This window comes from Capricornis sumatraensis, chromosome 19 (genome assembly GCF_032405125.1).
Source record: "Capricornis sumatraensis isolate serow.1 chromosome 19, serow.2, whole genome shotgun sequence".
In the NCBI taxonomy this organism is placed as follows: domain Eukaryota; kingdom Metazoa; phylum Chordata; class Mammalia; order Artiodactyla; family Bovidae; genus Capricornis; species Capricornis sumatraensis.
In genome coordinates, this window is record NC_091087.1 from 30,176,938 (window position 1) to 30,248,760 (window position 71,823).

The 71,823-nt window shown below is 49.8% G+C and overlaps 1 protein-coding gene across 1 annotated transcript; it reads right to left on the reverse strand.

Moving 5' to 3' along the window:
* Positions 1 to 12,419: 12,419 nt before the first annotated feature.
* Positions 12,420 to 36,995, reverse strand: LOC138094945 (liprin-alpha-1-like). The gene is made up of 17 exons (XM_068990954.1): positions 36,879 to 36,995; positions 35,697 to 35,798; positions 35,062 to 35,226; positions 34,482 to 34,497; positions 34,105 to 34,159; positions 33,296 to 33,398; positions 32,871 to 33,074; positions 30,820 to 30,966; positions 29,307 to 29,423; positions 27,991 to 28,098; positions 24,979 to 25,110; positions 21,631 to 21,854; positions 19,603 to 19,834; positions 17,535 to 17,564; positions 14,761 to 14,903; positions 13,736 to 13,908; positions 12,420 to 12,481 (listed from the first exon to the last, which is right to left on the reverse strand). Exons 1-17 carry the CDS (start codon positions 36,993 to 36,995, stop codon positions 12,420 to 12,422), a joined length of 2,130 nt encoding a protein of 709 aa, XP_068847055.1.
* Positions 36,996 to 71,823: the final 34,828 nt, after the last annotated feature.

Consider the following 71,823-nt stretch of genomic DNA (forward strand, 5'->3'; position numbering starts at 1 on the left):
GTTCTGGTTGGGGGCTGGCCTCCTGTTTCTTCAAGCCCAGGCACCTCAGAAGGCCCCCTATGGCTGGGGTTCTTGGGAGACTTCCGGGGAGCCTGGTGTGGAAAGGGTTCAGGAACACCTGACTGGGGGGCCCTGGAGTTGCGATGCCCCCTGGAGATACCTCCCTCTGGGCTGGCTTCCACGTTGAGTGACTTTGTTTGCAACACCCACACTGAGCAGAAGTGCAGGCTGCCTCAGGGTCGGGCGGGGTCGTGGGGGCGCGTCCAGTGTGGCAATGCTGGTGGGTGTCTGATGTTTCACTTTTGCCCCTGTTCCAGTCAGCTGTCGGCCACGAGTATCAGTCAAAGCTCTCCAAGCACCGCTTGCAGGTTGATTCTGTCTGGGGGTTTGGAGGCAAGTTTGGTGTCCAGCGGGACAGAGTGGACCAGGTGAGTGAAGCGTTGCGAGCAGACAAGAATTGGGCTAGTGGTTTCCCCCTGGGGGTCAGGAAAGGGGCTACCTGGGTGCTGGCCACGTGCAAGTGAAGCTCCCACAAGATGGTTTTAAGACCTCAGGAGAGGGCAGTACTGGAACCCACCCCTGCTTCAAGCTACCTCGGCATTCTCGCCAACCACATAATCCCACCATGGAATTATCTGTGACATGGCTTCTGTCTACACGGGGTATCCTGTGTTGAGCTTGCCACCAAATCCTATAGGATAGATGTCAGGCAGCTTCTGGGGTCTTCTCCTGCAGAGGTCCGTAGAAAAGCCTTGGTCAGAGACCTGCTTCTCAGGAACAATACCAGTCTCAGAAACCCAAACTCACTCTTGATCAAGCAGAGAGTTGGCATACATTTTAAGGAGGGTATCCAGTAAACTAAGAGGTCTATGCTAGTGGGATCTTAGAGCGGAGACAACTGTGCCAGAACCTTAAGTCCATGAAAGAGAACAAGTTGACATGGATGAACTCACCACCCAGAGCCACCACAAGAAGTATATTAGTTAGCTTGCACTGTGTAACAAACAACCTCAGAACCTAGTGGCTTAAAATACTGTGTATTTATTATTTCAGGTTCTTTCGATGGGGTCAGAAATTCAGAAATGGCTTAGCTGTGCGATTCTGGCTTGGGAGTCCCTCATGAGGTTATCGTCAAGATGTCATGTAGGGCTGCAGGTATCTGAAGGTGGTTCTGGGGCTGGAAGGTCAGCCTGCAAGATGGCACACTCACAGGGCTGTTGGTGGAGCCTCAGCTCCTCACCACATGGACCTCTCCTCAGGCTGCTTGAGCGTCCTCACAACATGGAGGCTGGCTTCACCCAGGGCAGGAAGTCCAAGAGAGAGTGAGGAAGAGTCTGAAATGCCTCTGACGGCCCTCTTTTCAGTAGTTCCATGCTGTCATTTCTACCTTATGCTATTCATTAGAAGTGAGTCACTAGGCTCGGTCCATACTTAAGGGGAGGGAGATTGGGTTCCTTTCTGAGCAGAGGAATACCCCCAAACTTGAGGACACCATTTAAAACCACCACAGCAAAACCCCAGGGACAGCAGTATTCTGGGAGCTTCTTTCAGCTTAGACTTTGTGACCAACTACGGGATGGTATCAACTGTCGCTAGCCCCCCTCCCACCCCCCCAGTCAGAAAGTGGCCTCAGCTGGCTGTGTCTACGGGGCCTAAGACCTCTGGGTGTCGGCCACCGTATCCTCACTCTGGAGATCACACTCATTCTCCTCTAAGCATCGCACACCCGGAACCCAGCATCCTGGGCAACCCAGGGACCACACCCCATCCTCTCCCACGAGTTGACTCCAGCACCAGTGTTTAAACACTTGTTTACTGGGCCCTGCTGGGTCTTAGCTGCATCGTGCTGGATCTTTCAGTCACAGCACATGGGATCTTTAGTCGTGGCCCGTGGGATCTAATTCCCTGAGCAGGGGTCAAACCCAGGCCCTCTGCATTGGGCGCATGGGGTCTTAGCCACCAGAGCATCAGGGAAATCCCAGTAGCAGCATTTTTTGAAGCAATAAGACAAAATGAGCCTTCGATTTTATAAAGTCTCAGCCAATTCTGATAAAGAGTGCCTGGTCACATTTGCTGAGTTTTTGGCAACTCGGCAGCATGTCAAAAAATTGGGCCCAATCGCACATACAGGCTCATTCTATGATTTCCAGGACACAACAGTAAACATCAGTTCATGTTCAGCAGGCCAGAAGAGAACAGCCATTGTATGATTATCTACTGTTGCACAGTGAACCACCCAGAACTTAGTGGCTGCAAACAGCCACCCATTATCTCTCATCAGGCTGTGGGTCGGGGAACTGACTGGGGCCAGATGTGTGGTCGATCTCCAGTGGGGACAGTCCTGCATCTACAGTCAGCTGGTGGGTCAGCTGAGCTTGGCCGCTCAAGGGTAGCCATGGTTCACGATGGACAAGCTGGCTGTTGGCAGGGGTGATGATGGGAGTCTTGTCCTCCAGCAGGCTGGCCTGGGCTTGTTCACAGGGGAGTGGCCAGAGAGTAAAGCTCTCAAGGCCCTGTGAAGCTTGTCACTTTGCCTCTTTCTGTCGGCCAAGCCAAGTCACAAGGCCAGCCCAGAAGCTGCAGAAATACGCTGTGCCTCTTAACGGGAAATGTCGCAATGTAGTGTGGCAAACGGGGCAGTTACAGGCCAGGGCAGGAGAATCATGGCCTCCTACAATCTACTCCACCATGAACTACAGCACCCCAGGCCTCCCTGTCCTCCACTGTCTCCTGGAGTTTGCTCAAACTCACGTCCATTGAGTCTGTGATGCCACCTGACCATCTCATCCTCTGTCGCCCACTTCATTGGATAGAACTGAACATCTTCCTGCTAAAAACTCTTTAAAAACATCTATTTCAAGCCAAGGGCCAAAGTCACACTGAATAGTGATGTGTCACAAGTGGTCTCATCAAAGTCAGGGACAAGTCAAGGATGCTGTGATCACCTCTGTGAATTATCAATGCTCTGCAAGTTCTAGAATGTGCTATCAGGCAAGAAAAGTCAATAATAATTGTGGTTACTGAAAGAGGGAAATAAAATAGCCACTGATTAAAGATGATATGATGGCCTACCTGGAAAACCAAAAAGTATCAGCTGAAACCTGGTGATAATAGAAGAGCTCTGTCAGGGAGTCAGATGCTAACAACTCTCCAGAGTTACTGTTGGCAAAAGAATCATGTAACTGCTGGAAATTGCAGTGGAGAAAGGATGCAATCCAAAAGAGCAAGGTGGTGGGGGAATAGAAATACCCTGTGATTAAACTTAAGAGGAATAAAATACCAATCTGCACAAAAATGTAAAGATCTACTGAGGAGCCAAGGATGGAAGGAAGGGGTTGGGGGAGGGAGGAAGGAAGTTTGTATAGATGGGTGGGTGGATGGATGGATTAATGAGTGGATGGGTGGATGGGTGGATGGGTGGATGGATGGATGGGTGCTTGGATAGATGCGTGGACAGATGGGCGGTTGGATAGATGGATGGATTGATAGATGGAGGATGGATGGATGGGTGGATAAATGGATTAGTGAGTAGATAGATGGATGGACAGATGACTGGCTGACTGGGTGGACAGGTGGATGGATGGATGGGTGGATGGATGGATGGATGGATTTATTAGTGAGTGGACGGATGGATGAACAGATGGCTGGCTGGCTGGATGGGTGGGTGGATGAAGAGAGGATGGAATGAATAAAGCAGATGTTTACACTCCAATCCTAGAAACATATTCTACGAAACTGAGTAGGAGCTGGGCAATGATTGTTTTCTCCAGAACAGTGGCAAGTGTTTGGAAACAGCCTAAGTGCTCATCAGTGAGGGGTGAGGTACAATCTGTGGACACCCCACAAGGAAGAGACCTCCCCTCCTTCCTGCCACCTTCCCCATCCCCAGGAGTTCATCAGGGGTTCTGCCGATGTCCCGCCCCCAAGCCCATCCTCATGGTCGGAGGGGGGATGCTGCTTGAGTTCACCACCCGTTAAACTCAATTCATAAGACGCTCCCTTTACTGAGATACTTTAATAAAACCTCCGGGGAACCCTCAGCACCTTCATTTCTAAAAAGTTGGCTCTAGTGAACCCTCTGGGGCACAGAGAGCAGAGCAGATACGCTGAGAACAAGTGCATCAGTGCGGGGTGAGTTATCCACCCTCACGCTCACCCTTAGAAACAAGGAAGACAAACGGACGAGAAAGCCTTCACGCTTTTTGTGTAAAATAACCATGAGCCTGAGTCAGGCTCCACCTGCTCCTCAGGGCAGGTACATCTGGGAGGTCACGTCTCCTCACCAGGGTTCCTCTCCAGAGTGGACACACCGAGTGTGGGGACTGAGCTGTGTCCTGAGTCTGCACTCGAGAAATGAGGAGCTGGCCGGCCCTGATCTCCTGGCAAAAACCACATTTCCACCAGATTCGTTTTAATTTTTCCAACTTGGAGGACCCTCTTACAGGACTTTCAAGGCCTTCCCACGTGGAGGAAACTTGGATGAGCACTATACGACTTGGTGGGACCTGGCGGATGTTCGGACTCTTAAAACCCTGAGAGCTCAGGGTCTACAGCTCCCGAAAAGGGAACTGCCCAAGAGGACAGGCCGGACAAGGCAAATGAGGGAAAAACAATGCAGCCTGGGGGCTAAGCCTTTTCTCTTTCACTTTCTTGACGTTTATATTTACATTTCTTTTAATACATTTTCAAAAACTTCCTTTTTTTTTTTTTTTACAATTTTCACATTTTCAAAAGTCCCTTTTTTATGTTTTCAAAAACTCCCATTTCTCTATTCACAATGCCACTGCAGCCCTTCTGTTACAAAAATAATCAGTCTGAAGTATTCAATCATCTATCTTTTAACAACACTACTGCTGCAAATGAAAAGCTGTCATGGTTTTGAATGCTAGAACTTTAAGCTGGAACAGTGGCTGTGTGTATAGAGATCCCTGGAAGCGACACAAACCGGGCGCGAACTCTCCCTAGGGAAGGAGGGAGGCATACCGTTCTGGACGGGGCGGAGCGGCCGGTCAGGGACATGCTCTCCTGGATCGCCAGCCGCAGCTTCAGCTGGTGCAGCGGGTTGCTGATGCCGATCTCACCCTGGATCTCTGTGTCCAACAGGGCGACAGGGTGGACATGATGGCACCGCTCCTCACGTTGGCTGGCAAGCAGCCACCTACCAGGCCGGGATCCCGACCCAGCGCTGGGGACAGGAGACAGGAGGCAGGAGGCAGGAGGTTATGCGTGGCTGTGGAGGGACTGACACACCCAGGCCAGGACGGGGGTGCGGGTGCGGGTGGGGGTGGGGCGCCTACACACCTCCAGCCAGACCACAACAGTTGGCCCGTCCCACTGTGCCAAGGCACGCCTTGTCTCCCGGGTTCCTCCAGCAACTCATGCCTGCAAGTAACGAAACATTCAAAATTCAAGAATCACTACTACACACGGGTATAAAACAAGTTAACCTAAGTATTTATTTTCTTTATAAATTTGAAAAGTGAAAGAGTATGTATCTCACCATTTTCCTTTAATCTTCTAAACCATCTACTTAATGAGAGTTCAGACATATGACAAAGAACCCCTGAGTCATGAAATGCTGACTGAGTCCCCGCAATTCCTTACAGAATCACCTCCTTCCCGATGAAAGAATTATTGCCAGCCTTAAAGGATTCAGAAGTCTGCACATCCAAGGGAGGAGGGTAGTCAAGGAAAAACATCCACTCTTCCCTTTCTAAACAGTGAGGACAGATACGTAGAAGAGGAAACCACACCGAGATCTGAGCAGAGGCATCTGTCCCTGAGAGAGCTTCAGGAATGCACACCATTTCACCACAGACGCACAAAGAGCAACACAGACTTTCAACACAGAACGCTATAACACAGCAAGCAAGGAGAGGGCTGGATGGGGGCTGTTTTTCTCCTGCACTGCTGTTCAGCTAACTAGCTCTGTGCTAAATTAAGATACTGGTTATTCTTTTTTGACTAGGCCACTGTGTGGCTTGCAGGACCCTAGTTCTCCAACCAGGAATCAAACCCCAGGCCTCCTGCAGTGGAAGTGCAGAGTTCTAGCTACTCGACTGCTAGGGAATTCCCTGAAGATACACAGTGGCTTTTCAATACACTCAAATAGCATCAGACTTTACTTCAGACTGTGAAGTCTATGTATGGTTAAAGCTCGAAATGCTTCACATCAAATGTCAAGTAACTGTTCCTTTACTTCAACCTTAGGTTTCCTAGAAAAGTAAATACTCTATTTTCTGGGAATAATTATACCAGAAAACACAACATGTATCTTAATAGCTCAAAAAGTGAAAGTGGAAGTGTTTTCGCTCAGTCGTGTCCAACTTTTGGCGACCCCATGGACTGTAGCCTAGCAGGCTCCTCCCTCCGTGGAATTTTCCAGGCAAGAGTACTAGAGTGGGTTACCATTTCCTTCTCCAGGGGATCTTGGATCTCCCAGGGATCAAACCCAGATTTCCCACATTGCAGGCATATGCTTTACCATCTGAGCTACCAGGGAAGCCCCTTAATAGCTCAAAGAGAGTTTTGAAAAAAGGCAAACTTTTAAAATTCCCGTATCCCAGGGGAACGAGCATGTACCACATGCCTGGAGTTTGCGTCCCAACCACAACCACCATCCAGAAGCAAATGGAAGACTCGCCTGGCTTCTGCTGGGGTTTATTTCCTTCCTCGGCTACAAGATATCGCATCACTCTGCTGTCAACGGCTCACTCTCAGCTGAAACCTCTCTTTACAGAGACAGCTTCAGAGACGAGCCTGGGGGGCTGCCTGTTCTGCTGCAATGACCCTGCTCAGCCCGCCCTGCGGGGCTGCTTAGCTAGGACCGCCTCTGCCCCCTCGAGGATGAAATTGGAGTCCCCAAGTGCAATTCATTGAAACACTTGCTTAGCAGTAAACTGACGTGGCATGCTTCCTCGCCTTAAAATTAGAGTCACAGGAGAAAGACATTCGGAAATACAGTGAACTCTATGGGGAACAGATATGCCCAAGAGAAAGCCACACCATCTGTGGCTGACAACGGGCACTTTAAAGCAGGATATGAGCACCACGGTCAAGCTGTCTTTCCTAACAAGATGGCTGTGTGAGTTTCTTCCCATCAAATGCTACACACGTGGCACCACCCAGACAACAGGTGTGGCCTTGTTTTCTGAGACTGACCGTCCGCACCGCCCAGCACCTCCTACGAGGGGTCGCTGGGCTTCCCTTCACCAACACCGTGCCCTACTCCTGCAGTGCTGCTCAGCTCAGAGCCTGGAGCTGGGGACGAGCCCCACGGGGAGGCTTCAGGATGCACACAGCTCAGCAGACCTGCTGACTCGGCTTCCCCTGCGAGCTGGTGCATGACAGTGTCCACCAAGGGGAAGAGGAAAGACAGCATTTAGAGCAGGAGGTACACGATGCCCGAGGGTAGTCCCCGCACGCCCAGGACACTGCGGTGACCAACAGGGACACGGCGGCCTTGGCCTCCACTCCTCATGGAGCACGTCCAGCACCTGGTGAGCCCGCACTGCTCTCCCTGGGAGTTTCCACAGAACGTGAAAATCTGAGATTCACCAACCCTCAAAAATTCTCTGAAAGTGGATGCATTGGCTGCGTGAATTTAGCAATTAAAAGAATACCTTTGAGACAAATTGGGGCTTAATAGAAAGAAAATAGTTTTGAGAAACAAACTGATTCTCACATCTATAATGCCATAAATGTTAAACTATATTCAAGTGATATTTTTTCTGGAATACTAAAATATTTTTTCACGTTTTATAGATAAGGCATTTTCCCTGTAGTCAATGTTGTCTCTGGTTGACTGACAGAGCTGAGATTACCCACTGTGGTCAGAAAATCCTTGTACTTTGAATTGTTCTCTGGGAAGCCACCAGAGCATCCTAGAATTTGCCATGGTGTAGCAACAGAGCAAAGAAAAACCCACTTGTGCACGCCCACACACGAACACACACACACAGAGTAAGACGTCTACCTTAACGCCAGATCTAGAGAAACCTGCCTACCAGAAAACACACACGCACACACACACACATCCCTAAACACAGGCACTGAATCCACTGGGATTCCTTTAAAATTATCCTTCCATCACTTTCAAGACAAGAGGCACAGGGCTCCTGAAACTGGTGACAAGGCGCGCAGGCTCCTCACTTGTGGGTGTCCCTCATGTCCTCGTGGCTGGCCGTGCGCAGCGCCCCATCTGCAGCCGGTCCAGCCGAAGGGACCGCAGAGAGGTGGGGCTCGAGGTTTCACTTTTGATGGTGGTCTTGTCATCTCGTACCTCTTCCCGTAAAGCTGGCAGCTGAGGGAATGAGGTAAGTGTAAAACTGGGTGACAATAGACTGTGTTGAATATGTGATCTGGAGCTCTGTGAATAGCTGAGTAGCTGTGGAGTAGCTGTCCCCATGTCGGCGTTTCTGTCATTGAATGTGCCGTTGATGCTCCAGTGTGACCGTCCCGCACCCGCTCCGGGTGGCAGGGACCCCCACGTGGGAGCCCCCAGGCTTGCTCTCTCCAGCTCATCCACCCTCTAGAAGTTTCCCCACCCTCAGTAGGCGTGGGCGCTGCAGGTGTGTGTGTGTCCTCGTGCCCCGTGTGATATTGCATGACTAACCAGTTTGTGTTTGCACGCTTCCTCCTGTGCTCTTGGGACCAAGCAGCGTGGAGGGAACACAGAGGCTGAGCTTACTCCTGACTTACTCCTGCTGAGCTTTGCGGTGAGTACACGCCGGCCTGGTCCCGCGGGGGCACAGAGGCCACTCCCTAGGAGTGGAGGGTCAGCAGGTCTCCAGAGGTCGCGCCGGGAGAGGAGCCCTCAGCAGCAGAGAACGTGACCTTGGCGCTCGCCGGCCACCTGAGTGGTCAGAACATGGCCTGAGTCTCCCTGGCGTCCGTGCACACGGGTGTCCCTCCCACAGCAGCAGTGCTGCTGGCCATGCCCTGCGTGCACGTTCTCGGAGGGAACAGGGCCCAGAGCATCAGGGTTCACAGGGCTGCCCTGCCCTGGGCCTCTTCATCCAGAGGCCAGTGTTTAACACAGAAGCGCCCTGGCATCTGGGGGTCAGCCACCGCTGAGGAGCCACCCTTCCTTGCAGGTGCTGCTCTGGGCGGTCCTCTGGTGGGTCCAGCCCGGGAGCCCAGCCCTGCTCGAGCCACTCTGAGAGCAGGAGGCTGTCTGCTCTGTCCTGTTCACGTCTCAGCTAGAAAGCTGGATTGGGTTTTAAGTTTTTTACCAGCAGCTTTTAGCTATATGTCAGAATAAAGTCAGCCACAGAGTTCTCTCCTTGATCTGCTTGGTCCTTCACATTTCTCTGAATTCTCAAAGCAGCTGAAGCCCAGAATGGGGTGGGGCGGGGTGTCTGGAGAGGAGGGGCTCGGGCACCAGCTGCCGTCCCAGGACTGACTCGTCTATGTGTTTGTTTCCAGTTTACCCGCACTACTTCTGTAGCTGATTATACAGCGTCCAGAATACGACAAAGGCTACATTTTGAACTTGATGCAATCTTTAATCTGTCAATACTTGTTATATGGACCAGAAGTTATTTTATTACAGAGTTTTTAATTAGTGAAAAATTCATGAATACCATAGAGAAAATATTTTAAAATTTAATGTTTCTTATATTTGTGTAAACTTATGACTTCATTGATATACTTCCTTTTTCTTGTCTATCCAGGCTATGAATATCCTTTCAGATCAGTTCATGTTCTGATACCTGATTTTAGTCTTTCAAATGATTATACCCTAATACTTGTCTGTATAAATCCTATGAACAAATATAGGGCTTTTGCAAATGATGCATTTATTGTCATCATTCTTGTTTAATTTTTAAATGTTAAGCCATGAGAGAAGGGGTTTTACTGCGATTGTAAAATCATCATGACACAGTGTGCATTATCCTTCCAGAATATAACCAAGCTCTCCAACAATCACTCTGAAATGAGCGAACTTAATTTCAACCAATTGTTGTATTTTAACGACTGACCTAAACTGTACTTTGTTTCTGGGAAGAAATGCTTTTTGTCTGCAGCGTGAAGCCATTTAAAAGTACTGGGTGTTAAATGTGAGCTTCTAATGGAATTTGGGCTGAAAGGATAACTAGAAGACGACTATGAAAATCTCTCCTGTAACCCAGTCTCTGTGGACCCAGATCCCTCCTCTCCGGTGAGACTCTTCGAGGACCAGTCGCGATGCCCTGCACCCGCTGCGGAGCCATCGAGCTGGACAGTGAGGGCACCACATCCCCGACAGACAGACAGCATAGTGCAGCTCTGACAAAGGCCTTATTTTTCTGATGTAAATCATCTTTTTACATCTGTTTGTAAACATGGTTAAAGAATGGACCTAGGCATACATTCTTAGATTTTGATGACATAGCCATTTTGGATAGTGTAAGTAGCAAATGTAACTTTTACTTTTTCAGCAGCACATTAAAGCAGCCAGCAAGAGATGCATTCAGTTCATGGTGCCTTTATGCAGCTGATATCTCAGCAGACACAGACGGCATGTCTCTTTACATGTGTGTTCTGCCTTTCCTTGTACAATTCATTGTTAACATTCTAATTTTCTATCTTTTGTGAACTTCCTGAATATGTGACAAAGTATGTACAGTCTACTTTTGAACTATTTGTTATCACAGTATTATTTATTGCTTTCTTTCAATAAAGTACTGAAGCAAAATTTCCCACTGCCAATAAAGAGTGCCGAGGGTAAGCTGTATTCTCAATGAGAACAGACCAGAGCTGGTAATGGGAGCCCGTGTCATCACACAGACATTCTGTGAAGAGAAACAGGTGGATACAATGGAAAGGCTAGAAGGCGGAAGTATAGGTGTCCCCAGAGGACAACCAACCTGGTATTCATGTCCTTGGATCCGGAGACAAGGGACTCCATCACTTCAGCACCTGCGGGGACAGGGCCCCTCTGCTGCTGAGGTGTGGGCAGCGGGCCGAGGGTGGGAACAAAGTGCAGGTGTCGAGGCTCACCGTGGATCCCAGGGTGGGGTGGCCGAGGGCAACCCTGACGTGGACCCGAATGATGCACTAGGGAGTGTACGTGTGCACACTTGTGTGTGGGAGCTTTTCATGTTATTTTGGTCACCAGTCTTTGTTATTCATATATCCATAGAAACAAGAATGTAGCAGGGGGAGGTGCGAGGGAGATTCAAGAGGGAGGGGACACACGTACACCTATGGCCAATTCATGTTGCTGTACGGCAGAAATCAAACCGATATTGCACAGCAATTATGCTTCAGAAAAAAAGAACATAGCAAGGTGGTCAGGAAAGTATGAAAAAAGATTTCTCATAGAGATTTATAATCACAACTCTGTGTACATCTGGGAGGAGGCTGCCCACCACCATCAGACCTTCCCACCAGCATCAGACGTTTAACCCCCAGCATCAGGCCTTAGTCCAGCATCAGGCCCTCCCCCAGCAACAGGCCCTCCCCCAGCAACAGGCCCTCCCCCAGCAACAGGCCCTCCCCCAGCATCAGGCCCTCCCCCAGCATCAGGCCCTCCCCCAGCATCAGACCCTGGTCCAGCATCAGATGTTCCTGCCCCAGCATCAGGCCCTCCCCCAGCATCAGGCCCTCCCCCAGCATCAGGCGTGGCAGCCCCACTTGTCTGACGCTCCTGAGCACACTTAGGCAGCCCCAGAGCAGCAGGACAATAGCTCTTGCAGGATGTGCATCTTTAGGAATCACCTGCGGAGCAGCAGCAGCTGGGGTCTGTTTCAGGCCAAGGAGAGGCAAAGAAGAGGCACTTGTGCCAGAGGCAGCGGTGGGTGTGGGCACGTTCCCCAGCTCTGCTTCCTCCCTGAGGGGGCTTTGCTCTCCTGCTCTTCTCACATGCTCACTCCAGGGCCCCAGGGCTGTGTCCTTCCAGATTCACGGTCTCCTTGATATCTCAAGCCCAAGTCCTGAGTTGCGTCCCAGTCCGGCGTGGCAGAGGGCTGGGAACATCCAAGCTCAAGAGCTGAAAGGATCCCAGGGGGACAGCCGGGCCCCAGCAGGTGGCAGAGCAGGCGATGAGTGTGGCCGCCAACAGAGAGCCCCACAGCAGCACTGGAAGGAGAGCAGGGATGCCTTAGCTCACTGGGGACATTGCCTGGCCTCAGAACTCAGATGTCACCCCAGCAGCTCTGGGGACACAGGAAGCCGGTGAGTGACACCACGCCACTCGGGCCGTGTGGGTGGGCACTGTTGACCATGGCCTCGGTTTTCATTCCCGTTCCGACTGTCCCTCCAAGGGCTGGCGGGCTCCTCCTCCGAATGGCACAGATATTTTCTTTGTGGGTGAACACATCCCGGCTTGTTTCTATCGGCACTGTTGCTGCTCTTCGTGTGTTTTCCTCTTCTCATCCTGTGCTTGCTGCTCTTCCAGTTTAACTTAGGAGCAGCCCCCTGATTTTCTGCATTTCCTAGTTGTCAGCGTTCCCTGGGGCTTTCCAGGTGCCGCTAGCGGTAAACATCCTGCCTTCCACTGCAAGAGATAACGAGAGATGTGGGGTCGATCCCTGGGTTGAGAAGATGCCCTGGAGAAGGGCATGGCAACCCACTCCAGTATTCTTGCCTGGAGAATCCCACGGACAGAGGAGCTACTGGGCTACAGTCCCTGGGGTCACAAAGAGTCAGACATGACTGAAGCAGTTTAGCACAAACTCAGGTTTTAGTTCAGTCACTCAGTTGTGTCCAACTCTTTGCCACTCCGTGGACTGCAGCACTCCAGGCTTTGCTGTAATTCACTCTCCTGGAGTTTGCTCAAACTCATGTCCATCGAATCAGTGATGCCATAGAACCATCTCATTCCTGCTGCATCCACCAGAGAGGTGGCTGGGGCTCGGCAAAGTGCATGGTCCCACTGCGTGGATGTGAACCTGCCCTCACCACTGCCTCACCGCGTGACCATCACTGTCTCCTCCCCTGTAAATCGGGAGGTGGCAGCACCTGCTTGGTAAGGGGCACACACAGCGTCTGGTATACAATCAATGCACCATCCAGCTCAGTGTTGTATTCACTAACAAGAGGGATAGCACTGAACAATCTGCTCCTTTTTCTCTCTTCTCCCTTCACTGTGCTCCAGACCACATCTGTTTTACTCACCCTGTAAATCCCACACCCAGCAAAAGGAAGACACTCAACAAATATCTGGCTGAAGAGGCAGGAACATACCCTGTCCTTAAGGAGATGAAGCCGAGCGAGACGGGGGCCTGATGATAACACTGTGTGATGAGGAGACCCCAGGAGGACCTGCGTGGCTGTGGGCTGGGCGGGGGGCATGGGCAGAACCCCTCATGAGCTCCTGGGGATGGGGAAAGTGGCAGGAAGGAGGGGATGCTGTTCCTTGTGGGGTGCCCACAGATTGTACCTCACTCCTCTCTGATGAGCACTTAGGCCATTTCCAAACACTTGTCACTGTTCTGGAGGAAACAGTCATCGCCCGGCTCCTACTCAACCCGTTTTGTAGAATACGTTTCTCATCGGAGTAAGCATCTGCTTTACTCATTCCATGCTCCGTTCACCCACCCATCCAGCCAACCATCTGTTCATCCACCCATCCACCCATCCACTCATCAACTGATCTGATCATCTCGGACCCTAGAGAAGACAGACGCCTCCTCCGCTCCTCCCAGGAGGACACCCAGCGTGAGTGACAGGAGCCTCGTGGGGACAGTGGGGGAGACACAGAAGGGACATACATGCAGACCCTCCTCCCTCTGAACGGTGAAGCACCCACCTGGTCCTAACGCCTCCTTGCTGGTGTGTCCAGGCCGGCCCTTTTCCTTCTTGCCAAACCAATGACCGATGGAAGACTTGATGCCCTTCTTCTTTGGGGCTTTCTGCAGCGAGTCCTGGCTGCTGTTGCTGTTGCTGGGGTTGCCCCCGAGACCGTCCTGAGAGCCTGTCGTGCTTCGGGGAGAGAAAATGACCTTTAACTGGCACCCTTGTGCAAACACACACCCCTCCATAAGACCTACTGATAGAACCGGACACCTAGCAACACCCACGCCTCAACCTCGCAGCAGATAGTGGAGTCTCCTTCACCAACCACACTCCACACGAGCGATGCAGGCTTCCGGCCACAACCAATGGCCCCAGGAAGCTGAGATTCTCTGACTGGAGCCCTCCCCCAAGGAGGGAGGTCTTCACTCCAGACGAGCTGGTGCAGAGGGCGCCCCGACCCTCCCTCAGGGTCGCTGCTCGGCAGGTGACAACGCTCCCAGAGAAGGCGAGCTCCCCAGTTCTGGGCAGTTCCCCCCGCCTCCTGCAGGGTGACCGTCCTCGGCCGTGGCAGGAGAGCGACGGTCACTGTGCAGGGCTGCTGGGCAGGTGACCACATGTGCCCTCCATCAAGTGCTGCCTGGCTCACGACGGGAGCTCAGCAGGTTGGGCTCTGAATGAGGACAGTGTCAGTCACAGGAGGGGACAGACAGTCTCCTGAGAGGAGACCCCTGAGGAAAAGGGAGGGACCCTCAAGAGCAAAGCCGAGAGGCATGGAGCCGTAACCATCAGGAACGCGCCCCAGGCCTGGCAGACCTCTAGCTAGAGCAGGAAGAGACCTCCCACAGGAGTCAACACGTAGAGACAGATGTTTTCTAAAATCACTGAGGTCACTGAGCTCTTCTACCCCGGCACCTGAAGTTCACCACTAAACACAGGCACCGAATCCAGTGGGATTCCTTTACAACCATCCTTGCAACTCTTTCAAGACAAGAGCCACAGGGCTCCTGAAACTGACGACGAGGCGAGCAGGCCCCTTACTTGCGGGCGTCCCTGATGTCCTCATCGCTGGCTGTGCGCAGTGAGCCCGTGAGCCGGTCCAGCCGAAAGGACCGCAGCGAGGCGGAGGTCGAGGTTTCACATTTGATGGTGTCATCTTCTACCTCTTCCTGTATGGCTGGCAGCTGAGGGAGTGAGGTAAGTGTAAAATTGGCTAACAATAGACTGTGTCGAAAAAGGCAATCACACAGGCTTTACATTATAACCAGAAACTTACTTGAAAATATATCAGCTATGCTATCCGCCAAGTACAAAAAATGCCTTGTTCTAGCTTAATGCCATCTTAAAGGACTGTTTGTTCAAGAGAAGCGGGGCCGTGGAGCAGCGAGAGCACCCCACTGACTGCAGAGACCCCGGACGGGAGCCTCCCTGCAGCCGGGCTCTGCACTCCCTGAAATCCAGCGAACAGATGGCCCTGCCAGGCAGGACAGCAGAGCCACGCCAGCACCGAGAACCCTGCATGGCATGAACTGCCCTGATGAAAGGACTGTGCTCATCGCCAGATGCTGCTCAGAAGCACCACTAGCAAGAGTAAGAAACCTCTCAGCAAAGCCGTCCAGACCTTTCGATTTGAAGGAGGAAAGGAAACAGCTTGTACCACCACCCGAGATCATCTGTAGTGATGATGCAGGTTACTGAGCCCAGGACAACAAGTGAAACACAGAAAAGGTACCTAAGCCCTCCATGCGAACACCATGTGTCTGGCTTGTATTTCTCAGTAACATACAGACCGGGGGCTACACACTGAAGTGCTTACACCCAGTTTGAGTGTCATTTGCTCCCTGGGGTTTACATAAAGCTCTCCTAGGTCTTCACTAAGAAATAATCTTGTATCAACCTAGAGGGGTGGGATAGGGAGGGAGATGGGAGGGAGGTTCGAAAGGGAAGGGATGTATGTGTACCTATGGATGGTTCATGTTGAGGTTTGACAGAAAAGAACAAAATTCTGTAAAGCAATTATCCTTCCATTAAAAAGTAAACTAATTAAAAAAAAGAAAAAGATGATCTCGCCTGGACTCCCAGCTCTTCCGCTAGTCCTGGGTCTGAAGCTAGGAAAGACACTGGTGGCAACAGCGTGGGGAACAGATGAACCCCTCGGGGTCCAGACAGGTCTCACGTATACATTTGGGTGTGTGGTTAAGCAGGGGAGGTTTGAGGAAACATGCATGGCAAGTATTTTTATAAACAATGAGTGCGTTGTTTTAACCAACTAACCAGTCCTTTTTTAATGGGATTCTGTAAAGAATACTGGTCCCGTGCAGCCCCACAGGAGCTTGGTGACAACAAAGTGACTTAGTGCAAAATACAGCTGGACTCATTTAACAGCAGCTGGATAAACTGGGCACCCTCCCCTGACCTCTACCAAGAAACCTCAGACAACAGAAGGCTACAAAGGCTAGAAATTATCCACATGGAACTGAACAGGGATCAATCTCAAATTCAAGTTAAAATAAGCACTTCTAAAAATCAGAAAACAACAAAGAACAGAGCAGGGAAGTGACACACCTGGGTTGACTATGGACTCAGTGGAGACAAACACCTGCCTTAGAGTCAGGGACCACGGCCAGCCCCTTCCCCCGGGCCTCCTCCTAAGGAAGGCTCTGGGTCCGCAGCCTGGCCGCCCTCCCCCAGGGTGGGAGCCGCCCCACTGCTGCCCACGTGACTAGGATGGGCAGTGCCGTGTCCTCACTTACCAGGAGGGCAAAGCAGGCCACAGAGCGGGCGAGCGGCACACCCAGGGCACCAACCCCAGGGTGATGACGCTGCTCTGCTGTGCCCAGCAGAAGGGCTCCCGGGCACTGAGCTGCCTGAACTGGAGCACGGCTGCCCGAGTCCTGCAGGAAGGCCCCAGGAGTGCTCCATCAGCGGGCTGGGAGTGGGAGAGGGACAAGGAAGGCCAGCCCTCGGGGCACTGGACTCCAACAACAGGGGCTCAACCAAGTGACCAAACGGGAGAGGCAGCGAGCTCCCTCCTGATGCTCCCTCCATCAGGGATGCCGTGATGGACACGAGAGCCTCTGGAGCAAAGCGGGCTGGACGGCACCACAGGAAGTGTCCAGGCTCTGATCAGACCAGTCCGAACCACACTGCTGGGTGTGGGAGCCTGGGCACGGTGCTCGGCCTCTCTAAGCCTCAGTGTCCCTGTCTGCTGAATGGGGATAACAGCAGCCTGGACCTCACCTGGCGTCTGCGGGATTAGATGACAGACTCGGAAAGCACTCGACAAGGTGCCTGGCGCACAGAGTCTCCTGCACACTGCTACCCACCGTCATTAAATCGCCTTCCCCCAAATCTAACTTCTATGGCTCTGATTCAGTCATTTGTTTAAAAAAATACTCTAAGCGGAAATTCCACGGTGGTCCAGATGTTAGGACTTGCCACTTTCACTGCCAGGACACTGGTATGATCCCTGGTTGCGGAACTAAGATCCTATAAGCTGTGCAGCATGGCCAAAAATATAAGTAAAGACAAATTTTAAAATAATAAATACTACTATGTCTATTATAAATAAGCATGAGATGATTAGAAGGCAAACACGTGGGAGATGGGCAAACTGTTACAATTGTCCCATCAAATGACCTATTTCCAACAGAACCATCAGCATACTTTAAGTGGTGGGTGAGTTTCATTACTTCCATTAAAATGTCAATTATTCACCAGTACACAACCACACAGGGTTCATTCGTGTAAAATGATAAGGACTCTCTAATACTGCACAGAGAAACAGAGGCATGCTAAATTACTAAATAGTTTACCTTTTGACAATGCTTCCTTAAATCACTAGGCTGATAGATGCATGCAAAGAAATGAAGAGAAACCAGATTTCTTGCGACTTTGAAGCTAAAAATTCAAGAATCAGTACAGACAAACACAGTATAGCAAAAATGATGGCAAACTTACAAGTGAGATGAAGACTTAGAGAACATGTAACTGGAAACAGAACATTTCTTTTGACCACAGAAATTAAATAAGCTATTCAAGTTTTACTAGAGAAACACTATAAATTATTACTCAGGAAGATACAATTCTATTACAACATCATGATTTATTAAAGCACAGCATTCTGTACAATAAAGGCCCTTAACAGTTGTCTATTCTCAGCCAAACTTCTCTATAAGTTAGTTTCTCTTCATAAAAAACATGTTATACTTTAAAATAGTAATTTAACTGATGAGGAAGTTACCATTAATACCTATTTGAACACTGAACAAATCGAACCACCTATTGGACATTAACATAAAATGCTTACCTAGAATTTGATTTAAAAGTTCTCAAAATAAATGTATTAAAGCACGTTCCCTGTGAAAATATGTAAGAAAGCAAGCTAGCATAATAGCAGGTGCAGTCTTTCCATTTTATTAACCATAGAAGATGCTTTTTAAAGAGTCTAGTAGAGACATTCACTGTGCAAAAGCTGATGAGATTTATAGTCTTAAAAACAAGCACCGACACAGAAAGGATATTGTGTCAAAAGTCCATTAATTCTACACTTAAGATCATTTCTTTAGGTAAGGATAATCTCATTTATGAATGACACATGATATGCGGTTTAGGATCCATCTACATTATGCTTGTAACTGCATAGTGACATGCTAATTCAAACTTACTGCTATGGGGAAAAACACCATTTGATGAGACATGAAGACAAAGCACAAACCCGACTAAGGGGACGCCTGCTGTGGACCACAGCACTGCTATGACCAGAGCAGGTGGGAGGACGGGGAAGGGGAGATGGATGGGTCAACTGCAGCCTCGGGGGCGAGGCGGGGCAGTGGTGGGAAGCTGGGGTCTGGACTGACAACCACTGAGCAGACAACAGGATGAGCCAGGAAATCACAACCAATGATGAAAGCAGACACACCATCAGAGAACTCCAACAGCAGGACAGAATATACAGAACTGTTCTTTTACAAACACTCGGAAAGAAATCAATCGTGAAACTACAGAGAAATCGTCAAAGAATTTTAAATATCAACTAATTAGCCAACGATGCAAATTATAAAAACAGTGTCTCCAAAGACCACAAAATGGACTAGTTACCACTTCACATGCCGCTAAATGATTCACAGTTAATTTAATGATATGCCGACTAACAATGCAGCTAACATGAAACGGGTGGTAACCAAAAAAAAAGTGAAAATACAAGTGCAGTTGTAAACACGAGTTCATGGGGTAAACAGCAATGCACTCGCAAAACCTAAGCTAAACATGGAAGAAAGCTGGAACATGTGCTTTAGAGCCGCACACTCTGTCACCAAAAGCCCTAGGTCGTCATCCCATTTTCAGACTCGGAAGAGTGAGGAAGCCAGACTTCTTCACTAGGGCCCTGGGGCACCGGGCTTTGAACCTGGTTTCACACGCAGAGCTGGCCTGAGGGCACGGCCAGGCGCATCAGTGAGCAGACCAGTTGAGATTCCTAAGCCAGGGGTCCAAATATCAAGACTAATTTGTCGCTGTGTGATTGTGGAATGATTTCGCTCAGTCGCGTCCGACTCTTTGTGGCCCCATGGACAGTGGCCTACCAGGCTTCGCGGTCCATGGGATTTTCCAGGCAAGAATACTGGAGTGGGCTGCCATTTCTTTCTCCAGAGGATCTTCCCAACCCAGGGATCGAACCCGGGTCTCCTGCATTGCACACAGACGCTTTACCGTCTGAGGCACCAGGGAAGCCCGATTCAAGACTAGGCAGTTTTAAAAATCTTAGACCTCTGAGCGTAGCAAACGTACCTGATTTTCTTCTGGGTAAAAAGAGAAAAAACAAACAAACAAAAGAAAACCAGTGTGCTCGGGGAGGGACGCGGCAGGGAGGAGGCAGACACATACCAGCGTCGTGAAGCCCAGCTTGTCTTCTTCTGGCTCAGGGCTGGGCTGCCTCCTTTTGGGCATGGAGCGCCCTCCGCTGGGCGGGAAGGAGTTGGCATACCAGGAGGCGAGATCCAGGTTGAGGGAGTTGGAGCATTTAAAGCGCCGAAGGTTGCTGAAGCTCCCACTGCCCACCCTGCTCTCAATCCCCTCCGCCCGCTGATTCGTGTTCTCTTTGTCTTTTGGGATGAACCTAAAACAGAATAAAATCATCACCTGCCTTTGTCAGCAGAGGAACATGTCTGGACAGCAAATTTGGGCTTGCATTCTGTGTCACCATTAGCAAATTCCAGGAAGAGGTGCTCAATTAACATCTCAGCAAAAAGGTTCAGCTTTCCCTCTTTGGAATATTCTCAAACTTACAATAACTTATCATTGAGTCTTACAAAGTGTCCCCTCATCATTCACGTTTGATTTTATTTACTCTAACATTCTGATGGGGCCTGTGTGGTGACTCTCCCTGTGAGGAGATACCTGAAGCTGACCACCTTTACCTTCCCTGCTCTCAGGGCAGAGATGCACGTCAGTGCCTCAGATCTTTTCCACTGGGAATCCGGAACTCCGTATAACCAAAACAGCGATTCACGAGCAAGCTGGAGTTTCTAAACACGTCTCCAGACCAGATGAAGTGCTGAGTTGAACTTTTCATTTTGTTTTAAGCTTGTGTATGTGCAAACGCATCACTTGATGAAATTCTCCACCAGCTTTGTGTGAGTTTCTGGATTCAGGTCAATGTGCTGCATTAACCTAGAATTCACAGTTACTGCTCTTCTCCCCTAATGTGTCATGGATGATTTTATATACAGATTACATGCATGATTATGCAAGTAAAATGATTTTCCCATTAAAATACAAGATCCTTACAGGTAGTAAACTCTCCAGTTTCACTTCTACTTATACATCTTGAAAGTTTTTCACTGTTGACAAGTTGATGGACAGAATTTACCATTTACATCAAGTCAACTTGTTGCATAAGGAAAAATCATTTTTACCTGACAACTTGCTCTAAAAATAAAAATATCAATACAGAAGTGTTCCCAATTTCCTACGGGGATGAGGAAAGACAATCTTTCTGAGCTTGTCTGTGCTCAAACACGGCCCACAAAGCAGTCTGTCTCAGCGTCAAAAGTACAGGTGGCACCATCTGTGTTTTCTGGTTGTGCCATTCACCCCTGCCTTTTCCCCGAGCCCCCCGCACTCGACCAGCGGGAATGGGCACCTCGGCCAGGGGTGACAGGATGAGAACAATCTGAGCAGCAGCTCTGCCAGGTCCTGTGCAGGGTCACCGGCCTGCGGCCACTCTGAACGTGGACTCGGGACAGGAGGCACAGCTGTGCGGGTGTGGCACCAGGCAGGCCTCGGGGCCCCAGCCACCCGGCTGCCCCCAGACCCAGGGCCCCCTGCTCACCACGAGGCGGGCCTTTGGGTTCTATCCTGTTTTGTAAACTGTTCTAACTGCCAAGACTGGGTCTAAAGAAAACATTTTAAATATACTGATGAGATGAGAAAAACTCAAACACAGGTCCATGGATCACTGTCTTACAACAAGCCAATCTTCACAATGTATTAAGCTAAAAAGGAAAATGCAGATCTGAGTGGGAATTTGCCAAGCCCAGAACCCCAGCTTTTCTGTTCCAGGTGGCTTTTCACCAGAACGTAGAAGGCTCCGAGGGACACACGAGGGCGAACCCTCAGTGCTGGAGGGTGCACGGGCCACAGGGGACACTGCCTCGGGACCTCACCCACCTTGGGGCCCAGAGCTGAGGGGGGGACACCCCACAATGCCCCCCCACAGAGTGCTGACACCACACTGTGGACAGAATGCCCTGGCTGACTGAGCTCTATAATCAAGGGCAATCTCAGAACTGAAAATTCCTGAAGCAGACCTGAAGTCAGTTTTCTCACTATGGAACACTCAGACTTCTCTAAGCAGAAGACAGCTCCTCAGAGAAGCCGAGTCTCCGGGGAGCTGGGCTCAGGCGCACCCACCAGATCTCTTCATTGATCTTGTCCAGCTGCTCCTGAATCCTCATGGCCAGAGTCTCGGCATCGGCCTGGCCGCTGGGCGACAGCAGAGCAGGCGAGCTGAAGACGGTGACCCTGTCGCCCTCGCCGTCTGACACGCCCTCGTCCCTCTCCAACACCTGGCCCACGTTGGCCAGCATGCTGGCTTGCTTCCCGCGCTCTTGGTCCTGATCTTTCAGGGGCTGCACCTGGGGCACGAGAGGACCACATCTCGTCAGCAACATTCTGGGCACCTCAAGTCTATCAGGAACTGAACACAATTTTACATGGAAGCCCTGACTTTGGACAAATGGGCCATGCTTATGAGACACTGCCATCTCTTAAGCGAGCAGTACTGAAGAAACGGGCAGGAGGAGAATCCAGTTCCTAGATGGCCTGGTGACATTCAGGTCTCAGCGTGGACGGAAGGCAATCCTATGAGGTTATTCACAAGGGTGGGCTGATGGAGTCAGAGACAAAAACCGAAAATTGCAAATATATATCCTTGCTTCCATCAGCCAGGCTGAAGGAAAATTAGAAAAAAAAACCCTTCAGCTCCGCAGCCGCTGGGTCCACCCCACCGGTCATCACTGGTACTAGTTCGCCGAGGAGTGCCGTCCTCGCGGGTTCCCAGCCCTCCGTTTTCCAGGCTGGTCTGAACACGCACAGACAGGAGTGAGCAGGGGCAGCCAGGGGACGGGAGGGCCAGCCTCTCGTGGCTCTCCTCTCAGGGCACAGGCCCTCGGGCTGTTCTGGGGATGGCCCCGCACACCTCAAGGGCGCCTCTGTCATCTGAGACGCATGCAAGAGTGCCTGCTGGGCCCCGTGCCGCCCTCCCACTCTCCTCACACCTCACTCCCTTCTCTCCGCAAATCTCCCCCTGCCCTACTCTCACCCAGGTCCTGCCTTGTTTTCCCAGACATGACCTCAAAGCAACGGAGGGGCAGCCTCGAGCTGCTGGCTTGCCGGCTCCCTGTCCCCCGTGGCCAGTACCTTCGCTTTCTGTCTTCGTCACGACCCCTCCCCAGGGCTGGGCCACCCCTTTTCCTGGCTCCAGGACCACCTGCCATCATTCCTGCTCCGCTCCGGCAAACTAGCTGCCTATGGGTTCACCCCCATCAGCCTGATGAGCACATCCTCTCCATTCTCTCGCCTTAAAATCGCACATTTTTGAACACTTAATTCTGAGAAATTGTACTCTAAGTGTTCCATCGCAAAGAGAAACACTCAGAACAATACTAACCCTTATAAACCATAATGAATAAGAAGTCACATCTCAGGTGTAGAAAAGCTTCTGGAGGAAACATGGCCAGCCATTGACGACAACGAAGTCTATGGAGAGAAGCTGGACTTGGGGTCGGGGGTCGGGTGGTGGGGGACAGGACTCACTCTATTGCCCTCGCTCCTCCCATTGCTTTAGACTGTCTCCATGGACCTCACATTCATTCCTGGGCATCGCTCACATTCATTCCTCTACACCCCACTTCACTCCCTCACGGGGCAAAACAAGTCAAACGGCCAAGTTTCCGAGTCACTCGACTCAACCTGGCAGCTCTGTGCTGTCGGCCACGGCAGTCACTCGCCTTGTGCAGCACACTGAGGATGTGACGCAGGCCGGTGCAAAGCTCGATGTGGAAATCACACAGATTTCAAGACTCGCAGTGAAAAAAGCATGAAAAGCAGCCCGCTCATTTTTAGGAAATTTTAGATTGTGTATGTGGCTCATATTATCTTTCTGACGGACAGCACTGTCCACGTGAAAGGCTCATGCTTTGTCTCAGCTTTCGGGTGAACCCAGAAAGGACTACTTAGAATTCTGAACCACACACAACGGCCACACACTCTCAATCCACCTATAATGCAAATCACATTCAATGTTCAAAACCAGAAAACGCTATACACGTTACAGCAGTGGACTAGCCATAAGGAAAATGTAACTCCACTTCCGCGAAGCGTCTGCAGTAACTGTAACAGTGAACCCAGGTCAGTTCAGCTCTTAACACATTTCTAAAGGATTTAGAGATTTAAGGACCTTGTCGTTTTGCATTTCTTCTAAATGCTTTTTTGCATTTTCAACTTCCCATAGGAGAGAATTCTGAAAAAGATACATACAGTGCTTTCGAGTCAATTCTTAACAGACGTTGCGTGGACTGCGGGATGGCTACTCTCCTGTCTGAAAGCATAAAGCACCTCGGGATGAGGGGCGGACCTCGCGCCCAGAGCGAAGTGTCGGCACGAAGCCGGATGACAACTGTTAACACTAACTTGTACACAGAAAAACTCCTCCTTCCCCGACTGATCTTCTGGATCCAAGGAGGCCAGGTCCCTGGGGTAAGTGAAACTGCTTTATACTTGCTTTCAGCTTTTGCAGTTCAGTGGTCACTCAGGAAACTGGAGCAGGTTTCACATGTAAAATTCAAACCTGAGACAAAACTCTCCCCACCTCAGGGCCAGCCCACAGGTCAGGGTGAAGTGAGCTCTCTAGTGAGGTGTGGGTATCATCTTGGGTTTTGTGGGGGAAAAATGTGCCGCAGAACTTGTAGTGACCATGGGTCTCTCTCAGACAAGCCTTGCCCAAGCGCCGACCTCGGTGAAGGTTCTGGGCCTCGTCTTTAGGGCACTGGTGCAGCTGGGACAGGTTTTCACCGAACCTCAACCAGACTGTTGCCCACTGAGCTGCTCTGATAGAGGTTCTCAGACATTTTCCAAAGCAAATAAAAAGAGAGATGGCTGGAGTTGGAATATGAGAATGCTTGCTTTTACTTGCTTCAATCTTTTCTATCACATTATATAAAAGATCCTGAACTAAACTTATTGATTTGGCTGCATCGGGCCTTAGCTGCATCATGCGCGATTCCTTTGATGTGATTGCCGCGTGGCACGTGGAATCTTAGCTCACCAACCAGGGATCGAACCTGCGTCCCTGACCTTGCAAGGCAGGCTCCCAGCCACTGGACTGCCAGCAAAGCCCCAGAAATAAACTTCTAAGAAAGAAACGAAGGGGTGAGGGTGGACCTAGAAGAATGTTCTAGCACAGCGGCTGGTAACATCGGGGCCACTGGTGATTCCGCCTCACTGAGGCTTTCTGGAAGGGTTGCGGGCACACATCTACGTCTGTTCCTTTACACACTGCCTGTGGATGCTGTCACGCTTATTGACTAGCGTGAAATGCTGCTACTCCAACCAGCAAAGACATTCACTCTGGGGCCCTCTATGGGAGTTTCCCAACTCCTGTCCTGGAGATTCCCCCTCTCACCCCCGCCACACACAGACCGGGCCGAGCCAGGCCAGGCCACATGCGCCTCTTGTAAAGGGGCCATGAAGCTGGCTCACCTTATCCTCCAGAGCAGCCATTCTCTCCTTCAGATGAAGCTGAAGCCTCTCCTCTGAAACAGACAGAAGCTTATCCACGGTATCCGATGAGTGTTCGTTGTGTTCTTCATTCATTTTTTCTCTTTGCCTTGCCTAAAACAGGAAAAACAAAAACTCATAAACTTCAAAAGCAAGCACAGTCGTTCTTTTAAAAGCACCAGGGAGCCGCGACGTGAGCGGCCTGTGCCCTGGTTCCCGAGGCGGTCCCCTCCCACGGCCACCTCTGGTGGGCTCTTGAGCATCCCCAGAGCAGACGGGCGGGTGCAGAGGGAGGCAGGGACTTCACTGGTCAAAGGTCACTCCCAACACTTCTCTTTGGCAGAGCACCTGGGGGACCTTAGTGTCACCAGCCATTTCCTGTGGAAGCGGCTCGAGGAGCAAGCAGAGTTACACTCAGAAACAAGTACACTTGAAAGGGGATCGGCTTACACACACGTCGGTGGAGGAATTTCCCAGTGTATAAATAGAAGCTTGATTCTGGGTTAAGGGTGTAAAATGAATTCAATTTATAAAGCAAAAAGTGAGAAAATTCATTTTGGAAAAAAAGCCAGTGGAGATAGACTTTCACATATTTTCCTTTACATGAAACATCACTTGAATTCTTTGTAATGATTGCTCTTGTTCAGTCCCTCAGTCGTGTCTGACTCTTTGTGACCCCATGGACTATAGCACGCCAGGCTTCCCTGTCCTTCACTGTCTCCCAGAAGTTGCTCAAACTCACGTCCTTCGAGTCAGTGATGACATCCAACCATCTCGTCCTCTGTTGCACCTTCTCCTCCTGTCTTCAGTCTTTCCCAGCATCAGGGTCTTTTCCAGTGAGTCAGTTCTTCACATCAGGTGGCCAAAGTATTGAAGCTTCAGCCTCAGCATCAGTCCCTCCAATGAATAGTCAGGACTGATTTCCCTTAGGACTCATTGGTTTGATCTCCTTGCAGTCCAGTGGACTCTCAAGAGTCTTCTCCAACACCTCAGTTCAAAAGCATCCATTCTTTGGTGCTCAGCCTTCTTTACGGTCCAACTCTCACATCCAGACATGACTACTGGAAAAACCATAGCTTTAACTAAGTGTTCCTTTGATGGCAAAGTAATATCTCTGCTTTTTAATATGCTGTCTAGGTTGGTCATAGCTTTTCTTCCAATGATAATTCATATTCAGTTCAGTTCAGTTGCTCAGTCATGTTTGACTCTAGGACCCCCATGGACTGCAGCATGCCAGGCTTCCCTGCCCATCACCAACTCCCAGAACTGCCATCCAACCATCTCATCCTCTGTCATCCATTCTCTTCTTGCCTTCAATCTTTCCCAACATCAGGGTCTTTTCCAAGATGAAAATTCATATTAAAAAACTGGAAATAATTACCTCAAGCAATTTTTAATTGTAATAACAAAGTTGGAAAGTCTGTGATTTATAAAATGAGCATCAATTTCATGGTTTAAAAAGCTGTTTTAGGACCTACTGTATAAAAAAGAATGGAGAGAAGACAAAAGAATGCTAGATTTGAGATTGGCCCCGTGTTAGAAATTGCTGAGGCCAATTGATTGGTCATGGGCATTTATTATACTACTCCGTCCACTTTTGTGCATGTTTGAAATATCCCATCATAAAAAATCAAAAAACAGGTTGCTGCTGCTGCTGCTGCTAAGTCGCTTCAGTCGTGTCCGACTCTGTGCGACCCCACAGATGGCAGCCCACCAGGCTCCGCCGTCCCTGGGATTCTCCAGGCAAGAACACTGGAGTGGGTTGCCATTTCCTTCTCCAATGCATGAAAGTGAAAAGTGAAAGTGAAGTCGCTCAGCAGTGTCCCACTCTTCACGACCCCATGGACTGCAGCCCACCAGGCTCCTCCGTCCATGGGATTTTCCGGGCAAGAGTACTGGAGTGGGTTGACAGGTTATTTTCTGCTAAATATTTTCTGTTAAAACAGTGTCTTCTCCAGCAACACAATTCAAAAGCATCAGTTCTTCAGTGTTCAGCCTTCTTTACGGTCCAACTCTCACATCCATACGTGACTACTGGAAAAACGATAGCTTTGACTATATGGACCTTTGTCGGCAAAGCAATGTCTCTACTTTACAATATGCTGTCTAGCTTTGTCGTAGCTTTCCAAGGAGCAAGCATTTTTTAATCTCATGGCTGCAGCCACCGTCTGCAGTGATTTTTGAGCCCAAGGAAATAAAACCTGTCACAGCTTTCCCAATAAGGCATCGGCATTCAAATATTTTTAAAGCAAACCAAAAGTTTACTTTGAATTGGCTCAGTCATAAACAGCACCCCAATCTCAACAGCCTCTGAGCAGCAGTTCTGAAAGTAAGGAAGTGCACCCCTGATCGGGAGACATTGAGCTCTCTGCTTAAGCAGAGAGGGAGCCTCACCGAGGTCTCATGATGGGAGTTAAGAACCACAGCCCCCTGGGAGCCCACATGTGAGGCTCTGCAGTCCAGGCCCAAGAACACAGCTATGGTGGGGATAGTACTGACCCCTGAGGCTGGACCTGGGATCCCCGCTCCATTTCCTGGATGGTCGGTACCGCTGTGTGGCCAGCCCTTCCGGGAAACCTCTCTCAGGGCTCTCTGATGCGAGCCTCCACCATCGCCCTTTCCTGGAGCGCCTTCTGTCGCAGCGCACCTACGGTTCTCCTCCTGTCTAGGAGCAGCCATCCTACACACACACCCCACGTCTGGACCGGCAGCTTGGCATGTGGGACTCCAGCGCCACGTCCGAGGCAAGCACCTCCACACCTGGGCACCATGCCTTCCGTTTCACGGGCCTCGGGCTGGCTCTCTCAGGTTGGAGGGCCACTCGGAAGGTCCAACTGTATGCTGAGCAGCTCCCCGGCCTGGCTGGTCAGAGCAACACGCGTCCTCCTGGAACGTGGGGACCCCCTGGCCCCTGCCCACCACCTACGGGCGACCACATCTGGCCCTGCTCCCGAGGTTGGGTGCCTGGATCAGCAGACAGGGCCACACACGCACACTGGACGCCAGAGACAGGAGCGGCGGAGAAAGGCAGCGCCGGCCCCGCCCAGCCGCGTCTCCGGCCCACACGCCCCTCTCCTCCATGCTGCTGTGTCTCTCTCCCGCCTGTCGGCCAAGAACAGCGTCAGCTCCGCTCGCAACGACCCTGTCCTGACGGCACGCGGGCTGTGACCGCAGGGGCGGCAAGCGGGCCATGCTCTGTGCGGACCACTGGCCCCGGGTTCGCGGGGGGCACACCCGCACACCTGCTCACGCAGCCGGCGCGGCTTCGTGTGTGACACGTGGGTGACGGAGGGTGCTGGTGACCGGCTCGTGAGAGGAGAGGTGCTCCCCCTGGCCCCAGACCCCCTCCTCAGACTGCCTGGGGCGAGCCAGCGCGGGCAGCAGGCAGTGGCAAGCACGGGACACACGAGGGCACACGTTCCTCCTTCCTAAGCTGGGAGGTAAGTTCGAACAGTTTCGCCTCCTTAGTGGCAGAGCTTCCGGAAGACAAAAGTTCAGACTACAAGGCCGACCGGGGACAGACAGCAAAGATGCCAGGGGAGAGAAGAAACCAGCCCTTGAGGGGAAGATCACAGGCAGAAGGGCGCCCCCTGGCGGCTGTTAGTGACCCTGCTCGGGGAGGGTTTGCGAGCACAGGACACCACCCGCCTCCGGGAAACCGGCCGGCCCCTCAGGTGCTCCCTGAGCTCCAGGCAATGCTCCAACAGCCAGGCCAGCACAGGCCCGGCCTGCCTCTCCATGCCCAGCCAGTGCCCACCAGCAGTGCGGGGCAACACCTTTCCCACCAGAAGGATGGGGTGGCTAGCTGGCTGTGGGCACCATATCCCTAGCAGCGCCACGTCTCCTGGACGCGGCCTCTCACCCGTGGGCTCCCGGGGACTGCAAGCTGGGAGTGGGGCCCTGGGTCTGCACCGTGCCCCGCTGTGACTTATTCAACAATGTATGAATAAAGACTTAAAACTGTGCTCATGACAGAGCTATTTTGGCCATCTCTTAACGAGAATGGGATTTTTCTCGTTCTGTATCCTGCTAGGCTTTGAGTTGCTGACTGAACTCTGAGCAGCAGTGACTCGGAGCTGAAGCATCCTGCGGACACACAGAGCACAGGACAAAACTGCAGGGAAGTTAATGTAGGGATGACATGGGAGCGGGGACTGTCTGACACTCAGGGAGTGCTCCCATCGCAGACGGGCAGCAGGACCCCCGCGTCTGCGCTCCTTTGTGGACTGAGCAGCACCGGGAGTGACACGGTGGGACAGCAAGGGAACAGGCCCTCCCCGCGCCCGCCCCCCGGGGACCAAGAGAAGCACCTTGGAGAGCGCAGCCACCCCCTGAGCCAGCTCAGCCTCCACTTCTGTCAGCATCTGCTGCAGCTTCTGCTCTGCCGGCTCCAGGCACAGCTGCAGCTGTCGGTCTTTATCCTCCTTCTACAAAGGGAAAGCAGAACATCAAAACGGGCCAAGTGGTGCAGCCTCTGCCATTGTTAGTAAGCTGAGACAAAACCTAAAGGCATGTGTCTACAGGATTAGTTCTGTTTCGGAAGCCGCGTCACGGTAATTTTTCTCTCAGTGTTCCTGGGCTTGGTCTCAGTGGGCAGAACACCTTCTGCCAGAGTATTTGCTTTTCCTAAACGTCTCCAAAGAAGTCTTTAAAAAAAAAAAAAAAGTTCTTATATATTAAAGAAGATCAGGTTTCTATAGAAGCTTATTCATTCTTATTGACAAGTTAAGGGTCAGTACTGACCCTTCTTAAAACATCACCAGAATCATCATTTGAAGGGAACCCTACCGACCGCAGACGGCCATGGGCTTGAAAGCCAAATATGGCTTTCATCTCCTCTGAAATACAAACCTGACCAGAGTGTGCCTGGGGAAATGTCAGTCAACTAACATTTGTAAATGCATGATTATTCTTTTAATAGATCTTCTTACTCTGAAAACTTTCAGTGTAGAACATTTAGACAGATTCTTTTTTGAAAAAGAAAAAAAATGAAATGATCTATACGCTCGGGTTCCTGAGAGGTTAGCATTTATTTCTAAGCAGCTTTCTTATTTTTTCTGTGTGTGTATTACTCTATGTACGTACATAAACAATAAGATGTGCTTTAAAACCCTCAGAAAACAACAGCATATGGTACGTAGTATTTTCTGATCTGCCTTTTACAGCCATTATTTTGTATATCAGAATGCTCTTAATTAGCATTCCACATCATACATTTCAATGGCTTTCTAGTATTTTATTTTTGTAGTGGGGCCAATGATATACTTTGTCACACACCAGACTGACTCACTTTGTTTTGGAGAAGCCAGATTTGGTTTTCCTGATTAAGTCCTGATTATGTGAGACCACACAGGAACAGGAGCAAGTAAAGCTCACCAAACCACAGGAAGTACAAATCCTAATCAGACTGGAGCTCTAACCCTGCCTTTTGTCACAGTGACCCAAGTTCCTAACAGGCAGCCAGCTGCTGTGAAGTTCCCTGCTGCTCTCTGCTCTTTCAGGAAAAATGCTAACAAGCCAATAGATTCAAGTCAAGTGAAACAAGAGTCAGGAGTGGAATTCCACAAAATGGTTAACCCAAATCCCAAATAATTCAAACCTCTAAGTTGCAGTCACCCTCAATTTTTAAAAAAAGTATTTCCTTTCAGTACAGCTGATTGATCATGATGTACATCCACACTTTTGAACGCAGTATTTTAGGGTCATAAGAACTTTACACTGGGACTTGATTTCCAACATGGGAGTCACATGAAAAGGTCTTTACCTTCCTTCCTCAGTATTCACTACTACAGAAGTCAGACACAGTTCAGGAAAAGCCATTACCTGTCGATGCATAGAATCCTTATTTGCGATTTCATTTTCAAGTTTATCATCGAGGTTGTGCACAGAGATGGCTTTGTGCTGTGCAGCGAGGCAGCGTTTCTCAAGTGTAGTGATTCTCTTCTCCATGTCCTCCTTCTGGGCCATAGCCTACAACCAGGCATTGCAGAGGAGAAAAGGTAAGTCATTATCATAGAATACTGCGATACAATTAAGAGTAAAAAAGCTGGACTAAATCCTAAGTTTCAAATCAAACATAAAATTAGTGTCCTCAAAAATAAAGTCCTAGACATGGCAGTTTTCTGAGATGTGAGCAAAAACGCGCCTACCTCAAATGTCACATTTGCCACGATGGAACCCATCTGTCTTAACGTCTGTCTGGCCACTCGATTTACCAAGCTTCTTTTCTACATCGTAAACCCGACCAGCAAACAAAAAGTACACTAAACTACTCTGTCATTGCAAGAATTCCAGGAGGGAAGGTATCTGGCATGAAATGAGGATCTCTATCTCCTACACCATACAGGCGGGCTTGACCCAGAACAGGGAGGGACCTTCAACAGATCCTACCGGGAGCTCTGAGGCTCATTTCCTCAGGTAAAAGTTGGAAAAATCTCATGCAATTTCCTCAAAATTACATAAGAATATTAATGAGTAGAAACAGAAGTCACAGTGTTACACAACTGGGAGCAGCCTTCTCCAGCCGAGTCCTCCTCAAGCAGTTACATCACATGGAGGAAACGCCCAAACCAGGAGCAGAGCTTGCTGCCGATGCGACTCCTGTCCGCCGGCTCAAAATCCATTTCAGGTCCCTCCGTGCTCACTAAGTAACCGATGTTGTCCTAACATTAAAAGTGAAAGGTCTTAAAAACGCTTTTTCCAGAATTCTCTGTGTATTAATCTCTGCCACCTAATCTCCTCCTGTTGCCAAAGAGTAGTGTGAACACGTTATACAAACATGTGCAAATATTTCTGTTTTGAGTTCTCACACCGAGCTACTAAACAAGTACACCTGCTGTACCACATGTTGGAGGGGTGCCCTCTGAGACAGTCTCACGGGGGAGGGGTGGGGCAGAGTGGGCGCTGTCTCTCTGTGCAGAGAGGAGAGGCGAGGCTCACAGGAGGAGGCCTGAGCCCCCAGCTCTCTTCTGTTTTCACAGTGACCATTAGGGAGCTTCTCATAAATCACGACACCCGCAGACATGACCGCCAGAAACATCCTGATTCTGCCTTGGTTACACAGCACGGGCCTGAGGATCTGAGGGTGAGCAAAAGCCACTCGACTTGTCTGACCGCTGGTATCACTGTCACACATCCTTTCGAGGAGCGGAACCTCAGAAAACTAGAGAAGATGGCCAGGCAAGCTGCCTCAGCAGAGCCCACACAGCATGTTCCCATCTCTCTGGGAGAGCGGGCTCCACAGATGTTCAGACTCACCTGAGTGAATCAGAAGGAAATTTCAGCATCATCGGGAATATATTCAGCAGGCAGGTAGGGGGATGAACTGGGAGACTGGGGTTGACATATACACACTACTGATACTATGCATCAAGTCAGCAACGAGTGAGGACCTACTGAACAGCACAGGGCACTCTATCAGTGCTCTGTGGTGAGGTTAATGGGTAGGAAACCTAAAACACAGGGAGATTTGTGTGTGTGTGTGTGTATATATATATATATATATATATATATATATGATTGGTTCACATTGCTGTACAGCAGAAATTGACACAGCAGGGTAAATCAACTCCAATAAATGAATGAGTGGATGAATGAATTTTTTAAAAAGGAACACACTGGGCCCCCTAGAACTTGTGGAAATGAGGAGTCCACACCCAGGGTGCAGCACAGCCATGTTGGTCCACTGCCAACGGGCCGCCTGGACCAGGCCTCTTCTACCCCAGAGACCTCGACGCAGAGGCGGGAAGGCAGCCAGTGGCGGTCTCGCCAGTGCTCTGCTCTTGCTCACGCAGCCGTGCCAAGGCTGAGATCACGGGGAGAACAAGGGACCCACATTCCGCCTCAGGACAACAGACACGTCCACTGTCACTCACTTCACGGACATCCTGCTGTAATTTCACATTCACTTCCTTGGACTTGAGGAGGTCCTTCCTGGCCGTGTCCAGGTCATTCTCCAGCTCTGTTACGTGGGCAGAGAGGGCTGCCAGGCGGTCCTTTATCTCTCTCTGCTCCCGTGACTTCTTCTCGATGATTTCCTGGAGCTCGGGCCCCTGAGCCAGGTCTTCGTCGCGGGTTCTCTAAGGGGGAAAGGAAACCTTAGACAGCCTTGTTTTGGGAGGGAGGGAACACAGCACTTCCGGAAAATCGGTGAAGTCAAAACTGCCTTCTGCGCTCTGGAGCTCACACGACCCTCACGGCCACTCAGACCTACATGATGCATTGGTGAAAGGTCTCAGCAGCCCCGCACAGACTGGATAGTAAGACGAGAACCAGACAGAGAGTGAGACCGAGGACATGCCTTTCCATTGGCGCTTGGCATGTTTTCTTGCTTGTGATTTACATCAAGCACCCCGTCCATTAGTATCTTTTTCGGGTTATTCTTCTCTTTAAGAATCATCAGTGAAAACCAAAAAATTGAATCAGAATAAAGAAATAAGTAAAGACAGCAAAACTCCATTTGGAAAAACTCAACTCAAAACTGAAAATACAGCATAAAAAGAAAATACATGGTGATGTTATCCATCCCGAATAGAAACAGGTGATTCGAGTCAGAATTTGTCTCCTACTAGACAAAGGGGTGCTTAAGAGATCCTGCAGCTCTGAGCCACAAGTCTAGTTTACTAGTCATTAAAATAACCCAGGTGGGCTGGTCCTCAATCAGAAAGATAAAGAACATCTGATGTCCACCACTACAGCCTTCACACTTTTTTAAAATGAAAGGATACCAATGACAAACCCTTGGACTGCAAGGAGATCCAACCAGTCCATTCTGAAGGAGATCAGCCCTGGGATTTCTTTGGAAGGAATGATGGGAAAGCTGAAACTCCAGTACTTTGGCCACCTCATGCAAAGACTTGACTCATTGGAAAAGACTGATGCTGGGAGGGATTGGGGGCAGGAGGAGAAGGGGACGACCGAGGATGAGATGGCTGGATGGCATCACTGACTCGATGGACGTGAGTTTGAGTGAACTCGGGGAGATGGTGATGCACAGGGAGGCCTGGCGTGCTGCGATTCATGGGGTCGCAAAGAGTCGGACACGACTGAGTGACTGAACTGAACTGAACTGAACTAACTGAAATTACACGATGAATGATCCAACTTACCTTGTTATGTGTGGCAGCTAATTCTTCTAACAAACTACACCTTTCAAGTGCTCCTCCTGTGTTGATGTGTGTATATACGTGAGTGCACTTCTTAGCGTATGCTGCTGCTGCTGCTGCTGCTAAGTCGCTCCAGTCGTGTCTGACTCTGTGCGACCCCATAGATGGCAGCCCACCAGGCTTCCCTGTCCCTGGGATTCTCCAGGCAAGAACACTGGAGTGGGTTGCCATTTCCTTCTCCAGTGCATGAAAGGGAAAAGTGAAAGTGAAGTTGCTCAGCAGTGTCCGACTCTTCGCGACCCCACGGACAGAAGCCTACCAGGCTCCTCCACCCATGAGATTTTCCAGGCAGGAGTACTGGAGTGGGTTGCCATTGTATACTCACCCTAATACGCGGCTACTATAACAGAATACATTTAATGTATCTCATTGATCTTAACATCAAAAAATCTGCTTATTAACAGCTTTAAATTCTAAGTTTGAGAGGAAAAAAAATGCTTCCTAAAATAACTCTATTACTTAGTTTTTAATTGCAAATTGATATACAGAACATAATAAATCTTGAGACATTTATACCAACTAATACTTTTTAACTGGCGGCTTCCCAGGTGGACCAATGGTAAAGAATCCACCTGCCAATGCAAGAGGGCAGGTTCAATCCTTGGGTCGGGAAGATCCCCTGGAGTAGAAGATGGCCACCAACTCCAGTATTCTTGCCTGGGAAGTCCCAGGAAAAGAGGAGCATGGTGGGCTACAGTCCACAGGGTCGCAAAGACTCGGACATGACTGAGCATGTATGCAGGCAACACTTTTTAACCACATAAAACTCTGACTTCTTACAGAAAAAAGGTATTTACAAGAATTCAAGAAGCTCAAAAGTCAACTAGTTACATAAATACGTGCATCATCCACCTAACAAGGCTGCAAGTGTACAAATCCAGGATGGCCGGGTGGCTGGTACCTTCGTGTCCAGGGCCTTGTGGTGCTCAAAGAGTGACTTCAGCGCCTGGAGCACCTCCAGCTCGATGGTCATGCCCTCTGGGGTCTGCGCCTGCCACTTGCCCGCCGTCGTCTGGAGGGACGGTATATACTGGGAAACCAGGCGCTCCAGGTGCTCCAGCAGCAGCTGCAGGGCAGGGCCAAAGGAGCACCGTCAACCTCATGCTTGAATTCAGGGCCGACAACCCCTCTCAGCCTCATGCTACAGCCGGAAACATGCTGAGGCAAGTCAGAATCCCGCCACTTCAGTCTAAAGTTAGAGTGGACTTCCCCAGTGGCCCAGTAGTTAAGACTCCACACTTCTGCAGGGGTCATGGGTTTTAATCCCTGGTCAGGGAACTAAGACCCCACACAAACTGTAGCATGGACAAAATTGTAGGTTAAGAGAACTCCCCCCTCCAATGTACTAAAATTATAGTAGCTCTCATCATAAATTTGAAGCCAAGTATGAGAACCCCAAACTGATCCACCCTGGTCTGCTCAGTGGGAAGATGTGAAAAATGACTTGAAAACCAGAAAGAGTTTAAAGACAGCAACACGGAGCCCAGCGGTGACCCCACGGGGCAAATGTCAACATGTGAGAATTCCCCTACTGACCATGATGTTATTCCTCTCTGCTATCAGCAGAGCTATTTCTTCTTCTCTTGCAAGAAGCTGTTCCCGGCATATATTGAGTTCTTCCGTAGATGTTGCCAACTCCTAGAAAACAGTGAAATGAGTAAGTAACTAAATGCAAACACAAATTAAAAAGAGAGCGAGACTCTGAAGACTGACCCTGTCAAGTCTCTCCAGGCTCCACACAAAGGGTCTCCCTGCCCCTCCAGAGAAGAGGGGGTCCACTGACCCCAAGACCACACAGACCACCACAACTCAGACCGGCCTTCAGCCTCCACCTCGACCTGGCAGGCACGCGGCAGGGGAGAACCCGGAATCCAAGCCTGCCTTCTCAAGACCCAGGGACGTCTGAGAAACTTCCCTAAACATAAACCTAACAACAAAGTGGATAAAGAGATTCTTAAACGACACACAGACAAGTGACCTAGAACTGCTGGGGAGAGTGAGGAAGAAAGGTAAGATCTACAAGGCCATCAGGCTTTGGAGTGTTCCTCTGGGAAAAAGGCTGATGGCACCCCAAGGCCATCTGTTAGCCTGACTCCACTGAAGTCACCCAGTCATTCAATAAACTGGAGAAAATGTTAAATTCATGTTTTATGTATTTTATCACAATTTTCACGCACGCGGTGCCGTCCACATGGTGAACTTGCTCACACTGAACCACATGGAGTCTTTCATTCTTCTAGTTTTCTTTACACAAATAAAAAAATCCTGGGCTACATATCCCCTACTACAGCACCTAGAACACTGCCCAACACTTGTTCCGAGGCATGTAGTAGACATGTGAAGCTACGAGGGTGTATGTTATACACATGAGCAGTAGGTACCCGTCATTAAGATACTGGACACACTGTTCTGTGCTCTGTAAGATGGGAGAGGTTAAGGGGCTTAGCCTTTCTGCTTCAAGGACTGACTCTATAGCTCAATCCACGTGCCCCAGGACTCCTCCAGACAGTGTTTCCCTTCTTGTGGGGCCCCCGCCCGTCCTCCACACAGCACCTGCACAACCACTTACAAGGTCAACCTGCTGGGGTCGATCTTGCCCAGAAGGCCAAAACGCCCTGGCCGGCAGGGCCTACAACCACGCTAACAAAATGAAACACAGCTCCAACGCTTCGCTGGGTGAAGGCCAATCCGACGGGCCCAGCCCCCGGCTGCTCTCACCTCAGGCCGCTCTGCTTCCAGGACTTGGGCTGAGGCCAAGTTCTTCCTTGTCTTGGCCTTTGCCTTGGGGATGCAGCACTGGAAAAGTGCCCATAGGCGGGCCCTTCTGCGACCCATCCTCGCGGATGGGGGCAGCCCCCCACTCAGGGGCAACTGCTGTTTCACGGTTAGATACCTCAGCACCCGAGCTATCACCACCGATCTCACACTACGACCACCACTATTCACACTACGACCACCGCTCTCACACACACCGCTCTCACACACCACTCTCACACACTACTCTCACACACGACACTCTCACACACCACTCTCAGACACACTGCTCTCACACTAGGACCACCGCTCTCACACCACGACCATCAGCGCTGCTGTCTCTAGAAGAAATGGCACGAAGGCTCTGCCTCCCGCACGTCTCCCAGGAGCCTGGCACCTGGAACCCACTCAGTCATAAGGGGCTCCATGGTAACAGGGGGGCTGGGCTCAGGCCCACCATCAAGGGTGCAGAGAGGGGGGAGGGGCTGCCCAAAAGATGACAGATGAGTGTGGGGTGCAGGAGAAGGAAGGCTGTGCCCACAGCTCAGGCCCACCATCAGACTTGACCCTGCAAGGATACTGGTTCACAGTTGAACCAAATAGTAGAAACTGCTTCAGAAACCACCACCACTAGGAATGAGCACGTCTTCTAAGTGGGCTTCTGCCTCCTCTACCCCCCAAACAAGCCTCCAGGGAGGCTACTGAAAGGGCACCACTGAACTCAAGGGTGTCCCTAGAACCCACCCGGGTGACAAGGACTCACCGCACTAGCTGCCCCTCACTCACCCTGAGCTCCGTCCTCCCTGACTGACTCCCTCACTTGACTTCAGCAAGGGCTTGACCAACCTCGCTCCAGGCACTTAAAATGAATTCTCAGTGGGTACGGGGCTTCGGTCAATCTGCTGCGAACTCGCCCTCTTCACTTTGACCCTGGGCTGCCAGACAACTCTGCCCCGTGGGGGCTGCACGGTGGAGGTTCAGGGGTGTCCCTGCCTTGAACCGTGACAGCCAGCGCCTCCCAGACCCCGCCAGGTGCTGCCCCTCCCTCCACGCCCGAGTCTCCCACCCCCTCTCCTGGCCCCACTCCCAGCCTCGCGGCTCTCCACTCGCCAGGGCACAGGCCATACTGCTCCTGGCTCAGCCGGGGCCTCTGCTGTCACTTGAGGACCTCGGTCCCCAGGGTGCTTGAGGCCCTATATCCACCCATCTCAGCAGTTACAGACTCTGGGAGACACAGAGTACAGTTTGGGGTCCCGCCCGCTGTTCACGCTGAACACATTCTCTTATTTTCGCTTTATCTGCTGGAGTTCTCTGAGATGTCTTTTGAAAACCTCAACTGTTGCTTTCAAAAAGACTGTAAAATCACTGTGCTCAACTTTAAGAATAAAATCTTCATTTTCAACCTTCAAGTGAAACTGGAGAGAAGAGTCAAGGCAGTCATTTTTTTCACACTGAAAAAGAAAACCCGCACGTGACTACATCACAGAATACAGTTCACGCAAGCCCTTCCTCCTCAGCCTTCTCCTCCACTACCAGCCGCCTGTCATCACAAGGCCTGCCCTGGGCCGGCAGGGACAAGGGAAGAGGGCAGACTGGCTCCTCTGTCCCCAGGCCGCATGGGCCGCTTGCCCCACCTTCTTCCCAAGTTCAAGTGGCACTGAAACAGCCCAGGCAAGCAGGGGATTCTGATCAGAAACACAACCGTGGGTAATGAGCAAGGGCCCCTGGTTCTTGTTTACCCCAGCACCAAAGATGATCAATATAATTACTGTGAATTTTACATGTGGCTTCAGATGAGAGACGACACCCGGGGCTTCCCCACTACCAGTTATAGATGCAAGCAGCTTGTGGGTCAGCCTACCAAGAGCTAGAGAAGCTAAATACATTTCAAAAGAGGTCCTTAGGCAGCCACAATCCAAGATTTCAAACAAAAGCCCAGTGAGGGAGCTGGAGACTGAGAGGGCCGCTCCTTCCCTCGGGGCATCAGAACAAAGCTGACTCTGGGAAGAAAAGGCAGGGAAAAAGTCAAGCAGAGGGGACTGGCTAACAGCTCTGGACACTTCCTTGGGCTGGGAAGACAAAAATCCAACCACAGGCCTGACAAGTCAGTCCGGATGGTAGAGACTAAGGTCCCCAAGAAACGGGAGGCACAGAAAACATACCCAGCACTCTGCCCAAACCGGCTGAGCGCTGAGTATCAATCACCTTGTGGTGCTCGGGAGACAGATGGTGGGCTTCAGGACCGGCCGAGAAGGGAGGGGCCATGGGAGGCACCCCAGGCTTCCAGATGGAGATGCTGGAGGGCTCCTCCCTGGGATCAGGGGGAGAAGGTGGGTGAAGGCTGCTGAGACTCAGCTTACAAAGACACCCCAGCCTCAAGTCACTCAGACCCTGAGTGAACAGACAGCTCTGTCCTCACTAGAGGTCTACATCAGAGGAACCTCTGGAGAAGACAGCATCACCAGACACTCTAGGGGTTTCCATAGATAATGTCCACCATGCAACCAAAAAAGCAAATAAGGGTGTAACAACAAATAAGACCAAGAGAAAAAGAACGGAAACAGGTCCAGAGGTATCTGATGTATATCAGCATATCAGAGGTATGCTAGAGGAATCAGATGCAAACTTCACCAGTTCAAAAATATACTTGACCAAAGGAAAACTTTCTGAGACTCAAAACCGATTCTAGAACTTTCAAATAACAGTGACTGAATTTAAGAACTCAGGCTCTGGGCTTCACATCAAGTTGGGTGTAGCTGAAGAGAGGATCAGTGAACTGAGGAATGGATCGGTTAAAAAAATATATATGAGGGAAAAAAGTACAGAATATAGCGAAGGAACCCGTTGTTAAACTACATTGTTAAAAACTATAAATGGGGCCCCTCATGGTGGAGAAAAGACAGTCAGGGGAATAAGAAATGCCTCCAGGGCCTGAAACTAAAGAGCCTCTTAATGAAAGTGAAAGAGGAGAGTGAAAAGGCTGGCATAAAACTCAACATTCAAACAATGAAGATCATGGCAGCCGGCCCCATCACTTCATGGCAAATAAATGGGGAAACAACGGAAACAGTGACAGTCTTTAATTTCTTGGGCTCCAAAATTACTGCAGACGGTGAAATGAAAAGACGCTTGCTCCTTGGAAGGAAAGCTATGACAAACCTAGACAGCACATTAAAAAGCAGAGACATTCCTTTGCTGACAAAGGTTCATTCAGTCAAAGCTATGGTTTTTCCAGTAGTCATGTATGGATGTGAGAGCTGGCGCATGAAGAAGGCTGAACGCCAAAGAATCAATGCTTCTGAACTGTGGTGTTGGAAAAGACTCTTGAGAGCCCCGTGGACTGCAAGGAGATCCAACCAGTCAATCCTAAAGCAAATCAGTCCTGAATATTCATTGGAAAGACTGATGCTGAAGCTCCAATACTTTGGCCGCCTGATGCGAAGAACTGCCTCTTTGGAAAAGAACCTGATGCTGGGGAAGACTGAAGGCAGGAGGAGAAGGGGAAGACAGAGGATGAGATGCTTGGATGGCATCACTGACTCGATGGACATGAGTTTGAGCAAGCTCCGGGAATCGGTGATGGACAGAGAAGCCTGGCGGGCTGCAGTCCATGGGGTCGCAGTGGGTCAGACATTCAGCAACTGAACTGACTGACAGGGACAGTGGCAAGAGTTGGTTCAAGAATCAGAGCATTGACTCAAAAATGAAAACCACACACTGGTTTCAGCAGCTCTGCAGGTGCCTAAGGCAAGAAGAAAATGTTCAAGCTCTCAGAGGAAAAAATCTGTGGCTTTTTATGGCACAGCAACACTGAGAGCTGACTTTTCAAGAAAAAGGAAGTCAGAAGATAATGGACTGGCATCTGTAAAATGCTGAAAAACAAATAACCACCTGGAACCAACCTGGAATTCGATACCCAACAAAAACACTCTTCGAAAGTGCAAGCAAAATAAAGACTTGTAGGGCAAATGGAAATGAGACAATTCATCAACCACAGACATGAACTAAAAAAATATTAAGGCAGTGCTTTGGGAGAAAGAAAAGTCGTCTCTGACTGAAATATAAACAACAAGTAAAGACCAACAATGAGGTAACTGTCAGGGTAAATATTAATGCTACAGTGATGATAACGCCGACAATATGTCTAAAATTTTAAAGGATAACAGTGACAAGGAGGAAACAGTCGTGTCAGGGAGGCAGTAAAAGTACTAAGTTAGACTTCAATGTAAAACACAGGCTGTGTCTGCGAATGTGCACCCACCAACCTGGCAGAGGAGCACAGAACTAGAGAAACACCTCATCCTTCTAAAAGAAGGCAAGAGAAAAGAACACGGAACAGGTGGGACAAACAGAAAACACACAGCAACACGGTATCTACAGACGGAAACATCAAAGTTATAAACAGAGCAAATGTCCTCATTAAAAGATAAAAGCGTCACCCTGATTAAGATTAGAGCCACACACTCTTCCCAGAGGCACATGTTAAGATGGAAGACCACAGACAGGTGAGAGTAAAAGATGCCCAGGCGAACAAGGGCAGAAACCTGACGCGGCAACATCACTGTCAGAGAGAGTCTAAGGTAAGAAGCATCACTAGCGATAAAGAGGAGCATCTCATGCTCACGCAAGTCCAGTCTGCCAAGACGATGAGGATTCTAAATCTGAATGTCCCTAATAACATAACCTCAAAACATCAATACATACAAACTGACAGAAATAGAAAAGCAGTCACAGCCAAGTTCATAATTGCAGTGGGAGACGTTAAAGACACATCTCTCGGGGAACTGGGCTCCCTGGGACGTCGTCACCTGCAGCCACGAAGCACCTGAAATGCGGCTGGCTCTACGATGAGATGTGCTTCAAGCCTGAAACACACGCTGGATTTTAAAGACTTAGCATGAGAAAACGAACGTAAAATATTTCATTAGGTTTTATCAGGTTGATTACACACTGAAATGACAATATTTTGGGAATGTTAAAATAAAATATATTACAGGTAACTTCAGCTACTTCTGCTTTACTCAACGTGGCTACCGAAATCTGAATTATGATTGACAAATCTGATCTAACTGATACGCACGTAACACTGCATTCCCACTGATAGATATTATTTTCAAGAGCCCAAGGAACATATAACAAAATGAATATATATTGAGCCCTTAGGAAAGCTCAAATTATTTCAGAGGACTGAAATAATGCAGGGTATACTTACGGATTGCAATGGGCTGATGGCTTATGTGCCCTCAAACTTCACCCTGCACGTGGTGATGATACCAGAAGGCAGGGACTCTGGGAGAGCTCAGGTCAGGAGGGAATGGGCTGCCATGCTGCCAGGACAGGGAGAAGAAGCAGGCAGTCTAGGAACCAGGAAACAGGTCTCACCAGACGTGGCACCTGCTGGTGATCTTGGGACTTCCCAGGCTCCGGTACTATAAGAAGCAACTTTCTGTTGTTTATCAGCTGGTCTACGGTATTCATAACAGTCGCCCCTAAAGACCGAGACGGGGCTCTTCATGGAATTAACAGAGATCAAAAAAGGGTCACCAGAAAAACCTCCCCAAACATTGGGAAGATAAATCACATACTTCTTGTAGACTTTCATGAATAATAATTTTAAAAAGCACAATGTAAATTAGAAAATACTTTTACATACAAGATAAGGAAAATTTGGCTTATTCAAACTTGCGGGACCCAGCCAACTGTGTTTAGATGGTAACCTAAAGCCTTAAACACATATACTGGAAAAGAAGGAAGGCCGAAATCAGCTGAGCCTCCTCCCAAAAATCCAGACAGAAAGCACAGCGAGTGGAGCACAAGGTGGATGGGAGAAAAGGAGCAGGAAATGAGGGAACACAGGGCAAACAGGGAATTGTTTAAACAAGCCAGACGTCGGCTCTTTGAAAGGACCGATAAACCTGATAAACCCCTAGGGAGACTGGTTAGAGAAAGAGACAGAGCACAAATCACCAGTATCAAGGATCTTTAAAACGGGGCACAACACATCTTACAGAAAAGAAAGATAGTGTGAACCACAGTTCACTTACTCATAGGAGAGTCTACGGGCCTAGCAAAGGGGAAATGCCTTACCTAAACATAACCAGGAAGACATACAAAATCAGAAAATGTTATTTGCATGAAAAAAACTAAATCTGAAATTAAAAGCCTCACCGCAATGAAACCAACTGGTTTTGTCAATCAATGCTTCCAAAAATCTAGGGAAGAAAACAGCAATCTCACAGGAACTCTCAGGGTAAACAAGGAACACTCTCCACCTTGTTTTCGAAGACTAGCATACTGCTACTGTTGCTAAGTCACTTCAGTCATGTCCGACTCTGTGTGACCCCACAGACGGCAGCCCACCAGGCTCCCCTGTCCCTGGGATTCTCCAGGCAAGAACACTGGAGTGGGATGCCATTTCCATCTCCAATGCATGAAAGTGAAAAGTGAAAGGGAAGTCGATCAGTCCTGTCACACTCTTAGCCATCCCATGCAGTGCAGCCCACCAGGCTCCTCCGTCCATGGGAGTTTCCCGGCAAGAGTACTGGAGTGGGTTGCCATTGCCTTCTCCATGGATTATAGGAACATTAAAGATACACACACACACACACACACACACACACACACACACACACACACAGAGTTCACTGTGTGAGGTGATGCGTATGTTGAGCAATCATTCCATGATGTCTATGGGCATCAAGTCATCACAGTGTAGACCTGAAATACACAAAAACTGTCTCTGTCACTGACTGCTTAGTGAAGCTAGGGTTCTAAAATCAGGGCCTGGCACCTTATAGCTGGCAGGTGTGGGAACTCGGGTTCATGTGCAGGCTGTACACTCTCTTAATCACATGTGAGACCTGAAGCAACCAAGCCACTCTCCATTTTTCTTTTTCTGTTTTCCTCTGTTCCCCTTGCCATTTGTGTTTAACAGATTCCCAGCATTGAGTGAGCAGCGTCAATGCAGCAAGAATGTTTCCCCATTTAAGGCAGGAGCATGTAACACCAGCAGACTTCCCCATCACCCCTGGGTGCTGCATCACACAGAAAAGCAAAGAAACTCGACATTCCCGAGACAGAGCTGCCCGACGGCAGTGGGGACTATGGTCCCCCAGGTGTCCCAAGGGGACCCCCAGGGGCTAGGAGCCCACGCTGGGGCCCCCAGCTTGAGGCCACACTTGCCTTTCCACCATTCTGAAGGTCATGGCAGAAGAAAGCCAGGCCATGGAAGGGGGATGGTGTGGGACTCAGGGCAGGACTGACTCGGGTCTGTGCTGGGCTCCACACCCAGTCACCACCCTTGGAGTGTACAAAGTTCTGGGGGTCATTCTGGGTATCTGGCAAAAAGCAATGGAGCCAAAGTCACTTGGCATGGTTTTTAAGGAAAAAACCTCACTGAAGATTCACTCAGCGCCAGCCTCGGCCCCTACTGAGATGCAGACTCCTGGTCATCCAAGGCTGTGCCCGCAGCCCACCAGGGCAAGGGCAGCCTCCCGGACACAGGGTGACACATGGCATTCTTCCCCCACTTTGAATGAAGGGCTGCACCCCCCTGGATTAACCCGGCTCACCGCTACACTTCTGATGCTGAGGCCCCCGTGACTCCCACGACCAGAGGATCCAGCCTCTCCCGGGGCCTCCGTGTCACGGCACAGGCCTTGTCCACGTGGCCCCAGCAGGCAGGGTGAGTCCTGTGCGGAGCCTCCCAGCTCGTTGGCCTTGCTGCTCACATCAGGGCTGTGCAGGAGCACTGTGGGTCCACTGAATGAGTGGATGAGGGCCCCTAACAATGACAGTGATGACGACGAGGAGGAAGAGGTGAAGGGGGCGGAGGTCCAAGTGTCAGCCCCTGATTCAGGCATCTGTGCGTATTAACTCATTTAACCTCATGACAAGGTTGTGTGTCTGTGTGTGGGGGGCAGGGGCCGGTCCTGCCACTGTTCTCACCTTGGAGCCGGCAAGTTCACTCTCAGTGTCCAGGGGTGGCTGAAGCCACTGGCCACAGACTGGACAGCTTTAACACAAACTCATTCGCCCCCAGTTCTGGAGTCAGAAACCTGTGATCAAGGTGCGGGCAGGGCTCAGCTCCCTCCAGAGGCTCCAGGGGAGGGTCCCTCTGGCCTGGTCCAGCTCTTGGGGGACCCCAGGCCTCCCCGGGCTTGTGGCCACATCACCCCGACCTCTGCGTCCATGTGCCAAACCTTCTCCCCTGGGTGGCTCTGCGCTTCAGATCACTCCCTCTTCTCTTCCAAGCACACCTGCCATTGGATTTAGGGTGCACATGCATCCCGGGTGATTTGGTGCAGAGGTCAGTAAATTATTTCCATCTGCCGAGACCATTCATAGGAATAAGGTCACATTTGCAGGCTGTGGAAGGATGGATGGCTTTCGGGGCCACCACTCAAACCACCATACTGGTCATGAGGCCACCGGGCAGAGCCTCACTGGGCTTGGTGCAGGGAGCTTCGAAGAAGCAGGGCTCCAGGACTTCAGTCCTAAGGCTGCCTCAAGAAGACAGTTAGCATCAGGACATTTGGGCACAGAGAACAGATGAGCAGGGCTCCAAGGTGTGCTGGTGGGCGTGGGGCTCTCCTGCAGGGAACCTGGAGCCTGACATGACAGCCCAGGGCCAGGGGACATAGCGCATGGGTTTGGGAATGGACACATCCCAGCACAGACGAGGGGAGGCAGGCATGGGCGCTCAGGCCGGGGAAGCCCAGATCTTCCTGCTGCCCTCAAGGGGCAGGTCAGATGGGCACTGGAGGGAGCCGCGGTTTAAACGACAGGGGTCGCGGTCCCGGTCTGCTGCTGTGTTGTCTCTGGCGAGTGACTCAGCCTCTCTGAGACCATCTATTGCTCCTCTGCAAATCTTTGCCATATGTGACTTGCTTCACAGTTGAGGGGAGATCTTGGTGCTCTCAGCATCCCCGCCCAACCCCGTGGCTGGGGCTATGCCATATCTCCACGACCTTGAAGCCGCTAAGTCCACCCCTGCACAGACTCTCTTTGCAAAGAAGCTGGAAGCCGCTTCCCCTACCATAGGAAGCCGTGAGGCACCGAGACCCAAGAGGCAGCAACGCCTCTAGCCTGGGGGCTCCCGGGCGCGGGGTTGACCACATGGGGCAGTGGGAGTGACCATGGATGGCCCCATACGGCCAACCCCGTCTTTCCTGTTACAGCTTCCGTTTATTTCTATGCGTTCTGTTCAGCCACATGCAAAGACCCAAAATATATTCCTCCGAGTCCATGGAGATTTCTCTCGATGCTGGTCAAGAAGCAGTGCCCGGGCCACATCCCTGGGAAAACACGCTCAGCTGTTTATGTAAGCGACAGGGTCCCTCCAAGTAAAACATCTGGCAGGATTGGGAAAGGGTCGTGGGACTCGGTGGACGTATGGGACGTCCTCGTTCTTACACATATAGGATGTTTTAAACCCTGGTGCCTGGCCTGACAGCAGTCTGCTCCCGGCAGGAAGAAACCATAAGATGCTGGTCCACTCCGCCAGGAGGACGCCCCAGAGCGGTGGCTTCTGGCTGGACTGGCCCCTCGGGTGGGGAGTCTGGAGGCCACAGAACTGCAGGGGCCTTGAGCCTTGGCGTGGGCATGGGAAGGGCCAAGGGGCTCGGGGAGAGGACAGGGTCAGGGCCCTTGCAGTGGACTGCCGCCAAATGCTGGACAAAGACAAGAAATAACAAATGTCATACTTTAAAGTTCCTAAAGAGCCAAGAAGGCCCAGAAGAGTGACCAGGTCTGTGCCATCCGAGGTGTGGGAGGGGAAGGGGAGGCTCGCCCAGAACAGACTGGACTGGTTTAAACCTCCACTCCCGGCTCAACTCACAGGAACAGCGACCTCACCATAGGTGTTCCCGGCACTTTCCTTTTAGAAGGAAGAAGGGAATCACAGAACAAGCAAAAACATCCCCGTGGGGATTCCTTGTGGTCGAGGATGCCAAGGGCCCCTATTCGTCCCCACAGCTGCCTGAGCCGCCGTGTTATATGTCACAGTCACCCATCTTCGCTGAAGGGCAGCCTCCTAGGTTGTTGGAAGGTTGGCCTCAATGAGGCCAAGCCTGGGGTCCTTAGCTCCCCCCAGAGGGCTCCCGGGCAGCACACCTCCCCAACCCACCCTGACCCCACAGCTGCCACCCACCCCAGAGGGCCCCGTCACTGCCATCAAGGAATTAGGGGTGCCACATCTCAGGCCTGAGGGTGGTGGGCGTGCTTCCACGCCATCTTGTGTGTGAACCCCAACTGGCTCATGGTCCAGCAGGAGCTGTGGGGAGCGTGTGTACATGGCAGGGACACACAGGACGGCTTCCGAGCACCGCCGGGCCAGGAAGCCGCAGAGCCCCGGTGGGAAGCCTGGGTCAGACTTCTGACCACCACAGGGGACTGGTCAACCTCCCCGCTGTGCCCTCGGCTTCCTCAGCTCTAAGGATAATACCACCACTCGGAGGGCCTCTGATGCCAGGGCCGCTCTGTGGGAGAGGCCGTGTTCTCCTCGAATGTGTTCAAGGCACGTGATGGCTGGTCTGTCCCTAATGACCGGGTGCATTCTTGGCAGCCCTGGGTCCTGCCTGCTCTTCCTGTTGGCACCGGGGTCCCACGCGGGTGTGAGCTGAAAGGCTGGTTCCAGGCTGAGTCTCTCTGCTTAGGTGACAGACGTGCCCCCCGGGAGGGAGAGCGTCTGGCATGGGGTGGGCCTCATCCCCTCCTTCTGATCAGCGCCAGGACCACCCTCCTTCCAGTTCCCGGACTTGGAAGACAGGGGCCCTTTCTGGGTCACCTGAACGTGTCACCTCACAGGAGCCTTGGTTGAGGATATTTGCTGAGTGATCCATGGGGCCGGGGGCACAGTCCTGCTGAGTTCCTACTGTGTGCAGGCCGAGAGTGCTCCTGAGGTCCTTCCCCAACCTCTGGCAGCATCCTTGGGTTCATTTTAATACTCGTGGACGAGGGGGCAGGCTGGGACTGCCCTGGGGGCTGACCCTGACTTGCTCACGCCTGCCCTCCACCTGGGCGGCTCCCGAAGCGGACAGCAAAGTGCTCAGTCCCTGGGAAAGGGCCTGCAGGGAGGCATTTCTGCTCTGCGGTTCCTGCTGGCCACGTCTGCACCGCCAGGAGGAGCGGTCACAGGGGGTGCTGGCATGAGCATGCTTTCTCCACATCCTGGACATGGTACCCTTGACTGTCTCCAGTGAGCCAGGACCCAGAATGCAGTCTCTCAGGGAGCTGGGGCTGCAGGACCGGCTGGGGCAGATTTACCCCTCAGCTTCGGCATAGGGTCTGGCTCCTAAGGCCTGGCTTCTTGAAGGAATAAAAGACATGTATTCATTCACAGTTCTGCTTTGATGATTGGTGGGTAGGTTACTCAGATCCACCCTCTCATGGAAAACAAAAACAATCAAAAAGTGTCACGCCTTAACGTTAGTGAAGACCTGAGAAGACCCAGAGGAGCAACTGCCCAAGAGGAGGAGTCCAACAGAAGACTCCTTCCCCCCCCCACCCCCCCGTGGAGCTGGACTCCCAGGAGACGACACTTTCAGGTGACCCAGAAAGGGCCTCCCTCCTCCAGCCTCGGGAATGACAAGGAAGGTGGTTCTGGTGCCGAGCAGGAGAAGGAGCAGGTGAGGACCCCAGTGGGTCCAGACATGTCAGCCCGTGACCTTGGTTCAAGGTAACCCTATCCATAACACCCTCAGATGAGTGGAGAATGCAAGTGCCAAGTCTTTCCGGATAAGGACACCTTCTTCCCAGGCTTGGGAACTGCCCCACGGGTTATGGAAGAGTGGTGGCTGTTATGGAAGAGTGCCAGGCACACCAGGATGAAAGACAGCTGGAGGAGAACCAGCAGAAGTGACCCCCTCAGCTTTGGGATTCTGAGAGGATTTGATGGATAATACATCTCATAAATCAGCTAAGCTCATCTCATTTAGAGAAATGAACCTCAAGATAGAAAGGTCCTGCCAAGGACAGGAAACCATTAAAGAAAATGACACAGCCAACTTGGAAAAGAACCAAACAGAACGAGCAGAAATAAAAAAGTGTCATAACGAGAAGTGAAAATACAATAGACGCGTTTGAAGACACTTGGCCTCTTCAGGAAAAGGAGACACGTGGCCACTCAGCAGGGGCATGCTGATAATGTATGCAGGCCCCTGCCCAACCCCCTGCTCTCCAGGAAGGAACCCTGATCTGTAGCTGCATCATTTGCCAATTTCCATGGTGTAAATTCTCCCGCTGTGGCCTGTTTCATGTACCAAAGGGTTAACACCCGGCTGGCAGAATTCCCGATGAGCCAGAGAGAGCTGACTCTGGCACACAACCGGCCTAGAGACATGGGAGGACATCAAAACCGCAACCAGAGGGGCACAGATTTCAGCCCGACTACCTAGGACCAGGGAAGAGTCGTCCTTGGGGAACTTTAAAGACAAGACTCTTAAAACATGTCCAGAATTCACTTGATAACTTTGCCATTTCCTTCTCCAGTTTAGAACAAGTACGCTTCCACAAAACCAGGAGAGGACCAGAGGGAGCCAGGTGGGGTGTAGAAAAGCCTCAGCACTTAAGACTCAAGAGACATAAAAACTTTACAGCCAGAGAAATGAATGTGTAATGGTGGAATTATGAATAGAGATATGAATCGCTTTGGGACTAGACAATGGCCCCTGACGCCTCACTGTCGGAGAGGCTCATGGCATAGGCACTAAGCCTGGGGGTAGGAGTGAGATGGAGGCTGAAGACCACATTTTGTTGTTGTTCAGTCACTAAGTCACGTCCGACTCTTTGAGATCCCATGGACTGCAACACACCAGGCTTCCCTGTCCTTCACCACCTCCCAGAGCTTACTCAAACTCATGTCTATTGACTCCGTGATGCCATCAAACCATCTCATCCTCTGATGCCCCCTTTTCCTCCTGCTCTCAATCTTTCCCAGCATCAGGGTCTTTTCCAATGAGTCAGCTCTTCACACGGGTTGGCCAAAGTATTGGAGCTTCAGCTTCAGCATGAGTCCTTCCAATGAATATTCAGGGTTGATTTCCTTTAGGATTGACTGCTTTGATGTCCTTGCAGTCCAAGGGACTCTTAAGAGTCTTCTCCAACTCCACAGTTCAAAAGCATCAATTCTTTGGCACTCAGCCCTCCCGACAGTCCAGTTCTCACGGTTCAGGGCAAAGAGTCTGACGTGAGAACCCAGCACCCACGTTCAACTGCCCCTGTCGGGCCCAGTGGCCTTGATCTCCTTGCCCCACCTCTCAGAGCCTCAGTTCCTTCCTTGGGTAAAGGGATCTGACCCTTTTACCACAAGCCAGGTCAGGATGCCCACAGAAGGTGGGGTGGGGATGGGGCTTTGCATCCAGGCTGACAAGTCCCTGAGAACATCTGTTGCTGCATTATCCTTACATATGGAGTTGTTGAAATTAGACCTGAGGTGCCCCTAAGTCGAGAACCCCCACTCCAATATCCAGGCTATGGGGACGGACCCCTATCCCCCAACTCCATGCTCATCACCACACTTAGCCAAGTCTGGGAACTGTCTCAGACACCAGCTCATGCCCACAAAGCCTCAGCTGGAAACTGCAAGAAACATGCCCCTCTCCCCTGTCCCATGTCCATGGCAACCCTGCCCACCCCCCAGCAGGTGAAAGCCCCTCCATTCTAAGGTGGAAAAACCAAGGTCCCGAGTGGGGAAGCCACTTGCCTGAGGCTGCTCAGCCTTCAGGAAGTGGCCGGGCTGGGTCCGGACCTGCACACATGGCCACACGGGCTGTGTGGGGTCTGAGCCCCTCTGGGAGCTCAGGTACCCTTACCGCCTGACCAGCCATCCTGGAGTCTGGTGTGGAGGTGGCTCCCGCCCTCCAGTAGGCAGTTGCTCGCTTGCTTTTCAAAAAAGCAATATCCAAAAGACGGGAAACAGATACCGCCACGGCCCACACCAACTCCGGGAAGGAATGAGGAGAAACTACAGCCTGCCAGCCGTGGGGTGCGGTGGCGAGCCCTGAACGGCAGCTTGAAAGCAAACTGACCTTGTAGGGTTCACATGTCCGCGGCCTTAACAACTGGCCAAATCCGGAGTCAAGTTCAACATCAGGGAGGTGTGGGCCTCGGTCACCCCCAGTACATAGTCGGGATTTTCCTGTGTGGCTTTTCAGCAATTACCAGTGGACATACATAATGCCCTGGCTTTGAGTCTGCCCTTGAAAAATGCTGATGGGTTTCAGTTACAAGGAAACATGTTGGCCCACAAGCTGCTCTTGTCCATTTCCTGGGAGCCCTGGCCGCTAACCCCACAGCCATCGGAGGGACAGAGCAGTGGGGAATGGGCGGAAGAGGCGCTCCTGCAGAAGGCAGGCCTGGGCCACCTGCCTCCAGGACCTTTTCCTCCCATTTCCATCCTGTCTGCTGTCCCAGGGGTCTCTGACATGACATCCCTCCTGGACCCTCATGTGTGAAACTGACTTCGGGGGTCGTCTCTGGATTAAGGGGTCAGATCCTGATTTGACAATGAGGGCCCCTCTCGTTGGTGGCTGGGGAAGCAACTTTTAAGCTGAGCTCCTCTGGGCCCACGGTGCCTGGCGGAGGGTCGGGGGGCAAGTGGGTCACCTGTGGTCACAGCCAGTTGGCCAGGCTCAGCCTCCATCCATCCTATACGCAAAGTTATGAGCATGTTTCTTCCAGACCCACCACTTCCCCCTCCACTGGGTTCCTGACCCAGGCACCCAGTGCTGTGTATGGGTCTCTGTCTGGGGTACATCTGGGGCACTGGACAGGGGATTGGGGACTTGCATAGACACTGGAGTCGGGGGCCTTCCTTGGGGAAGTTTCTGACAGTTCCTGGGAAACAGGCCTGCACGCTCCTCGCACCTCTAAGCATGGACCAGGGTCAGCGGTTTATACACCCTGGGACCAGCTGAGAAGCGCACTGTGGGGCACTCCTAGACCTGCTAAAAGTCAGAACCTGCATCTTGACGACCTCAGGGGCTTCCGTGCACACCCCGGGACCCTGCACCGAGGCAGCCAGGCCAAGGCTTGGTCCCCACCAGACCACCTGCCCTGCTCAGCTCTCCAACCACACCCATCCATGGCTGTACTCGAGGGGTCCTGCGTGAGCTCCCCCCATTCCTGGGATGACTGCTTGTGTGTCAAGACTCAGCTTTGTAGCGGGGTGAATGGTGCCCTCCAAAAGAGACACCCACATCCCAACTCCCCATATTTGCCAGGGGGCCTTTATTCGTAAATCGGGTCATTGCAGAGGAAATCAAGTTAGATAAGGTTACAGTGGATTAGGTGGGCCTTATGCAGAATGATGGGTGTCTTTATAAGAAGAGGAGAGACACAGAGAGAGGAGGAGGCCATGTGAGGAGGAAGCAGAGGCTGAGGGGATGTGGCCACAAACCCAGGAACACCTGGAGCCCCAGAAACTGGAAGAGCTGGGAGTGACGCTCCTCCAGAGCCCAGGTCGGGGGGCCTGGTCCTGCTGACCCTTGACTTTAGACTTCTGGCCCCCAGAACTGGGAGATTGTCGATTAGTATTGTTTTAAGCCTCCCCACCACCCCAGTTTGTGGTCGTCGGTATCAGAAGCCCCACCTGGGACACTCAATGTTCTGTGTCCCTAAGATCCACCAATCGACCGCTACCTCAGCCAGGCCAGTCTTCCCCCGGTCATCATGGGATGTCTTCTCAACAATAAACCTCCTGACTCGGGAGAAAGGCTCACGCTGCACACAGGGGCCCCATCTGTGTGGGGCTCAAAGCCCATGTTGCCTCAGAGCGGCTCAGCCTCACACACCTGCTGGCCCAGGGGGAGCAAAGGGGGTCACACACCTCTGAGCCCCTGTGCCCTCCACACCCTGCCCAGTCATAACTGCAGACGACCGGGCCCGCAGACATTTCAGGAGGGCAGACTTGCTTATCTGCCCCCACTGCTCTTGCTTCCCTGTCCTTTTGCATCCCCCCACCCCTGCTTCTGGGCTTCCCTTGGGCCTCCCTTGGAGCTCAGCGGGTAAAGAATCTGCCTGCAATGCAGGAGACCTGGGTTCGGTCTCCTGGGAAAGGCTACCCAGTCCAGTGTTCTGGCCTGGAGAATTTCATCGACTGTATAGCCCATGGGGTCGCCAAGAGTTAGACATGACTGAGCGACTTTCATTTCCTTCATCCTTGCTCCTGGTCCAGCCTGTCCAGCTGGTCCTCATGTTTGGGCCCGGGGGACACTGGTGACATCTGGGGACATTTTCAGTTGCATTTATGAATGCTGCAAGATATTAAATGCCAACAACACCAAGGCTGAGAAATCCCACTTTAAGACTCTTCATCTTTTGGAGGTCATTGTTGGAGTATCCAATGGAGTCCATGGATTTCTTTCTCCCTGGGGAAGCATGCAGAAGCCGCAATTTTGTTTCACAGTGGGCAAGGTAGTGTGACTGGGCTCTCTCCGAGGCTATTTGGTTCCCCAAACCTTCTCACTTCTTGTAATCAGAGCACACCCGGGAATGAGTCTTCCCTGACATCTCTCCACTACTCAGGTTGGTGTGGACCCGCACACACCCCGCACGCTGCCTGTGCCCAGTGGCCGCTGAATAGACTCTGGTCTCGAGCAGGGGCAGGCAACAGGCCTCCTGGGGACTGATTCATCTCAGGGGAAAGCTGAGGGTTGCAGGGGCCACGGAAAAGTCGGTAATGATATGAAGACACCACAGGAAGATGGCTCATGCTCAGCTCCAGCTTTTTTGAAATCTTGAACCATTTAGTTTATGCCAATAACAGTTTCACCTAAAAAGGGCCCAATCAGAGACTTCCCTGGTGGTCCAGCGGTTAACACTCTGCCTTCCAATGCAGGGAGAGTGGGTTCAATCCCTGGTTGGGGAACTAAGATCACCGCATGCCTCGAGGGGTGGCCCCCAAACTTTGTTTAAAAAAGCCCACTCAACTGCTGAAAAACTTTTAAGGCTATAGAACCAAATTATCACTGATGTTTGGGGTCACCGTGACCTTGTGATTTGTATTAATAATAAGAAATACATTTTTGGTCTTTGCCCCCGGTCCTGGCACAGAGCTCCTAAAACTCTGGCAATTACCGAAGTGGGGAGAGCAGTCAAGGTGTCTCTTGTTAGGTGAATGAGGTGGCTTTTCGGAGAGTGCCTCCTTTCCAAAGGGGGGGCGCTGCTTGCCAGGGCAACTAAGCACATGGTTAAGGATTGGAATTTCCGATCCCTCCTCTGCCCCGCTCCTCCCCTGACCATGTCTGGGAAAGCCAAAAGGGCTTCTGGTTGAAGCAATCACCAACAGCCACTGATTTAATCAATTGTGCTTGTGTGATGACTCCTCCATAAAAATCCCCAAACAGGGTCTGGACAGCTTCTGGGTTGAGGAACACATGCAGATTTGGGGAAAGTGAGGCTCGGAGAGCGTGAAGTTCCGTGCCTCCCCCCCCCACACGCCCTGTCCTATGTATCCCCCTGCATCTGCTGTTCCTGAGTTTATGACCTTTTACAATAAGGCTGTGATCTACTAGGCAACATGTTTCTCTGAGTTCCGCGACCACTCAAAAAATTAATAGAACCCAAAGTCATTAGAACCTCTGAACGGGTAGCCAGTGGGTCGGAGCGCAGGTGACAATCTGGGCTTGCAAATGATGGCTGGAGTGGGGGGAGAGTCTTGTAGGGCTGGGCCTTTAACCTGTGGGGTCTGGAACTACCCCCAGATAGGCAGGGTCCACACTGAGTTAAGTTGCAGGACCCCCAGCTGCTGTCACAGAAGTGCTGGGTGATGCCGGGGAAACAACACATGCATGTTGGAACTGGAAGAAGCCTCGTCACTTACTAGCAGAACTCGATCTTTCCTGGTGGCCATAACCAATGTCTTTATGCTTGATGTTTATTTCAAAGTCAGAAGATTTAAAGAAGATATGTGTGGTGAAGGATTTAACTGGACTTGGAAAGGCTCTTCTTTCTCCTTTGTGAGCGTGGCCATTCCATTATCATATGAGCAATAATGATACATGACTGAATATTCACATCACCAATGAGAACTTCCCGAGTGCCAGACTCTAAGTGAAGTACTTTAGAATAACCCAGTGATGTAATGAGTTGTTTCCCAGACGGTTCAGCAGAAAAGAACCCGCCAGCCAGGGTAGATTGTGAAATGCAGGAGACCTGGGTTCAGTCCCTGGGTGGGGAAGATCCCCTGGAGGTGGAAATGGCAATCCATTTCCGTATTCTTGCCTGAAAAATTCCACGGATAGAGGATCTTGGGTGCCACAGGGCTGCAACGAGTTGGACACGAATGAGCACCTGAACATGCACACAGTCGTGCAAATACTGTTGGTATCTCTGTTTGACAAATGGTGAGACATCATTGCTGTTGTTGTTCAGTCATCCGATTTTATCTGATTCTTTGTGACCCCATGGACTATACACTCCAAGGAATTGTCTAGGCCAGAATACTGGAGTGGGTAGTGGTTCCCTTCTCCAGGGGATTTTTCTGATTCCCCGCATATTGTAAGAGTCAACTTGAGAATTCTTGTTTTTTATTTCATTTCAAATAGCCTTTGCGTATCTGAAAGGACAGTGTAGGTACTTTCGAGATGTATTCTGCAAAACAAAGCCCTTTTGGCAAATGTGGTCATGATCTCCAGGTCGGCATTGCTGTGGTAAGTGTCACATCTCAGCCAGAAGCCAGATCCTAAGCCCTTCCTCTGGCAGAAACAAATTCACAAAATAAGCCAAGAAAGGGAGCTGGAAAAACAAACCACACCAACAACCAGAAACTCATCCCTCATGAGACAAAGCTAGGGAAAAAGCCAATATCCTTGTGGCCCCAAAACCCTCTTGGCAATGAATGTTCAGTAAGGAAGAGACGAAACATATCAAGTTCTAAGGAGAGGCAATGCCCATGGCCAGTGTGGTTTAGCAACGGCCTGACTGCTCAGATGTAGACACACACCAATGTAAACCCTCTGCAGACAGCAGTGATGGTCATCACCATAGTAAGTGTTTACTCTGGTGACAACCTGCCCTGGGCACCACATAAGGGAGCAGACCTGATTCTCTTCCTCTGCCCCCACACCATTCACTCATGAAGGCAGCTCAGGTGCTATCGAGCCCTGCCTGCCTGTCTGGCTCATCCATGAGCTGTGACCACCTCCAGGGAAGGACTCCACCTTCTCTTCTCTCTGCACCATGAACCTGCACACAGGGGGCCTTCAGAACCTCAGGAGACTCACCCCACCCACACTATAGCCAGAACCCTCGCCAGGCATTAAAACAGCTGTGGAGTCACTTTGGCCTAAGCCCTGGTTACGGATCCCTGCAACCTACTACAGCCTCTACAGCGTGAATGATCAGGTCCTTTATACACAGATTCCTGGCTGTGAGATTCGAGCTTTGGATTCATTGTCAGCTCTGTCCCTCCCGTGGCAGCCAGGTGGGCCGCGATGCAGACAAAGGAGCTCATGAGCTGAGTTTCAAGGGAGGCATTGAAAGGACAGCGATGGATGCAACCTGTTGCAAACTGAGGGAGGGTCCCTACGTGTCTCAGAAAAGGCCTCTGGTGTGCAGGTGTGGAGGAGGGCTCCCACGGTGCAAAGGAAGGAGAGGTACTCAGGGGCAAAGGCTCGTGGCCTCTCCTGTAGCAGCTCCACTTGGTAGCTCGTGAACAGTGGACAGCCAATGTGGTCACATGAGTGTGACTCTTATTCCCTCACAAAGCAAGAGAAAGGGGGCAGGGTATGGCAGAACCCGGAGGGTGTGGTGGGGCGGATGAAGGGAGGTGTCCTTCCTCTCTTCAGTGCAAATTGCTTTTGTGAGTCTCAGAGCTTCCAGACGGCAGTTACCGAGTCAGGTCCCCACAGTATCCAGTGTGGGCTGGGTGCCTTACCCCCTGTCACATGGACAAGCCACACCATATGGCTGCCCTGGGTTCTCACAGCAGGATCTGGGGAGTTTGTCTAGGTGCACACTTCCTTGCTGTAGCTGTGTTACCTGTTAGCCGCTTCTCTGAGCCCCAGTTTTGTCCTCTAGAAAAAAGACATCAATTGCTACCTTAGCAGGTTGCTACCTTAATCCTGTGAAGACTAATTAGGGTAATCCTACAATTAATAGCTGGCCTTAAGAGATATCAGTGAATAGCTGGCCTTAAGAGATACTGCGCTTCCCTGATAGCTCAGCTGGTAAAGAATCCTCTTGCCATGCAGGAGTCCCAGGTCTGATTCCTGGGCTGGGAATCCTGATCCACTGCAGAAGGGACAGGCTGCCCACTCCAGTATTCATGGGCTTCTCTTGTGGCTCAGCTGGTAAAGAATCTGCCTGCAATGCAGGAGACCTGGGTTCAATCCCTGGACTGGGAAGATCCCCTGGAGAAGGGAAAGGCTACCCGCTCCAGTGTTCTGGCCTGGAGAATTCCATGAACTGTATAGCCTATGGGGTCACAAGAATCATACACCAATGAAGGACTTTCACTTCATTTTCAAGAGATATGACCTGAATCCAGATTAAACTGGTGTCTCCAAGTGTCATCTGGCATTTCTTCCCTGAAGCCAGCCAAAACCCACACAGCTGCATTTCCAGGGTCTCCACTTAGCCAGCTGGACAGAAAACCCAACATGGTTCAAACAAGCTGACAGGCAAGCAGGAGAGGACTCACAGGCAGACCGCTTCCCTCCGGTTTCAGGTGGAGCTCCGGGACCACAGCAGGAACCGGCGCTCTCAACCCCCGGGCTCAGCAACGCCCTCATTCTCAGGCCAGCAGCTCTGCCCTCATGGGCTCAGGAAGGTCACCAATTGCCCCAGGCTGACCTCACGCCCCTCCCACTGCTGGAGCCTGACCTTACCCAGCCCCACCCCTTCTGGCAGAAGGCGAGCTCCTTTTCCCTTGCTTCCAGCGAGAGGCCCGGCCCTGGGCCCCGACTGGTCACCGCACCAGTCCTGAGCCAATCACGGTGGCCAGGAGGGATAGAACACACCGATTGGCCAGGTTCAGGTCATGTGACCATACTCTCCAGGACACGGGTGAGTTGCTCCCCCTGTGTCAGCGGTGGAGACAGTGCGATGCCCAAGAGCAGGGCTGAGAGTCCAGTCACTGTGTCCGTGTGCTCAGTGTCCTGGGACGTGCCTGCGCATCCTCTCTACACACCACTTTGTCCTCTGCAGGCAAAATATTCATGACACACCTCTTTCCTTCCCAAGCGCTGTTTCACGCACCCACATTCAAGGGAGCAGGGCCTTCTGTTTGAAGATAGGTTATGAGATCCTCTCTTGACCTCTGGGCTTGGTACTTGTATCATGTTAGAATAATGTATTCAGTCTAAAAACCCCCACAAGCACCACCACATGCTGCTTTGCGTATTCAGGATTCGTAGCTGTTCTGAGTTGAGGGCATGGCCCACGGGCCTCCCAGAGGGAATGAATTTTGTCCAAGGAAGCACCTGAGAGGCTGAATCACTGAATCACTTTGCTATACACCTTAAACAAACAAATTATTGTAAATTAACAATACCTGAACTTAAAAGATATTCCTTCATCCAAAATTGTTTGAAATTCTGTAAAGTTTTTCTTTCAGTCGTTGGTTCTTCAGTTCAATTCAGTTCAGTTCAGTTCAGTTCAGTTCAGTCGCTCAATCGTGTCCAACTCTGCGACCCCATGAACTGCAGCACGCCAGGCCTCCCTGTCCATCACCATCTCCCGGAGTTCACTCAAACTCACATCCATCTAGTCGGTGATGCCATCCAGCCATCTCATCCTCCGTCGTCCCCTTCTCCTCCTGCCCCCAATCCCTCCCAGTATAAGGGTCTTTTCCAAAGAATCAACTCTTTGCATGAGGTGGCCAAAATACTGGAGCTTCAGCTTTAGCATCATTCCTTCCAAAGAACACCCAGGGCTGATCTCCTTTGGAATGGACTAGCTGGATCTCCTCGCAGTCCAAGGGACTCTCAAGAGTCTTCTCCAACACCACAGTTCAAAAGCATCAATTCTTCAGTGCTCAGCTTTCTTTACAGTCCAACTCTCTCACCCATACATGACTACTGGAAAAACCATAGCCTTGACTAGACGGACCTTTGTTGGCTAAGTAATGTCTCTGCTTTTGAATATGATATCTGCGTTGCTCGTAAATTTTCTTCCAGGGTGTAAGCGTCTTTTAATTTCATGGCTGCAGTCAACATCTGCAGTGATTTTGGAACCCGAAAAATAAAGTCTGAAACTGTTTCCCCATCTATTTCCCATGAAGTGATGGGACGAGATGCCATGATCTTTGTTTTCTGAATGTTGAGCTTTATGCCAACTTTTTCACTCTCCTCTTTCACTTTCATCAAGAGGCTTTCTAGTTCCTCTTCACTTTCTGCCATAAGGGTGGTGTCATCTGCATATCTGAGGTTATGATATTTCTCCCGGCAATCTTGATTCCAGCTTGTGCTTCTTCCAGCCCAGCGTTTCTCATGATGTACTCTGCATAGAAGTTAAATAAGCAGGGTGTCAATAGACAGCCTTGACGTTCTCCTTTTCCTATTTGGAACCAGTGTGTTGTCCCTGTCCAGTCTGTTGCTTCCTGACCTGCACATAGGTTTCTCAAGAGGCAGGTCAGGTGGTCTGGTATTCTCATCTCTTGAAGAATTTTCCACGGTTCATTGTGGTCCACACAGTCAAAGGCTTTGGCATAGTCAATAAAGCAGAAATAGATGGGTTATTTTGGAACTCTTCTTTTTTGAAGATTCAGCAGATGTTGGCAATTTGACCTCTGGTTCTTCTGCCTTTTCTAAAACCAGCTTGAACATCTGGAAGTTCACGGTTCACGTAGTGCTGAAGCCTGGCTTGGAGAATTTTGAGCATTGCTTAAGTAGTGTGTGAGATGAGTGCAATTGTGTGGTAGTTTGAGCATTCTTTTCCTTGCCTTTCTTTGGGACTGGAATGAAAACTAACCTTTTCCAGTCCTGTGGCCACTGCTGAGTTTTCCAAATTTGCTGGCAAATTGAGTGCAGCACTTTCACAGCCTTGTCTTTCAGGATTTGAGATAGCTCAACTGGAATTCCATCGCCTCCACTAGCTTTGTTCATAATGATGCTTTCTAAGGCCCACTTGACTTCACATTCCAGGATGTTTGGCTCTAGGTGAGTGATCACACCATCGTGATTATCTTGGTCATGAAGCTCTTTTTTGTACACTTCTTCTGTGTATTCCTGCCACCTCTTAATATCTTCTGCCTCTGTTAGGTCCATACAATTTCTGTCCTTTTTCGAGCCCATCTTTGCATGAAATATTCCCTTGGTGTCTCTAATTTTTTTGAAGAGATCTCTAGTCTTTCCCATTCTGTTGTTTTCCTCTATTTCTTTGCATTGATCACTGAGGAAGGCTTTCTTATCTCTTTTTGCTATTCTTTGGAACTCTGCATTCAGATGCTTATATCTTTCCTTTTCTCCTTTGCTTTTCGCTTCTCTTCTTTTCACAGCTATTTCTAAGTCCTCGCCAGACAGCCATTTTGCTTTTTTGCACTTCTTTTCCATGGGGATGGTCTTGAGCCCTGTCTCCTCTACAATGTCACGAACCTCAGTCCAGAGTTCATCAGGCACTCTATCTATCAGATCTAGTCCCTTAAATCTATTTGGTTGTTAGTATGTTTCTAATTGGTTTGGTGGTGTTTTGTGAGGTAGGGATCCAACTTACTTTCCCATATGGATACCAAATTGCCCCAGTGGGATGATTCTTTTGTCCTTTCTCCTGGAAATGTCCTTTCTGGGTTTGCATATTAAAAAGCTTTTTTAAAAAATGCCAAGTATCAAGCGCTTCAGATCTTTTTTAATTTGTAGAGCTCCCCAGAGGCATGTTTCCATTTCTGTGTCTTTTCTTTGCATTTCACCATTGCCAGTTTCTAGTATACACAAGTACCCTCAGAGGGTTCTCTGTAGTGAACCGTGTATGTTTCTGTGAGAACAGAGGATGTGAGCATGGAGGAGGGTCTGAGTCCATAGTGACCATGTGACCATGCTCAGCAACCCCAATATTAAGTCTGGCTGAGACCTCCTAAGGCAAGGTCTGTGTTTCTTCCTCTTGGTGTCTGGATATGCAGAACAATGTCGGTGGATTGGGACTTGGATCTCTGGGTCCAGCAGTGTAGAGATATATCCATAGCCTGCTTTTCCATTATATTTTCCTCCTGTAGGCTCTGCTGAGCTGGTGTGGAGATATTTCTGCTAAAGGCTTGAGAGGTCGTCAGTCCTTCTGCTTCTCATCCCCTGCCTCGTCTGTACTTCTGTCATTTTTTAAAAATTTAGCTAGTTTTCAATGTTGTCCGTCCTTGTGTCATTCTGACCCTCAGGCCCCTGTGGTTTAATAGACCTCCAGCTCCCAAGAGCTCTTTGCCTGGTGGAGACGTGGAGAACTCAGGGAGCAACACTACATCACACTGGAGCCTGGACCAGAGAGAAGGTTCTTGCCAGGAAGGCTCCATCCCTGCTGTGGGGGGTTCGGAGTTATCACTTCTGATTGTGCATGGCCCTCGGTGCAGGCCCCACTCTGAGATCTGGAAAGGAGGTGGCTTCCCTCATTGACACAGAACTAGTATTTGTTTGTCCTCGTCCTTGTCCAGTCCCATTCCGCTCCCAGGCTCTACCCTTGACCCTCGCCCACAGGATCAGGAGAGCCCAGTTCTAGAGGAGTTTCATACAAGGAGAGGCTCCTGGAGACACTCCAACCCCTCAGCCTAAATAAGCATTTCCTTGGAGTTTCACAGCCCTGGGAGGAGACACTGGTTTTGTGTTCATTTTACAGTTGAATATGTTGAGCCTCAGATCATTGTGTGATTTGCCCTGGGTCACTCTACAGGTCAGTAGGTGAGCTGGGATTTGAACCCAGACTCTAGGTCTTGGAGCTTGTGACTGTACAGGTATTTCTGCCCCTCGGTGAAATACATTTTAGGTTTTATTTTTTTTGGGGGGGGATGCATTTGTATATGGGACTGTTCTGTTCTCTCTCTGATGGTTCATATCTTGCTATGTTGCTGAGTTTATTAGTTTTAATAGTTGTTACTTGGTGGAGTTTTTAAGGTTACATATAAATCCTATTGTTATCGAATAGTGACAGTGTAACTTCATCTGTTCTGATGGGGATGCCTTTAATTTCCTTTTCTTGCCTAGTTACTCTGGGAAGGACACTTCCACTACTATGATGAGCAAGACAGGTGAGAGTGGACATCCTTGTTCTTTCCTGATCTTTTAGGAAAACCTCTGGTGGCTCAGATGGTAAAGCATCTGCCTACAGTGTGGGAGACCCAGGTTGGATCCCTGGGCTGAGAAGATCCCCTGGAGAAGGAAATGGGAACCTACTCCAGTACGCTTGCCTGGAAAATCCCATAGACAGAGGAGCCTGGTAGGCTACAGTCCCTGGGGTCACCAAGAGTCGGGCACAACCGACAGACTTCACTGTCACTTTTCACCTCTTTACCACTGAGTTGGATGTTAGCCGTGGGCTTGTCTTATATACCCTTTAGTATGTTCCATGTATAGCCACTGGACTGAGAGAGTGTATCCAAATTGATGTTACCCTTTGTCAAAAGCTTTTTCTGCAATTATTGAGAAGACCATGTGATTTTATTCTTAATTTTGCTGATATTGTGTATCACAGTGATTGATGTGCAGATCATAAATCATGCTTGCAGGCACAGAATAACTTACATTTGATCATAGTGTATGATTCTTTTAATGTATTCATCAATTGGGATTGCTAATATTCTTTTAAGGATTTTTACATCCATGTACAGCAGAGTCAGGGTTTTCTGGTGGTTCATATGGTAAAGAATCTGCCTGCAATCCAGGAGACCTAGGTTTGACCCCTAGGTCAGGAAGATCCCCTCGAGAAAGGAATGGCTACCCACTCCAATATTCTTGCCTGGAAAATTCTCTGGACAGAGGACCTGGTGGGCTACAGTCCATGGGTCACAAATAACTGAACATGACTGAATGATTCACACTTACAAGACTACTTCTTGACATTCGTAATATCTAAATTTAAGATTTTATCTCAGTCAAAAATTACAGTCAAATGCAAAATGTCAAAAGTCTAAGAGTCCTTAGAAATAAATGACAATAAGGCATAACAGATGAAAGCAAAGAGAACTCCACATAATTTACTTTTCATAAGAATTTTAGATCTTCAGAGGAATTCTCATTAAGCTGAATTAAAATGCAAGCTTTAGTTTAGAATGGAAACCTTTTTTGGTATTATGTTTCTATGTTGAGACTGAAATTTCATTATTTATGTATGATATATTAAGCAATACTGTGTGGATATTAAAATCATATTTTCAAAACCTTTAATGACATTTATAAGTACTTATTAATTCAGCATCCTGAATTATTACAGAAGCAGTGCGGATCAAAATGACAAGAAATCCAATCCTGTCTGACAGGATGGCCATCCTAACTGTCCGCAAACAGTGCGTGGAGGAGAGCCGGGGGATGATGGGACCCCTTCATGTTCCCTGCGAACACACACTGGCAACAGCCCCAAGGAGAGCCACAGGCCAGAGCGAAACATCTCAGGAGAGCTAAACCTGGGATTCTCATACCCACGCCTCGGCCTATGTCACGAAAAACCGCCATTGAAAGTGACACACACACCCAACGTTCACAGCAGTGGTTCCTCCCATTGCCGAGACATAGACCCAAGAACAGGCCCTCTGACAGATAGAATCTTATATACATATATGACATATATGGTGTATATATATATATATATATGGTACATATATATAAAGGGCTATTACTCAGACTGGAAACCCCACTTCTGAAATTATGAAATTAGGCCAACAGTCCCAACAAGGCTGGGCCTTGGAGAAAAATACACTTAAGTTAGCAACAGAGAAAGCAAATACCAGATGATGTCCCTTGAGGGTAAAACTGAAAGAATGAGATATGGAGGAAGTAATTTACAACATAAGAAGAAACTCTCAGTTGCAAACACAGAGTTTAAAAAAATAAAAACAAAAAACAGGAAAGGGCCAGGCATGAATTGGGAGGTTGGTATTAATGTATACAAAGAACTCTGCGTCTGTAGCAGATAATCCGCAAGGATTATTTCCTCTTTCCTTCCACCCTTGCTTCCTTTCACATAGGCGCTGAAATCTGTGTACCTAACCTACCTCCAGAAATCTGTATCTGTATGAGCTAATCCACAAGGATTATCTCCTGCCTTCTTTCCTTGCTTGCTTTCTACCTTCTGAGAGGGTTACAGGCAGGAAGGCTAGGGTCCCCAAACTGAGGAAATGGGCTGCAAGTGTCAGACATTTTTTCTCTCTTTTAAGTGGCAGGAGGAAACAAACCACAAGTGTCAGGCTTTGTTTTCCCCTTGGCGCTACAAGATTAAGAGGTTTATTTTAAAATTCTGTGTTGCCATGACGACACCTGGTTCCACCCGAACTTAACTTTTCTCAAACCTGGAGCTAACCAATGCCTTTTTCTTATGGAAATGCTTTTCTTAAGCTACGTTAATGTGTTAATGTACTATGTATTTACATCAGACTCTGTCTTTCTTCAAGTCAGTTCTGCCTGAGACTCAGAACCAATAATGGCTCAGCAAACCAGTATGTTTTACTCGTGGAAATGTTCTCTTAACCTATGTTAACTAAACTATGTATTTGCTCAGAAAACTACCTTTCATCAAGATTCACATCAGTTGTTTTATGGCCCTGGATGACTCACCTTGTGCCAATGTTATCTCAGAATGCATGTTGTGGGTGAGGGGCCTGGTGCCACTTTCTGAGTTTTGAGACATTTCCTTTCTTTAATTAGCGGCTAGCTAATAGGTATATAACTTCTTGCTGAAAACTAGCAAGGGGGCACTCTTTCTGCCCCCTTCTGATGTCTATGTCAGATGCTTTCTCTATCTCTTTTATACTTTAATAAAACTTTATCACACGAAGGCTCTGCGCGATCAAGCCTCGTCTCTGGCCCCGGACTGCATTCCTCTCCTCCGGAGGCCAAGAATCCTGACGTCGTTCCTGGCTCATAGTGGCAACTTTTCACGTCTGTGCACATATACACAGAAGCATCTGTCTCTAACACAGACACAGAAATCTGTCGCTGGGATAGATAGTCTACAAGGACCACTTCCTTGGCTCTTTGCGCATGTGCAAAAACTCTGTATCTCTAATAAATACACCACAGGGACCTGAAGATCAGAATGGAGAACTTTACCGAACCTTGTTCAATAAACTGTATGGCAAAAAAATCAAAACAAATAAACACTACACATATGCTGAATATATCTGTCATAACTGAATCAGCTCACTGTACACCGAGGACAAGCACAAAACTGAAAATGGACTAGACTTCAACAGAGCATCAGCATGAGACTAAGGAAAAGGAAGGAAACGTAATGCCTACTTTATTCCCTGCCTCCTCCAAGACTTGGGCTGTTATCCCATCCCTGGACCCGGAGCGGGCTTGAGTCCTAGGGCTGGGCGGGGGATGGGTAGAGCCAGCACAGCAGGGTGCCCATCATAGACACTCCTCTTGAGCCTCTACAGTTTGGTTTGTCCTGTCTTGGACCAGAATCCCTAGTGAACCCAAATCCTACTGGCCCAACCCTCTGACTTTGAGAAACACGGAAAATCACCCAGACCCCAGTCTCCTGGTGCTTGGGTCCCCAGCTCAACACTCCTTCCTGAGAGTGCAGTCTCCTAGGCACTTCAGCAGGGGGCGGTGCCCCAGGTAGGCATGAGGCCAGGGGGAGGGGTGAAGCTTCAGGGGGAAGAAGTGAGATAGAAGGGCTTGGGTGTTTGCTCAGGCACCTTCTACTCTAATTCACAGCCCAGGAAGTCGACTTTCCCTAAGGCTCTGGTTGCAGGTAGAACCAGAGTTGGCATGAAGAAGTGCTGCCGCCTTGTGGACGTATCGTGTAACAACAACTTGCCCACCAGTACTGACTGACACCTCCAATTCAAAAGGCCTGTGAGGTTGCTAAAGACAGTTGCCCTCAGGAAAGGTCCTGGGGCAGGTATTGCTGAAATGAATTCCAAACACAACTGACTTTCAAGAAGCTAATTTCAAGAAGCTAACTTTCCTTGCACCCTTTCAGGAAAGGAAAAAAAAAAAAAACCCAAATGCCTACACGACAAGATGAGGACATGAGCTGAGAGCCTTTCTAGATGCTTCATAGTCACAAATGAGGTGAGTGTCTGCCTTGAGGCCTCATAGACACACACAAATTGAGCAAGAGCATTAAGGTCTCTAGATAAACACGAGCTGAGCATCTGCCTAGAAGCCTTATAGTCAAACATGTGGTCAGCATTTGCTGAGAGGTCCCATGACAAGAGATATGCTGTTTGTGTATGTCATAACTGAATCAGGTGGCTGTACACTAACCTGAAGCAAAACACTAGAGATTAAAGAAAAGTGAAAGAAAGAAAAGGAATGCCTATTTTCTTCCCTCCGAACTCCCATCTTGGCCTGCTAACCCATCCCTGGAGCCCGAGTAGGCTTGGGTCCCATGGCTGGACTAGATGGGGATGAGACATCTGGGCAGGGTGTCCTTAATTGACTTCCCTTTTGAACCCCTACTATCTGAATTGGCTGGCTGGGAACAAAGTCCCCATGGCACCCAAAAGATGGTGGCTCAGTCCTCTGACCTCCAGGACCGTGGAAAATTCACCTCACTTCTTGGTCTCTTCATGGTGGGGTCCCCAATTCTAGCTTTCTTCCTGAGTTGCAGCCTCCTAGGCACCTCAGCAGGGTGCTGTGGCCCAGGTGAGGAGGTGTTTAAAGGGGAGGGTGGAGCTTTAGGGCGAAGAAGTAGCGAGACACAAGCCCTTGAGTGTTTGCTCACACTTTCCACTATAATTCACAGCCCAGGAAGCCAGTCTTTCCTAAGGATCTGTGTGCTCCAGGAACAACAGTTGGGCATGAAGAAATGCTGCTGTCTTGTGTACATTTCCTATAAATACAACTTGACCAGCAGTGCTTAATTGCAAGTCCAGTTCACAAGATTGAGGGACTTTTAATGAGAGCTGCCCTCAGGAAATGTCCTATGGTGGGTACTGCAGAATAATTTCCAAACACATTCAACTTTCAAGAAGTCAATTGGGACATGTAAATTTCTTCAAACCCTTTATGGAAAAGAAAGAAGACCAAATAGCCACAGAACAAGATGTTCAGCATCGTAATTATTACAGGAGGGATGACAATCAAAACAATATCAAGAAATCAAATCCCACCAGTCAGAATGGATATCCTCAAAGGTCTACAGACAGTAAAAGCAGCAGAGAGCCAGGACATCATTGAACCCCACTACACAGTTGGTGGGGATGGACATTGCCACCACCCCTAGAGAAGACAGCCTCAGCATGCCAGAAGATAAACCACTGAAGAGAGCAAAGCCTTGTATCTGACATCCATGCCTGGGCCTATATCCCCGAGAAAACCATCGTTCAAAAAGACACATGCACCCCAACATTCACTGTTGTCTTCCTTACAGAAGCCAAGACACAGAACCACAAGATGTCCTCTGACAGAATAAAGTTTATTGCAGATGTGGTACATAAATGCATTCGTATTAGTCAGACACACAAAAGCAGCACGAAGATTATGAAATTATGCACCACAAGCATGGACCTTGGAGGGTCATACACTAACTGTATTCAGCCAGGCAGGAAGAGAATAGCATATGATGTTCCTTCTAGGCAAATAAAGTGATATATACAAACTAATTTACAACACAAAGGAGACTCTAAAAATTTAAAGAGAAATAAGGAATTACCGGAAAAAAAAAAGAATAAATAGCCAGGGATGAATTATGAATTAAGGACTAATGTATATACAGAAATCTGTATCTGTAAGACATATTTTACAAGGATTATCTCCTTCCTTCCCTTCCCTCCTTCCTTCCACATATTCACTTAAATCTGCATCTCTAACATATATACCCAAAATCGTATCTGTAATAGATGATCCACAATGAATATCTCCTTCCTTCCTTCCACATATACACAAATCTGTACCTGATGAGATGGTTGGATGGCATCACCAACTTAACGGGCGTGAGACGGAGGAAGCTCTGGGAGATGGTGAAGGACAGGGAAGCCCGGTATGCTGCAGTCCCTGGTGTCACAGAGTCAGACATGACTGAGTGACTGAACAACAAAATATAGGTAATTCAAAGGATTATCTTCTTCTTCCTTTCTTCTACCTATACAAAAAATCTGTATCTCTAATAGATACTAGGGGTTCCTTGGTGGCTCAAAGGTAAATAATATGACGGGAATGTGGGAGCCTGCATTCAACTCCTGGATCCAAAAGATCTCCAGAAGGGAATGGCTACCCACTCCAGTTTCCATGCTTGGAATTCTCCAGTTTCCATGCCTGGAGAATCCATGGAAAGAGGAACCCAGACGGTTACAGTCCTTGGTGTCACATACAGTCAGAACGGATACTTCAGAAGGACATAATTTTCAGCACAGGGAGCTTGCTCAACTTTGTTCAATAATCTTTCTGGCAAAAAATTGAAAAAGAACAGATATGCTGTATGTATATGTCATAACTGAATCAGGAGCCTGTATACTGACAATAAGCACAAAACTGAAAAACAAATATAGGTCAATACTGTATCACCATGAGATTTAAAAAAGAGAAGACTATTGACTATTTTATCCCCTCTGATCTCCCTGACTTGGGCTGCTTTCCAATCCCTGGAATCCGACCAGGCTTGGGTCCCCAGGATTGGACTGGAGAGGGGTTGACACAGTCAGGGTGGGTGCCCTGAAATGAGCCCCTCTTAACCTGACCATCTGGTTTGCTCTGGCTGGGACCATAGACCCTAGTGCACCCAAAGGATGGTGGCCTGACGCTCTGGCCACAAGGATCTTGGAAAGGTCACCTAGCCTCCAGGTCTGCTGGTTCTGGGGTCCCCAGCTGAAATCTCTTTCCAGAGTGCAGCCTCCTAGGCACCTAAGCAGAAGGCAGTGTCCCAGGTCGGGATGAGTCTGAAAGGAAGGGTGAAGCCTTAAGGGGAAGAAGCAGTGAGACACAAGGCCTTGGTGTTTTTCAGGCACATTCTACTCTTATTCACAGGCCAGGAAGCCGACTTTCCTGAAGTCTCAGTTTGTCTGAAGAACCAGAGTTGGACTGGGGGCGTCCCTGGTAGCTCAGCTGGTAAAGAATCTGCCTGCAATGCAGGAGACCCCTGTTTGATTCCTCGGTCAGGAAGATCCCCTGGAGAAGGGAAAGGCTACCCACTCCAGTATTCTTGGGCTTCCCTGGTGGCTCAGCTGGTAAAGATTCCTCCTGCAATGCGAGAGGCCTGGGTTTGATCCCTGGGTTGAGCTAATCCCCTGGAGGAGGGCATGGCAACCCACTCCAGTATTCTTGCCTGAAGAATCCCCATGGAAAGGGTAGCCTGGCGGGCTACAGTCCATGACGTTGCCAAGAGTGGGACAAGACTGAGGGACTAAGCACCAGGTTGGACATGGAATAGTGCGGCCGCCTTGTGGACATTTCCTGTAACTACAGCTTAAACACCTTGCTTACTGGTACCTCCTTTCACAAGGACTGTGGGGTTGCTAATGACAACTGCCCTCTGGAAAGGTCCTTGGGCAGTTATTGCAGAAATCAAGTCCAAACACAACTGACTTTCAAGAAGCCAACTGCAACAGGTACATTTTCTTCTCACACTTTAAGGAAAAATAAAGAAGATAAATAATCCCCAAAAGACACAGGATGAGATGCTCAGCATCCCTAATTATTACATGAAGAATACCAATCAAAACAACAACAAGAAATCTAATCACACTAGTCAGAATGGTCATACTAAGAAGGCTACAAATAAATGCAGTAGTGGGCTGGCAAGAGATGTAACACCCCTGCTCCCCGCCTGAGTCTGTTGGTGGGATTGACATTGGCAACAGCCACTGAAAGGATAGCATCCCCATGCGAGGGAAAAAACGTGCAAAGGAGTCAAGCCTAGGATCTGACATACCCACACCTGGTCATATATCCCATGAGAAACATGATTCCAAAAGACACATGCTCCCCAACGTTCACTGCAGCACTGCTTACAGCAGCTGAGACACAGACATGAGAAAATGTCCACCGACAGATTAAAGATTAAAGAAAATGTGGCAACATATATAGTGGGCTATTCCTCATCCATGAAAAGCTACCAATGAAATTATGAGATTATGCCATCAGGCACTGAAAGAATGGACCTTGGAGCATCGTACACTAAGTGAAGTCAGCTAGAGACAGAGGAAGACAAAATAACATGATATCTCTTACAGGCAAAATTTTAAAAATATACAAAGGAACTCATTTAAAACACAAAGTACCTGCTGAGAATTCAGTCATAATCAATAGGAACTCATTTAAAACACAAAATACTCGCTGAGAATTCAGTCACAATCAGTCAGTCTCAGAAAAGTAACAATAAATGGGCAGGGATAAAATCAGAGGTCCCGAATAACATACACACAGGGATCCGTATCTGTAATGATAATCCCCCTTCAAGGATCACTGCCTTGTCGTGGCGAAGGGACTTGCGTGACTCACTGAAGCTGTGAGCCGTGCCACCCAACATGAACGGGTCACACCGGAGAGCTCTGACAACACGTGATCCGCTGGAGGAGAGAACGGCAAACCACTCCGGTACACTTGCCGTGAGAAACTCATTACCTGCTGTTAAAACATCTAGAGGACGCGAGGGAATTCCAGTAGAGCTATTCAAAACCATAAAGGATGATGCATCAAGGTGTAGCATTCAACATGTCAGCAAATCTGGAAGACCCATCAGTGGCCCAGGGACTGGAAAAGGGCAATCCTCATCCCGATTCCCAAGAAGGGTAGTACTAAAGATGTGCTAACTATCAGACAGTTGCACTCATCTCTCATGCTATAAGATCAATGTTTAAAATCTTGCATGCGAGGCCTCAGCATTATGTGAACCAAGGACTTCAAGATGTCCAAGCTGGGTTTAGGAAAAGAAGAGGAACTAGAGATCAAATTGCAACATTTGTTGGATCAGAGAGAAAGCAAGAGAATTCCAGAAAAACATCTACCTCTGGTTCATCAACTACACTGACTGTGTGGATCATAACAAACTGTGGAAAGCTAGCAGACCATCTTACCTGTCTCCTGAGAAACCTGGATGCGAACCAAGAAACAACAGTTAGAACCCTGTATGGAACAACTGATGGGTTTGAGATTGAGAAAGGAGGATGACAGGGCTGACTGCTGTCACCCTCCTTGTTTAACCTATATGCTGAGCACATCAGGAGAAAGGCCGGGCTGCTGAGTTACAAGCTGGAATCAAGATAAGCGGGAGAAACATCAACAATCCCAGATATGCAGATGATACCACTATAATGGCAGAAAGTGAAGAGGAACTAAAGAGCCTCTTGATGAGGGTGAAAGAGCAGAGTGAAAGAGCCGGCTTAAAACTCTATATTAAAAATACTCAGATCATGGCATCCGGCCCCGTTACTTAATGGCAAATAGAAGGGGGAAAGGTGGAAGTAGTGACAGATTTCCTCTTCTTGGACTCCAAAATCACTGTGCATGGTGACTGCAGTCATGAAGTGAGAAGATGCTTGTTTCTTGGCAGGAAAGCTATGGCAGACCTAGAGAGTGTTGTTGAAAAGCAGAGACGTTACTGTGCTGACAAAGTTCCAAATAGTCAAGGCTGTGGTCTTCCCAGTGGTCCTGTGTGGTTGTGAGAGCAGGATCATGAAGAAGGCAGAATGCCAGTGAATTGATGCCTTCACACTATACTCCTGGAGAATAGTCCTGAACGTCCCGTGGACAGCAAGGCGATCATAATAGTCGGTCTTAAGAGAAATCAACCCTGAATATTTATTGGAAGGAGTGATGCTGAAGCTCCCAAACTGGTCATCCTACACAAACAGCTGACTCACTGGAAAAGTCCCTGATGTTGGGAAAGA

Coding starts and splice junctions, on each gene's coding strand:
- LOC138094945 (XM_068990954.1), bottom strand. CDS start 36,995: ATGGGTCGCAGAAGGGCCCGCCTATGGGCACTTTTCCAGTGCTGCATC. Junction 28,099..29,306: donor GGGTGGCTGCGCTCTCCAAG/GTGCTTCTCTTG, acceptor CTTGGCCGACAG/GCGGGAGAGAGACACAGCAG. Junction 19,835..21,630: donor AAGATCAATGAAGAGATCTG/GTGGGTGCGCCT, acceptor ATTCTGTTTTAG/GTTCATCCCAAAAGACAAAG.